This window comes from Microtus pennsylvanicus, chromosome 16 (genome assembly GCF_037038515.1).
Source record: "Microtus pennsylvanicus isolate mMicPen1 chromosome 16, mMicPen1.hap1, whole genome shotgun sequence".
Lineage (NCBI taxonomy): Eukaryota > Metazoa > Chordata > Mammalia > Rodentia > Cricetidae > Microtus > Microtus pennsylvanicus.
Genome location: NC_134594.1, coordinates 23,891,616 through 23,955,709, shown reverse-complemented (window position 1 = coordinate 23,955,709; position 64,094 = coordinate 23,891,616). Strand labels below are relative to the sequence as shown.

The window sequence follows — 64,094 nt, the reverse complement described above, 5'->3', positions numbered from 1 at the left end:
ATACGTGAAGCACTTTCAGCTAGTGGTAGGCTGCTTGCCTGGCATGTGCAGGCCCCTGGATTTGTCCTGGCACCTTCCTTGCACACCAAGTCACCTTCAGTTATACCATGTTTCCACCAGTCCTCCTTATGGGTAGAAAGTAATGGTCCAGCCTTTGCAGATGAAGGCTGAAGCCCAGAAATCACACAAATTACTTAATGTAACACGTAATTAGGTCCTTCTCTACATATTAGTTGTCTTTTTAGAAATTTAGATGAACTGTTAACTGTTTCAATATTTTTTGGCCTTTGTATATTTAACACGATGCTACTTATATCAGCAAAGATTTTTTATAAAAGTTCCCTTTCTAGCTTTTTTTTTTTAAACTAAACCGATTTAAAGAATTGATGTGTATGGGTGTTTTTCTGCATGTATGACTGTATACATTTAACGCTGTCCTGATGCCCCAGGAGACCAGAAGAGGGTGTCGAATCCAGTGCAACTGGCGTTAGAGACGGTTTTGAGCTGCCCTTTAACCTCTCTGGAAGAGCAGCACCACTGTTGAGCCATCTCTCCTGGCCACATCCCTTTTCTAACCTACAAGCTTACCTAATGGGACTTTTAAAAATACGAGTCTAAGTTGGTTCTTTTTTTTTACCCCCATTGAGAGTTAACCTCAAAACCTACCTACCTCTTAGAACATCTCCTAAATATTCCATCTTTCTAAATCAAGACTGCAGTTAACTTTTGTTCAAATCTTCTATAAAACTCATTTTTCAAAAGGCTGTACATGACTGGACCCAAGTCCTGAGCTGCACATAGCATCCACAGATTTTGATTACCTTTGCTAAGAGTCTTAACAGCTCAGTTGTAATAGATAATTTCTAACATGCTTTATTAGTTGGTTTGAACTTCATTCTAAAAGCAACAGAAAGTTTCAGATATGCATCTAAAACCTAAACTCGCAAATGTAACTCCAGCTTCTGAACCCCGTCTTTCTGAGCGCTAATTCAATATGAGTTACACTCTTGTATTCAGTGCTTCGGGAGAAAAGCCACAGAAACCATGGCTTGGTGCCGTTGCATCTTCCAGTCTTTGCAGTGCGATGGGCAGCCTGTGTTTATCCTTAGATCCAAACTTCAGTCACCACCGTTCTCTGCACATGACCAAAAGTATCTACAGAGACCCCTTGGCTGGACCCTTGGCTACAAGAGAATCTCACTTCTGCAAACATTGTTGTCAGATTCAGGAAGGAGGTATCTCTGTTGTGCATAAGCATCGCTTTCCCTTCACACACCCTTGGTCCAGTAGTTAACAGCTGGTCATTCAGTATTTCTCCATCAGACCATTTATTTTTGAATGGGGAGCCTGCAGTGCTCACTCAAGTTCACCAATAGCCCAGTTTCCAAATCAAGCATAATTAATTTGAAAGATCACAGGACCTTTAGAAATCAGTTACTCTTTCCGTCACGTGGGTTCTCAAGTCATGAGGTTTTGTCATAAGCACCTTTACCTGTTTATTCAGCCATCTCAACAGCTCTGATACATCCTTTTTGATGTATTTTTATGTGTCTGCTCCCATGTATGTATGCCACCAAATGCATGCAGTGCCTGTGCAGACCCGAAGAGGAGTTGGAACCCCTGGCTGGCGTTACAGCTGAGCTGCCATGTAGCTTCTGGGAATCAAACCTGGGTCCTCCGCAATAGCAGCAAATGCTCTCAACCCAGGAGCCTTCTGTCCAGCCCTTTACTTCAACCCACTTGTCCCCATCTCCTCTTGTGCCTTAGTTGTTTTTTTTTTTTTGTTGTTGTTGTTGTTGTACTAAGGTTGTCTCTGTAGGGCTTATCAGAGTTGTGGGAATGGAAGGAGAGCATAAGTCTGATGGACAAGCTGACACTATTGAATGTTTACTAAGATTCATTGTAACAGCCGTTCTTCAGATAGCTGACATGTTTTTTTGGTCTAGACTAGAACTTGACTCTTAGATCACACTCATTGCCACACCAGTTCTTCCTGAGTGCTGAATTCAACTGTTCCCTGTAGTACTACTAATAGGCCCTAGCGTCTACAAGGGTCTGTAGGCTGTCTCCTACATTCCATTCACATCCTACACTCTCCAGGTCCTAATGGTCCCATCTTCTGTATGGATGCCTTACCTCCCATAAGGTTCAGGCTGACACATCATCCTCTTGTCTCAGTCTCTGGAATGCTGAGACTTGGGGAAGCTAGAGTAGAGGTCAACCTGGGCTAAAATGGACCAAAAGCCAAAAATGTGGATTGGATTTCATTACACCATTGTGGTTACTGTAAATTCAATGGCATCTTGCTTGAATTGCCCACTCACCCACGTTCTTTGCTAGTGTTCCGGGTACACCTTTCCTAAGCCGTTCTACCATGGCCTCTTCTCTTGCACCTAGTTTTTAAAGTTCTATTCTGCCTGAGGCTGAGGGCTGGAAATACTGAGGCTCCTTGAGAAGGCAGAAGGAACAGAAGTGTTCAGGAGAGATGAAATGACTTCACAGGGACAGCGAGACTGGAGCACTGGTGCAAACTTGAGGTCGCCTTGGGCTACACAGGTAGTGCCAAACCAGCCTGGGCTTCAAAGCAAGTGTCTCAAAAAAGGCGGAGCTAAGGGAAAGAGTAGACGGCAAATAGGCCAGACAGAAAGGGTAGGACACAAGATGTCACTAGGGTCTGAGCCTCACAATGCAGATCTCTGCTGAACAACAAGCAAGGATGAGGCGTGACACACCGGAGCTCTTCTCACTGCAGTTTATTCCAGGACTTTATTCACTTTCTCTCTCTCCCCGGGGCAAAGCCCTCCCAGCCCTTAAAAAGGCATGGGCTACCAACCCCGGATTGCCAGGTGGGCACTGGCCATAGGCCCATGCATATGCAAGCAGCTGATGATCATTGCGTGATAATAGCGTAAGTCAGGTCTTAGCCATAATTAGGAGCTGATCATCAGATGTGGCTCCACGCAGCTCGCCACACAACTACTTAGTTTGGCTTTGAAAACAGGGTTTCAGATATCCTAGGCTGGCCTTGAACTTGCTTTGTAGTTTAGAAGAATCAGGAGCTCCTGATCCTACCCCTACTTTCCCAGGGCGCTACCTTGTCCTGGTTGGTTCTTTCCTGGTGCTGGGGATCAGGCTGGAGCCTAGAATGTGCTCCAGAGCTACTCCCAGCTTCTAAACTGCCTTGAACTATTTATTATTCAGTTACTACTCCAAGTCTTCTGTGGTTGTGACTTTGACTGTGTTCCCAATAACCAACATTACATTCCATAGGAACTTCAGAGACAGCAGAGTCAGGCCTTGGTGAGTATCAGTGTGTCCCCAAATATCTGAAGCACTCTAGCACACTGGGGAGACTAACCCGACTGCTGTATCACTATTTGTGAACCTGGAGGTTGAAGGCAGCGGTAAGCCATTTTGGAGGACTCTATCCTTGCACTAAGATTACAAAAGCTTGAATGTGTAGCTACTTCTGTTAAGTGTCAAAATGAAAATTTAGTGTGGAAGTGGATAATGTTTGAACCACATACTATTATGATACAGACTCCCAGATTCCGTTTGGACAAAAACCAAACCAAAACACACACACAAAACCCAGATTAAAAGCACTGTTATAAATTCATTTATTAATCTTAAATAATATTTAGAACTCATACATTAAAACATTTAACATTTTATCACCAGTTACTTTTAGAAGAGGCTTCAACAATCGGAAGAGAACTACAGGTTAACGTTTCTGCTCTTAAATTCTTAGAGAAATTTCGAGCCCCATCATTTTGGCTGTCTTGGGATTTTTTGAAAAAGGGTCTTTACTCCCAGCACTTGGGAGGCAGAGGCAGGTGGATCTTTGTGAGTTCGAGGCCAGCCTGGTCTCCAAGAGCTAGTTCTAGGACAGGCTCCAAAGCTACAGAGGAAACCCTGTCTTGAAAAACCAAAGAGAAAAAATAAAAAAAATAAAAAAAAAGAAAAGAAAAGAAAAAGGGTCTTGAAATTGGAGCCCAGGCTGGTCTCTAATACAGAGATTTTGATCACACCAATGGGCTTTCTGGAGTTCCCGTCTCAGAAGGAATTCTCACTGTTATTCTTAGCCACCGTTCCAGGACTGCTCCTAAAGCTACTTGTCAAAAGAAGTCACGGAATAGTCTTCGCGTGTGTGCCAATGCCATACAACAGAAAGTACAAATACTTTATTTAACTATGACTAGATGGTAAGAACTAATTGAAAATGAACTGGCATTTCTTCAAGAAACACAATGGTAAATTGGAGGCATAGCAAACAGCAAGGATTATCTGAAGATTGTCACAAATCCTTCAGGGCTAAATATAGTTCCTTAGTGTTAGATCACCAAATAAAAACAATTGGAAGTTTTAAGGAAATTATGTCTATTCCTGCATCTACAATGCTATATAATCCACTTAATTTTACACGAAGATATAAAAAATAAATATTGCCATGCATTTCTTGCTGACATTTTAAATTCCCACAAATAAATAATGAAATACTCTCTAGAAAACTTCCTACATTTTACATCGTACTTACTGAGGGGCTTACAAATTGAGGTTCTTATAGCACCCTCAAGTTAAAAAGACAAAAACCAAAAAACTTACAAGAAGTCTAATTTTAATGCCCTTAAGTAGTAGAGAATGTTATAGAAAATTAATACACAAGCCCAAACTGGAGTGCAAACACCTTTTCACTGCAGGTTTTAATCGGAAAGGTTTGTGAACAAATTCTTTTCCAAGGGCATGCTGGAAACGACGGAAAATGAAGTGGCTGAGACTGGGTGTCCTTTTTCAGGCAACTTATCATATTTCAGTTTCCCAACACATCCCTGGTTAAGACTCTCATGATTAGAGTGATACAGTGTTTATAAGAGTTCCTCAGGCTCCTCATTAAAGCTGAAGTCACACACCAGTGACAGGTGGTCTGAGGGGTAGTGAAAGGACGGGAGCCGGCTGGGCCCAATCTGTTCTTCCGTGAGTAGTTCCAGAGCAGAGGTGACGCTCAGAGCGTGTCTGGAGTACCAGATGTAGTCCAGGGTGTGGCGACACTCCCCTGAGGTCCGGATCTTCCAGGTTGTGTAGGGAGGCTCCGACTGTCCGTCAGGACTCAGCAGCTTGTAGGCGCTGCTGAGATTGAGGCTGGAGGAAGTGAAGTGTTTGTAGACCTCCTCAGTGGGCTCTGCATTGAAGTCCCCACAGACAATCAGGGGAATCTTGGCTCCCTGTGTGATGCCCTGCAGGTTCTGGAGAAGGTCACAGCCCTGAGCTGACCGGAACCGCTCCCAGCCAGTGCGTGCTTTTAAGTGGGTGACAGCAACACAGAACTGTCTGCCAGACTCCTTGCACTCGAGGGTCTGTGCAATGGCAACCTGATTGGTTTTTAGGGTCATGGCTGTCAGCCTAATATTGGTGCTGTTGATGAGCTTGAAACGGTTTTGGAGGAAAAATAAAGCACAGCCATCTGGTCCATTGTTGTGTTCAACGTCAAGACATGGTGACCAGGGCTTGGGGAAAAATGTGCCTTGGTAGCCCAGTCTACTGAGGAGTGGTTGGAAGGTGTCAAAATAGTGGTCCACTTCTTGGAGGCACAATATATCTGGTTGGTAAGCCAAGAATTCCTCCAGAATAAGGCATTTCCTTTCTTCCCACTTGAGTGCTTCAACGGGGCACTGTACAAAGTTGTCTTTGCCTTCTCCAAGAGCTGAAAAGAAAAGCCAAGCATTTGTCAGCTACCACAGAACCACACCCTCAAAGAAAATGGCAGCCTAGTATAGTAAGAGTACTGGGAAGGCAGATTTCCCTGAGTTCGAGGCCACTGGGGGCTATGTTAATGAGCGCCAGCCCAGCTAAGGCTACATTCTGAGATAGTCTCGCAAAGGAACAAACCTACGAACGCAATAAAGCTCAGGAGCAGAGGCCTGCGGGGCTGGGCAGTTCTAAGCTGTGTCAACCCACCTAGACAAAATAACCTCATACCATCTGCTGAAATAGGCAGCAGGGTTTATATATATATATACACTAAAACTATTTCATATACCTGTATTCTAGGATTAAGACCTTTGCCTTGGGGTTTAGAGAAACTTTGTTGTCCTGGGAATATAAAAGTGTGTCAATTTAAATAAACACTAGTTTTAACACTGCCTATAAGAAAGTCAGGGTGGGGGCTGGAGAGATGGCTCAGAGGTTAAGAGCATTGCCTGCTCTTCCAAAAGTCCTGAGTTCAATTCCCAGCAACCACATGGTGGCTCACAACCATCTGTAATGAGGTCTGGTGCCCTCTTCTGGCCTGCCGGCATACACACAGACAGAACATTGTATACATAATAAATAAATAAATATTTAAAAAAAAAAAAGAAAGTCAAGGTAACTGATATAAATAGATACTATTCAGAATGAATGGGACAAATGAATAGCTTTTTCTCCTTATGAATGATGGGCACATGACTGTACAGGCGCCCGGGTTGGTGGGGTGGAAGTGGGCAGATATGAACAAGTATATGGTATGTGTATGAAACTGTCAAGAATAAATAAAAATACTTTTAAAAGATTGGTAAGTCAGATACATAAACACATGAAACTGTCTTTTAGTTAGTGCTAAAATGGTATCGCTGGTTTTACTGTTTTGAGACAAGGCGTCACTCCACAGCCTAGGTGGCAGTCATCATGGCTCAGCCTTGGACTGCTGGGATCACAAACCCTCGTGGACTGCCAAGGCTGGTCTCCCTCCTGCTTTACACAGCCTATACTACCCATTCAGTTTGTCCCCTGTAAATGCTGTCATGGTGCTATGGACCCAAGTTTCAGCAACAGAAGGTCTGAGGTGTTGAAAATATACCCCCCCCCATTTTGTCCCTTCATATAGCGCACTGGGAATGCACACAGGAGCAGAAAGGAGGCCTCAGCAGTCAGGCACAGCAGCCCCAGGCGTACCTTGCGCAAGGATGTTCCACTGCATGACTCTAATGGGAGGGTAGCTACTCAGGCCATCTGTCCTTATGCCCACAAAACACCTCTGGTACCGGGGTGGCCGAGTGTGCAAAACAGCCCTGCATTCCTCAAGAAGTTCCTTAGGATCGATGGGTTCCAGATGTTCTGGGTCAGCCGACACCAAATACTCGGGGTGCTGGGCGGCTGCACTGCTGTTGAGTGTCTTGGAGAGAGCACTATAGAGTCTACTCGTGCCGTTTCCCATGGAACTCGCTGCGGGAAGGAAGCAGACGTACAGAAAAGCTGTCAGCATGCACTGTGGATACTGGGGTTCCTAGGCTCCAGCTTCCCATCAGGACAGGTAATTCAAGCACTGCATTAACCAATCTCTTAATAAAACTAATAAACCTGTTTACCTAACCTCAGTGACCTCTTCTAGTTGTCTTTAGACCCACCCATTCCTAACAAAGTTTTTTATTTGCTTTTTTCTTTTTCTTTCATTCATTCATTCTTTTTTTTTTTTTTAAACCTGTGTTTCTTTGTGTAGCCCCAGCTGTCCTGGAACTTGCTTTGTAGACCAGGCTGGCCTCGAACTCAGGGATCCATCTGCTTCTGCCTCTCAAGTGCTAGGATTAAAAGTGTAACCACTACACCTGGACCCAAGTTTGGTTTTTGAAGGCTGCAATGTAGAAAGCTGTAGCCCTGGTGCAGTGTCTGTAGAGATCGCCCTGGTTTCATGTTACGTGTCCACCAGGGCCAGTCTCTTGGAGACTCCTGTGGTTAGCACTGAACATGTACTCTTCAAAATATCCAGGGTGCAGTCTGAGAAACGAAGGAGGAGACGCCCGAGTTCTGCTCAGCTGGTTTCCATGTAAGCTTTCTTTTCCTGACTGCCTGCGTTTCCTAGCCCCTAGAGACAGAACACAGGCCCAGGGAGCAGCAGTGTCTGGAAAGACATGAGTGCTCACCAATGCTTAGGTTTTCAATTTGGGGTAGGGTGTGGTATGTTTGGGGTGTGCGTGCGTGCGTGTTATCTGCTGATCCGAATGCAGATTTGTCCCTCAGAGGCACGTGTATTTGAACACTTGGTTCCAGGCTGCTGGTGCTGTTTGGGAAGGTGGTTTTATAGCCATTCTGTTTCCTGTGTGTGGATGAAATGATCAGCCAGCTTCCAGCTCTTTCCTTGCTCTCCCTGTCATGTTGGGCTCTGTCCTTCTGGAACTGGAAGAAGATAAACCTCTTCTTCAGTTGCTTCCACCTGGGGATTCTATCACACAAATGGGGGGTGTGTGGTGGTGACAACACTCCTTTTGGTGGCAGTGTGAGGGGAGGAGGGAGAGCATAAGACAAGAGAAGTTATTTTGAAAATTTTTTCCTAAAAAGGAGAGAAATATCCAAGTAGCATTTTGTTTGTGAGATCGAATGTTTGAGTGGTGTGAGAGAATAAATACTAAAGAAGTGTATTATTGCTGGCTTCTGGACCACAGCTGAGGCAGCTTATAAAACCCCACTCTTTTCCAGGACACTGAAGACTCTGACAAAGTATGAAAACCAGTTACCTAGCCGGGCAATGATGGCACATGCCTTTAATTCTAGCACTCGGGAGGCAAAGGCAGGTGGATCTCTGTGAGCTCAAGGCCAGCCTGGTCTACAAGAGCTAGTTCCAGGACAGGCTCCAGAGCAATAGCGAAACCCTGTCTTGAAATCCCCCACACCCCAGAAAAGAAAACCAGTTATTCTGATGTTCATTATGAATTATATTATTTCTATGTGTGGCTAACTATTCTGAAAAGCACCTTGATGGGGCTTACATATATGTAAATTAAATATAGGCTTACTATTCAGCCAGGAGTTCACACCTCTAGGTGTTTACTTAATTAAAACTAACATCCATTTGAAAATACTTACTGTTAGCAACCATGATGCCCTTCAGTATGTGAACAGTTAAACAAGGGTAGAATGCATAACATTGGGCATTGGGTAGAAAGAACATGAGCTGACCCTAGGAGGAAGGACTCTCACAGGCATCTCTCAGTGGAAGAGGCCAGGCTCTACCCGCTAGACGGTGCATTTCCCCTGGGGAGCACAGGAAAGGAAGTCTGCAGGAGTGGGGGCTGCTGGGGGCAGCACGGGGAACTCTGGAGAATGGTGTGTGCACATGGTTTGTGCTCTGGATGAGAACGGAACAAAGCTGTTTGAATACTGGCTTCCCAGTTGGTAGAAATGAAGTATAGCCTTGTGTGGAAGAGGTGCCATTGGGGGCGGGGCTTTGATGTTTGGGGGAAAAAAAAATCCCAGTGTGCCCTGTCTGCCTTTGCTTGAGGTTTTGAATTCTCAGCTGTTCTGCCACCATGTCTTCACTCCATGACCATGAATTCTAGCCCTTTGAAACTGTAAACCCAGTTAAACACTTTGTTTTTCATAAGTTGCTTAGGTCATGGTGTTCTATCATGGTCATAAAAAAAGGAACCAAGAAAGACTACAGAGAGAAACACTGTCTGGAAAAGAAAAAAAAAAGGAACCCAAGAAAGTTAAACATATACAGGAGCAGCCATAAAGAACGAATCTGATACCTGTAAACCTAAATATTAACTGGAGGTTGGAGATGCCAGGAGTGTCTCAACAGAGGAATCTGACTGTGGATGTTGTGATCTACACATCTTTGGAAAGCAATGATTCAACAGCAAAGTACAGGGATTAAACTAACCACACTACGCTCTACTTGGTAAAGTCCGTTCTCAAAGGGCAGGGCCTAACAATACAGAAACCACGGGCTTATGAATAAGCACACGGGTAGGTGGGTGGAAGCGGGTGTGTGTGTGTGTGTGTGTGTGTGTGTGTGTCCCTGGGAGAGGACACTCCAGAGAGACGAAGGGATGCTGTAATGTCGAGACAGCGACAGCAGCGGGCAGCCAGGCTTCCCATCTTATGATGCACATGTCCAGACGTGGATGTGTGTGTGTGTGTGTACAAACACGCACTCCTGAGTGCTCGACACAATGGCACCCCCATCTTGGTGTCTAATGTCATTCTCAAATCCAACCAACCTGAGTGGGTGGTGTGTGGTGTTGGAGACATGGCTCTCCGGTTGCTCTTGGAAAGGACCCGAGTTCAGTTCCCAGCACCCATATGCAGGGGATCTGACTGACACCCTCTGCTCACCTCCATGGGCACCAGGTATGCATGTGGTACACATCCCACATACAGGCAAAAAACCATCTACATTTTTTTTTGCAACAGGGTTTCTCTGTAGCTTTGGAGAGTGTCCTAAAACTCGCTCTGTAGACCAGGCTGGCCTCGAATTCACAGAGATCTTCCTGCCTCTGCCGCCTAAGTGCTGAGATTAAAGGCGCATGCCATTACAGGCCGGCAAAATAAATCAATCTTAAAATAACATAAAAGCAGTCAAGTAACCGAGGCTGGAAAGAAGGTTCGGTACTGGTCGCCCCGCCAGGCTGCTCTCTACTGCTTCTAACTGTAACTTCTGAAGTGACCTGACACTGACTTCTGGCCTCGTGGGCGTGGCATCCAGGTGGCATACACTCATACAGACATACACACAAATAAAAAATTAAACTAAAGCCAACAAAGGCCTGCGTCAGGCCTGCTGGCACAGAACTGTAACCCCAGTGACTCTGGAGGCTGAGGCAGGGGGACAGTGAGCTCTGCATCTGCATGGCTTATAAAGTAAGTTCAAGGCCAGCCTAGGCAATTTAGTGAGATCCTATTTCAATAAAATCAATCGAAGTTTGGTATATAGCTCAGTGGTAGAGTATCGATCTAGCATGCATGTGCAAAGCCCTGGGTTCTTTCTATCTATCCCCCGGTATAATAGAAGTATCACACTGGAGCCCACACCTGTCTAGAACTGGTCTCCCAGTGCTGCTGTACAGTATAAGCCACCTGTTCTGCTAAGTATTGTACTTCTAAGAAAAGTGCAGGAGAAAAATCCTGTAAGTTAGACAGAGTTCTTACACCACACAGCACTCAAAAGCACGAACCATAAAAGGCTAATTGGGGCCAGGCACCTATGGACAGTTTATTATTTGGTGCAAATTTAAAATGGTATAGCTGTTCTGAAAATAGTTGGTTATTATTTTAAATAAGTGGAAAGCGGGTTGGCACAATAGTTTTACTTTCAAGCATGTATTCAAGAGAAAACTCAAGTACATTCCAAGATTAAAGCGGTATTCAGATCCACCGTCTGAACACAGGGTGAGTTGTCACAGGCCGTTACGGTTATTGCTTGGGACAGAAACTGCTAGGCCAGTGCTCTACTACTGAGCTACACCCCCACAGAATGCAAAGAGCCAGCACGGAGGTTGATGGTATGGCTTTTATTTTTATTGAAAAGTACTCTGTCAATTTCTCCTTGGGCCATCTCTCGGTAAAATTATGGTGGTCAAAAATGAACAACAGGACCAAAAAGCTACGGAGAAACCCTGTCAAAAAAAAAAAAAAAGAAGGGCTGGGTGGTGGTGGTGGTGCACACCTTTAATCCCAGCACTCGGGAGGCAGAGGCAGGCAAATCCCTGTGAGTTTGAGGCCAGCGTGGTCTACAAGAGCTAGTTTCTGGACAGCTAGGACTGCTACACAGGGAAACCCTGTCTCGAAAAACCAAAAAAAGTGAACAGGCCAGGCAAGTCTGACAGTTCACCTCAGATCCTACGTTGGCTTACCGTGAATGGAAAATGCCATAAACTAGATCCAGCCTAACTTTAAGCCTGTTGCCATGGGTAACCCAACAGCACCATTCCTTGCGACAAATAAGCATCTGACCACATCACACCTCACGCAGCATGTCTCCAGCCCTACACATTAACACAACAAATCACCTAGAATCAGACTGATGACCCCCAGCCTGGCTCACCATCGCTGGGAGCTTCAGAAATACACCCTGCTGTTAGCCCTTGCACTTCTGATACAACCTGAGAGTGTGGACTAGTCTAAAGCTCTTCACAGTACTACAAGCAAGGCTGAGATCTACCAGCACACAAGAACTTGAAGAAATCCTGCCCTTTCTCCTACTGAAGGCTGGATTTCTCAACTAGCTGGCGGCAACCAATTTTACACAGCTGTTTTCCTAACTGCTGTCTGTCAACAGGCAATTCAGTTTACACCGCCATCTAGTTATTTTCCATGCTTCATCCTTCTAAGTTCAGGATGATTATGAAGATAAAATATGACACAGATCTAAACCATTTTTGCCTAAACTTTTCTTTACATTTTATTGGGGTGGCAGTGCAGGGCGGATGGAATTCAAGACTGTCTTTTTGCACCATCTAGTTATTCCTCAGACGATGTGGTACTCCTAGCAGCGAACCTCATTTTGTATTCCTGGATATGAGTTCAAAGACAACTTCGGCTGTCTCAAAACAATCAAAGATACAGAGAATAAAGGGAATTTTGTTGTTTGAAATAGAGTCTTGGGGTCTCTAGTAGCCCAGGTTGGTTTCAAACTGGTTTTTGAAGAGAATTTGGCCTGAATTCCTAATACTCCTGCCTCCACCTCCAAGGGCTGGGACTATCCTGCTAAGGGGATGTAATTAAGTTTGTCACTGGGCAGACTTTGGAGGCAGGCGTTGGTGGCACACGCCTTTAATCCCAGGCAGAGGTAGGTGGATCTCTGTGTTCAAAGCCAGCCTGGTCTATAGAGCTAGTTCCAGGACAGGCTCCAAAGCTACAGAAAAACCGTCTCGAAAAACCAATAAATAAGTAAATAAGTACAGACTTTGGTCCTAGCACTTGAGGCAGAGGTTAAGATTGCTTGAGTCCAAAGCCAACCTGGTTTGTTGTCCCAAGGCAGCCAGGGTTACAGACCTAGAGCCAGTCAAACACACCACCACCGCATTAAACAAGACATATATATTTTGGTTTTCAAGACAGAGCTTTGGTGAGTTTGGTGGAACTCTGTAGACCACACCAGCCTTGAACTCAGAGATCCGCCTGCCTCTGCCTCCCAAGTGATGGGTTAAAGGCGTGTGCCACCACTGCCGGGAGAGAGGACTAAATATCTGTCTTTATCTGGAGCTTCCTCTTCAGAGACAGAGATTGTACCCCGGACTTTGTGTCTGTTAGGCAAGTGTGTGACTGAGCTTAACAGCTCCCAGCTGTGCGGGACAGGACGGCGATTTAAACAGACAGCTTTTCCTTTCTAACTAGGTGTCCGGGGGCAGCCTCATTAGTCGAGACCTAAACTGACGACTGGTCCTACCCAAGTCCTAAGAGCAAATCACCAGAAGACACCTAGCCAGGCTCTAGTTATCCAGCAACTACTGTTTGTGCCCAGCTGTCCAGTCAGCAGATACTGTCCTCAGTTTGAGGTTAGTATCTCCAGCACGACCCAACTAAAAAGACTAAAAGGTAAAGAGTGAGCAAAATCCAGGATTGTCTCAGGCACACACCTAGGGGGATTTGGAAGCTGATCAACCTTGGGCCCAAGAAAACCTGGAACAATGAAATAGACAACACGATAAAGGACAAGTACCAGCGGCCCAATGCTGCCATCTGCTGGCCATGTACTGAACTACTTCAAAAAGTTGAAAAGGCTAAATTGGCAGCTAATTTTCTCATTAGGCGTATTAGAGTAGGTTCCAAAATAGATGTGGAAGACTTCAGGGAAGTAGGTGAAAGCTCACGAAAAATATCCTCCTGTGGTGCTGACTATACTGCATGTTTTTAAGAAATCCAATAATCAAGCACCCATTTCTAGGTCTATGCCCAGACATTACTGGCTTTGCTGTTTGTTATATTTAAGACAGGGTTTCTCTGTGTAACCCTGGCTGTCCTGGAACTCAGGAGACCAGGCTGGCCTTGAACTGAGATCTGACTGTCTCCCAAATGCTGGGATTAAAGGCATGTACCACCAATGACTGGATCCTACCAGATTTTTTAAACTTTAGTTGTCCTTGGACATTTGAACCGTTTTTCCTTTGACAACCCAAGTGTTAAAGTGTACCACTGTGGAACAGCTAGCACAGGGCAGGGGCAGAACACAGCACAGTGCTTTAGGGAATGTTAATAGCGCTGGAGATAGTGGTAGAGCATGCATACAGTATGGCAAAATAAAAAATTAAGTTAATTAAAAAAGAATGATGTTGGGAAGTGATAAATTGCTTACACAGGATGAGCAAGACCCAGAGTTCAGTCTCTAGCACTATACTTAAATAAATCAGCTCTGGCTCTGTAAGACTGAATAGATGTATCTTGCACATCTGAGTGATTTCTTTAACGTTAGCAATTCTCAAGTTTAATGAAATACACTCTTGGGGCTTAAAGAGCAGGCTGTTAGAAGTGCAGATTGCTTCTGTGTTCCCACCACGCTTCCCAGCAATCTGGTCGCTCACCGCTCACCATTCCAGAAGTGCCTACTGATGTCAGTGCAGTCTGGGCCCTGGAGCAAGTTACCTGCTGCACCTTGGACTGTGAGTGTCAGCATTTCCAACCATACTGGCTCCTGCAGGGAGGGACAGGCACACAAAGCAGCCCGTGTTTGGTGCCAGGAGTCACCAGAGGTCAAGTTTCGCCTCCTCTCTCGGTCGACGTCACTGCACACACGCTGGTACAGCACACAGTGTACAAAGCCGTGTCGTGACCTGAGTGGCATTTCCAGAGATATCCAGTGAAGGTCATAACTCTCAATCTAACGTGTCTAAAAATACACGCACCTAGACACAGTGTCACAATCCGAGGAACAGCAGGCAGAAAGGCAGAGCAGATGAGGAAGCCAAAGCATGTTCCAGAAAAGGGCTGAGCCGTCTCTTCAGTCATAAGAAATCCTTTAACACTGGGGCATGCTCTCTGGTGACATCCCATCCCTAACATTAATAGGGGAGCTGCTCCAAAGAAATGCCCTGCCTTCACGGCTGGGAAAGCGGACAGCTGAGTTCTCTACAACAGGGTCCACAACTGCGGTCCAGATTTGTGGCTGCCCTGGCGCTGTGCTGCTGCTAATAATCTATGAAATCCCTTCTACAGCGATAAGCAGTTGAGAAAAAAAAGCTGGCAGTGATATACCACGACATGGAAAATGACATAAATTCAAATTTCAATGTCCATAAACGTTACATATTATGTACTATCTGTGGAATCGCACACACTGCAACTCAAGGTTTAGACACGGATGAGGTTTAGAGAGTTACTAGGTTTGGGGGGTCTTCACAGGAAGTTTGCCAACTCATGTCTTAACTTTTAAGATGAAACTGTAGCTGGGAATGGCTGCTCATATTTAACCTTAGCACTAGGGAAGCAGATGCAGGTGAAGCTCTGGGAGTTCAAGGTTGGGCTGGTCTACTGAGTAAGCCTCAGGCCCGACAGTCCTACATAGTAAGACTTTGTTTGTCTTACTTGTCTGTTTTATTCGTCTCCTGCTTCACTCCCCCAGCCCCAGAGTTCACATCTATACAATAAAATCAGCCAAGTTTTCTGTCACTTAAGAAACATTTTCACTACAGGAATGCCCAGGGCCTTCTGGGGGTGGCAGCACGTGGCTGGAAGCATTTGGGACGTTAAGCTAGATGACAAGAGGTTTGAACCCAATCTTTAGTACATATCAAGTGGGAAGGCAGTCTAAGCCACACAAGTGAATTTCACTAGGCTATTCAATGAGACATGTCACAAACAGTAAGACACAACTAAAGCAAAACTGTAAATTATTTTTTAAAATGGAAATTCGTTATCTGGCACACCACAAATAACTCACTAGGCCTGTTGGTTCTAGATCAAGGTAGCAATATAAACACACACACATGTACAAAAAAATCCTTTTGTAAACAAAATTTATTATGTATACTGTGTTCTTTCTACATGTATGCTTGCAGGACAGAAGAGGGCACCAGATCTCATTATAGATGGTTGTGAACCAGCATGTGGTTGCTGGGAGTTGAACTCAGTACCTCTGGAAGAGCAGTTAGTGCACTTAAATACTGAGCCATCTCTCCAGCTCCCCCCACCCCCACTATCTATCTACCCTTCCTAAAATCTTTTTAAGAATAAAGCACCTACTGGGTGGTGGTGGTGCATGCCTTTAATCCCAGCACTCGGGAGGCAGAGGCAGGTGGATCTCTGTGAGTTCGAGGCCAACCTGGTCTACAGGGTGAGTTCCAGGACTGGTTCCATAGCTACTGAGAAACCCTGTCTCAAAAAAACCAAATAAAGTACATTCCAAAAACTTTAGGGCTGGAGAGATGCCTCTGTGATGAAGAGTGCTAACTGCTCTCACAGATGAGCTGGGTCTGGATCCTAGCACACAGGGACTCACAAGCATCTGTAACTGTAGCTCCTGCAGATGAGACCATCTTCTGACTTCCTAAGGTACCAGGCACACATATGTCACACATACATACATTCAGGCAAACCATTCATACACATAAATAGATCTAAGAAAATTAAAAGGATCAATCAATATCAGAAGCCAAATTCTTGGGACCCATATAGTGCTGCTCACAGCCTCCTGTAACTCCAGCTCAATGGGACCCAATATCCTCCTTATGACTGCCTCAGGAATCTACACGCGTGTACAGACACATACACACAAGCAAACAAACCCTATATCTAAGAGAGAAATTTTAAACAGCTGCACTAGTCTCAGCCTGCCCTTCTTTCTCATAGATACAAGGTTTTTGCTTATAAGACAGAATCAGCTTAAGCTCTAAAGAAAAGCGGGTGCTATTATCTTAGGTCTTGCAAGCGCCTGTCCTGTCCTCAAAGTGAAGCAGACTTGATCAGAAGCAATCCAGGAACAACATCCAGGGCATAATTTGTTTAGATTTCCCCCTGATTTGTGTTGCTGCTGTTTGGAGACAGGACCTTATTATGCAGACTTAGGCAGGCCTCAAACAGGACATCTGGCCTCAGCCTCTTGAGGTCTGGTCCACAAGCTCACTTTTCAAGGGTATTTCTGAGCAGGAAAATGAAGCGTTATGACGGAGAACACAGAAGGAAGGAAGGCAGCTTCCCTTACCTTTGGCATACAGAGTGGTCTCCACTGGCTTTCTCATTCTACAGAGAGGCCTACTAACTGCCACTTTCCAGATCCCCTTCCCACTTAGAGCCGGGCAAACTGGGAAGGTAGTTCAGTGGCCGTGTTCACCTCGCGTGCAAGAGGCACAGGATTCCATGTCCAGCACCGGATTAAAAAGAGTTGTAGGAAGGGCAGATAAAAAGGGAGACGCAGGAAGGCTGAGAAACAACGCTCTAGGACTAAGGGACTTTCCAGAATCGTCATCCTAACCCTTCTCCTGTCCTAAGGACTGAAGGAAGAGCGGTACCAATGAGTAACAGGCTCTGGCTTTAGAGACAGGATCTTACACTTCCCAGGCTGGCCTTAGACTGGCTATATAGTGAGAACACTGATCCTTCTTCCACGGATGGCTCATACTACTCAAATTCTCAAGAGGCAGTAAAAGTGACTTGAAGCCAGACGGTGGTGGCGCACGCCTTTAATCCCAGCACTCGGGAGGCAGAGGCAGGCGGATCTCTGTGAGTTCGAGGCCAGCCTGGTCTACAAGAGCTAGTTCCAGGACAGGCTCCAGAGCTACAGAGAAACCCTGTCTCAAAAAAAGGGTTGGGGAGAGAGACTTTTTCCCGTTTTCCATACACCCTACCATCTCATACCAATCTCTAATAAAGGTGTCAGAAATGCATCAATATGTTAATTTTTTAGGGTCTGATAGAATATTCATGTGGTATTCAATTACAGTGGTATTCATTAGGGTCTGATAGAATATTCATGTGGTATTCAATTACAGTGGTATTCATATGCTATGTCTCTAAACTTTATTTTCAAAAGCTTAAGGTCCAAATACAACCTTCTCTGGAAAAAAAAAAACCTGCATCAATAAAAAAATGTAGGCAGGCTTTCTAAAGTCCTTTGTGAAGTGAGTCTCCTTAAACTCCTTAAACCTTAAACCTAAACATAGTCATGCCAGAACATCACCAAATGTCCAGGCTCAACTTACAGCTATCAAAGTTCAGAAAACCTGAGTGGGCCCCTGACATTTTCGGACACGGGGGAAAAAGAAAATGTTCATTGAACTTTGTACTCTTCATCTTTCTCCGAACACTCTGGTCTAATCTCTGATGTGCTGAGTTCACCTCGAGAGTGTTTCAAGTGTTACTCCTTCTACAGGAAGACCCTAGTATAGAACCTAACAAATCTAAAGGCCTCAGAATTGTCTGCCATGTGTAAGGGAGGCTCCCAAGTCAACCCTTAGCACAGCAAAACCCAACAAAGACAACAGGGATAAAACACCTTAGCTTACCAAATGGTTTTACCTGGGCTAAACACCCAGGTGGATCATTCCTCAAGTTTCAAGTATTTCCTGAAGTACAATGACCACGATTTAAGAGGCTACGGAAGCCCTGTAAGTTCTGAGAGTCAGAGGTAACCTTTAACATGCGGCTGTCAATCTCCCTTCTTCCTCCTCTTTCTAAGACACTAGGACAGTTCTCTTTCAGGCAAAGCCCGTTCTTTCAAGAATCTTCTCCATGTGCCTTACACTTCTAAGTAGCAGCTGGGGTTGAAGGTAAGGTTCTTGCTGCTCTTCCCCAGGGCCTATATAGTGGCTTACAACCACCCAGTAACTCCAATTCCAGGGAATTCAGGATCTTCTGACCTCCTCAGACGCCCGTGTACATAAATGCAAGCAAAATAGCCATAAACAAAATAAGATTAGAGAGAAAAAAAGGAGTCCCTTGGAAAAGCATGGTAAAGCTCAGAAAGTGGCCCCAACCCTGCGGAAGCACGGGAGACACTTGCTGAACAGAATTCATCAGGTGTCTTTTTGCATTTCCGAAAGTGTTCTCCCTGTCCTACCACTACCCCATCTCCAGTGGGCACTCTCTTCTTCCACGGCTTCAAAGTTCTCCCCCAATAAATCCGTCAGCAATGACTGTTCAAGTCCTGCTGGAACAGCATGTGGACCAGTAGGTATTCAGTTCCACAGTTTGTAGATACAGTGCTATCAGCTGATGTGCTAATCTCTTCTAGAAGACACAGCCAGCAAGGTCAAAGGATTTGCAAAGGTCCATGCATGGATTTTGATTCTAGAGCCATGGTTATTAACAGACCCCGCCCCCCAGCCCTGGCCTATATTTAAACTTACCATTGAACACTACAGGGAAACGCTACCTCAGTTCTCCACAAGAAAAGCATTTACTCTGTAGATGTCTGATAAATTACAAGCTTTCCCGTTCCTTCTTTCTCATAAACAGCTTCCTCACATAGCTTAGGGGCCTACTAAATAAAGCTGCTTCTCAACTGAGCTGGTATTTACTTCTCAAACTGAACTGAACTAAAAAAAAAGCAGTGTTCCAGCGGTGAACACCGATCTAGCCAACTCTTCATGAACCAACAAGGAGGGAGAGACAGGAGAACAGCATTTCCAAGCCCACAGGTGACTCTACGGCACAGCCGGCAACTGCTGCCTCATTGAGGGATGCTGTCTTTGCTTTAGAGGAAAGTAACAAGGCTGCTAAGATCACCCCCCAAGGTTCCCTTTTAAGCCCATGCAATATACTATGTGGGAACTCAAAGGGGCTGTGCTCATTCCCTAAGTACATCCAATGGCTGAATGCAAGTGAGACATGAATGTGTTGGGGGACTTGCTGCTGTTCCTCAAAGAGCTCCGTCAAGGCCTTCTGAACAAGTCTGGGACAACTTGCTTGCTTGGCCTAGTGGCCCATGTCTGTAATTTTGTAGGTAAAGGAATAATCAGAAGATTAAGGTTATCTGTAGCCACAAAGAAAGTTTAAGGTCAGCCTGGACAACACAAGACCCTTTCTCAAAAAGAAAAAAAAAATCTACTTAGCACGAGCAAGGGTCTAGATCTAACCCTAAGAGAGAAAAGCGAAGGTGGAGGGGCTGGAGACAGCTCAGCAGTCAGAGTCCTGCAGCTCTTCCAGGATTCTCTGAGATCAGGTGGTCGCAGAACCATCCCTAGCTCCAGCCCCTGGATACGATGCCCTCTTCTGGTCTCCTCAAGTACTCCCACACGTGTGGCATACAAAACACATGAAGATTTAAAAATGATTTAAAAAGTGAGCAAGAAGAAATAAAGGAATTTGGGGTTCTGCTATTTCTCTTTAATAACATGGAACCTGGGTACAACCATTCAATTTTTTTGTTTGCTTGTTTTTTGAGACAGGGTTTCTCTGGTTGTTCTGAAACTAGCTCCGCAAACCAGGCTGGCCTCAATCTCAGATCCGCCTGCCTCTGCCTCCCAGCACTTGGTTTACAAGAGCTAGTTCCAGGAGAGGCTTCAAAGTCACAGAGAAACCCTGTCTCAAAAAAACAAAACAAAACCTTATTGAAAACCCCCTCCTTTAAGGAGAAGTGAGAAGTACACACAGTTCTGGAACTCATTACTGACAGCCCAGGCTAGCCTTGAATTAAAAAACTACTAGCCAAGCAGCACAAGACTTGAATGCAGAGATCCAGGACAGTAAAGGCTATATACATTAATTCCTTGTGTCAAAGAAGAAAAAAAACCCAAAAAAACAAAACCCAAAAAACCCTCACCAAATCTGCTTAAATCTCACCAGTCTGAAAATTATTCTTTGTTGTATATGTGTGCAAGCACATGTAGATGCCAAGGGACACCTTGGAGGAGGAGTTAGTCCTTCCACCACGGGGGTCCCTGGAATTCAACTTAGGTCTTCAGACTTGGTAGCAAGCATCTTTACCATCCGAACCATCTCTTTGGCCCCAAATCTTACCTCTTAATGGATATAAAGCTCTTCTGAATAGCCTAAAGCCTAGAATCTTCAATATTATATATTACAGAATCTCTATTAAAGCACCCGTGGCGGGGATAGTGTGCAAAGATCTTGCCTGAAGGAGCAATAACCCTAACAGCTGAAGGGAGAACTACAAGAAACAGGAAAGCTGCCCACCTCCTGTACTGTCTAAAATAGTGTAAGTACAGGGCAATCCCACAAGTTCCTTCTTTGTTGCCAGAGACTGAATTTAGGGCTTGGTGCGTGCTAAAGCCTACCACTTCCCCACCCTATGGATAAAAATTCACAAAACCAAGGGGTTTCTCCTCCCCTTCCCCAACTGTGCCAGCCCCAGGGTTTCTCAGTGTGGCCCTGGCTGTCCTGAAACTCTGTTGACCAGGCTGTCTTCAATTCAAGAGAGCCAGCCACTTGCCTCTGCCTCTGGACATGCATAAGCCATCCTACGAAGCCTGACTCTGCAAATACTCTGCCCCCATTATCCAGTTCTTCTGCATCTGTATCACAAGCTACCTGTATTCACATACGTGTTTAATGACGTTTCTGAAGGGAGGGGCGGAATTTAAAATTTGAGCTGGTACCAGACAACTTTCCCACCCTCAAACCTAACAATGTTCCTCTTGAAAACAACCAAATCCAGTTATTGGTGATACACATCCCAACAGTTAGTTCATAATATGCCAAATTTCTACAGACCAGGAGGTGGGGGCATGGATCTGGATTCTCAGAAGTTCACCACCTCTAAAGCAGTTCAACATCCTAATTTTTACTTTGGTATCGGGGTGGGAGAGCACTCCAAATCTTGATCCTCCTGTTTTTGCCTCCTGAGTGCTGGGATTACAGGTGTGCGCCACCACACCCATTTAACACCTTAAAATTTAAAAAAAAAAAGGCACTCAAAATGTCTGCCAAAAATGTGATTATGGTTTAAGGTTTTGGCTTCAACTAGCTGGGTGGTGGTGGCGGCCCTCTTCTGATCCCATTGCTTGGGAGGTAGAGGTTCGAGCCCAGCCTGTGGTGTACATAATTCAGTTCAAGGAAGGAGAGTCAGAGGCGCATGTCGAGAACCTGTCTTGTAAAAACAAGAAAGCTTCAATGAACCTATACTTCCTAGTGTGCACTCTGTCCTTTAACCAATCCAAAACTCCACCAAAATGTACCCTAGTAAAATAAGGATGGCCATACAGATGTGTTAGACGGCAATAACCTAATTTGGGGTAAGAAGCAAATTACACTTTCTAGAAAAATATTATGGAGCAACTGCTAGTTTTGAAGGAGAGACAACATGAAATAATTGCTTTTATTTGAGGGAGAAACTATTAATTTAAAAGCCATACTTAATTTGTGTGTAGTTTATAGCCGCAGCAACCTGCCCTTAGGCAGAAAGAGGACTCTCAGAACACAAGGGTGATATATAGGACTGGCGTTTGGTGAAAGGCTGATTTACAATTTCTTCACCCAGGGATTTAAGAGTGGAAGCCCCCAACCCACCCCCTCCAAAAAAAGAAAACCGTAAAAAGTCAACACGTGCTGGTACTAACGCGGATTAAAGAAGATTCGGAGCCCGTAGGCCCTCAAACCCACGATCAAGCATCATTTTCAGCCCCCCCCCCCCCCAAAGATGCTCATAAGCATCTGGGCAAGCGAAGCCTAACTACCCTGCATCCGGGGGTAAAATAAAGCAAAAGATGCGAGCATCTGGCGGTGACTGTGGCCTCCGGGGCTTCAGGTAGATGAGATACAAATGCCGAAGCCGGTACCCTGAGCGGCGCCCCGATTCCTCCCCGCCGCGACCAGACGCGGGGGACCGGCACCCGCAGCCGCCCATTCATTCGGCGCTCTCACTCACCTGTCCCGGGACGCGACCGAGCGGCGCCCGAGGCCGCCGCCTGCAGTCGCGGGGACGCGGGCCGGGGTCCGAGCACCGGCGGGGCGAGCGTGCGACGCGGGCCGGGCGCGAGCGAGCGGCGCAGGCCGGGGGCGTCCCTGAGCAGCAGGGCCGAGCAGAGCCGCCGCGGGCTCTGATACATGCCGGGCGCCGCCGCCTCCTCCGCCGCGCTGACGAGCCGGGCCGAGCGGGTGCGGAGGGCGCGGGCGGGAGCGGGGTCGCTGCGGGGCTCCTTCCTCCTCGTGCCTCGGCGCGGACCCGGCGAGCGGAGATCCGGGAGGCAGACGCGGCGACGGTGACGGCGGCAGATCACTGGGGCGCGCGGGCGGAGAGCCGAGGAGCAGCCGGCGAGAGGCGGCGGGGCGGGCGCTACCACGCGGTGGCCGGGGGGGGATCCGCACGCACAGCCCGGGCGCAGTCGGCTCCTGCCGGGGATGGACCCAGGACCAGAGAGAGCCACGGAGAGGGAGACACCGGCTCGGCTACTGAGTGGAGAATGCGGAACGGCGGAGGTCGCGGGAATTTATTAGAGAGGCGTTCCGGGAGCCGGCGCCTCCTCCTGCCGGCTGCGATGGGAGGATCCACAGGCAGGGAATCCCGGGTTGGCTCCTGGGTGTGTGCGAGCGCGTGGTCTGTGAGGACGTCTGGCCGAGGCGGTCGACTCCGAAGCAGGGATGCAAATGTGTCACCGCAGAGCGCAGCCTGCTTCGGTGGCGGCGGCGAGAGGGGCGGAAGCACGCGGCGGGCGTTAAGGAGCGTCGATCCGCGACACTGCCAGAAGGTCTGTGAGAATGGCCGCTAGAGACGAGCCGTGCTTGGGGGTCTGGAATTCACACACCCGAGGGAAACGGCTCTTCAGTTACGGGAATCAGAAGACACTTCTGGGGCGGGTGCGTTGCGAGGACAGATTAGATCCGATGGGTGTTAACCGAATTTAGAGAGGTCACAACCAATGCCCCAAGCCAGGGCGAGCCGCCCGTCCAAGAAATCCCTGTGTGTGCTGGTGGTTCGCGCCTTAAATTCCAGGTCAGCTAGAGCTCAGTTCCTCAGTGAAGTCTTGTCTCAAAAAAAAAAAAAAAAAAAAAAAAAAAAAAAAAAAAAAAAAAGAAAGAAAGAAAAAGAAAGAGAAAAAAAAACAACACACACACCACAAAATCTGAGCAATAAGTGGCGAAAAGCAGGAAAAGGAGACTTACTTAAAATGCGGCCGCTTTGGGAAGATTGTTAACTCTAGTGAGCCTTTTTCTGTCCTGCGAAGCCAGTTCCCAAATAACCTCACGGAGAAAAGCTTGGCCTTAGGCTTGTCCCACTAGCTCCCCCCCCCCCCCCCCCGGCAGGGTTTCTCTGTGGTTTTGGAGCCTGTCCTGGAACTAGCTCTGTAGACCAGGCTGGTCTCGAACTCACAGAGATCCGCCTGCCTCTGCCTCCCGAGTGCTGGGATTAAAGGCATGCGCCACCATCGCCCGGCCCCACTAGCTCTTATAACTTAAACGAACCCATATTTTTATTAACCTATGTTCTACCACGTGGCTTTTATCTCCCATTTTGCACCTATTTCCTCTCCGTGTCTGGCTGACTGCTCTGCCTTTCTTTTTCCCAGAGTCCTCTCGGTTCCCAGGATTTTCGCTAACCTCTCTCCTAGGGATTGACCATTCAGCTCTTTTATTAAACCAGTCACAGTGACACATCTTCACACAGTGTACAAATACCCCACAACAGTTAACCTCCCCACAAATGGCTCTTTGGGGTCGGGGTCCTGAAGTGACCTGGCTTAAATGTAGGGCCAGATCAAGGTGTGGTGCCCAACACTGGGCTTCAATCTCATCCTTTAAGGTGGTCTGACTAGGTAGAACTGTGTGAATTCTCCTTCTGGAAGACAAATTCCTCTTCAGGCTGAGGTCTTTCCCTTTTCCCATCAGGAATTTTCTGTGGGAAATTCCCATTATTTGAGGGGGGGGGTTTATTGTTTTATTAGTCTAAGATTCTCTCTCCTCTCTTTTACACACACGCACACACACACACACACACACGCACGCACGCACACACACACACACACGTTCTCTTTAGAATACCCTTATTTCTGCCAGATCTGTTGAATGGATGCTACGATGCAGGCAGAACTGTGTTTGAACTGGATATCATGTGATCCAGGAAAAGGCAGGGAAGGGCTGGTAGCACACTTACTCAGCACGTGAAGGACCCTGGCTGCGCCCTCCAGTCGCTAAGAAAGAGTGGGAAGAGAGCGGGGAGTCGGGAGAGAGAATAAAGAGGGCTTCTAACTTCGAGAAAGACTTACTTGAAGAAACATCTCAGGTAGATTGTGTAAGGGCTGACTAGCCAGCCAGCAATGGAAGGGGAACCTTGGACGAGTATCACCACCACCCAGGATTCAAACTGTTTGTCAGACCCGGGTTATAAATCTAACGCCCACAGATGGCGGATGAATCAGCTGGCAAGCTGATGCCAACATCTCGGGGAGGAACTTAGCTGGTCGTTGGGATCCCCGAGGCTGTTCTTAGGTGCACAGCGATCACACCCGAGTCATTCGGTGAGGCAAAGGATGCTTTGCAGCTACGACAAGATGTCGCCAACGGGTCGGTTTACAATTTAGGCAATGGATATGTCAGTGTTGACCCCCCCCCCCCCGCAACCCTCTCTTCCGCTTTCCCTTCCTCCCACAAGCAAAGTTTATTCTTTAATAGGCAAGAAAATGAGCCGGGCGATGGTGGCCTTTAATCCCAGCACTCGGGAGGCAGAGGCAGGCGGATCTCTGTGAGTTCGAGACCAGCCTGGTCTACAGAGCGAGTTCCGGGACAGGCTCCAAAGCTACAGAGAAACCCTGTCTCGAAAAACCAAAAAAAAAAAAAAAGAAAAAGAAAAAAAGAAAGAAAGAAAAAGAAAATGAATACGTAGTAATGAATGAAAGAACCGAAGAAAGTTGAGGAGCTAATTAACAAAAATTTAAAAGTGGTTTGAGTGGAAGTATCCTGTGTGGGTAGAGAAAGCTGCCCCGCCCCCAAAGCCATAGGTTGTTAGAGCTCCCAGTGCCAGCTGTGAGCTCCTGTACAGATGGTTGTCCGGGAAAGCTCCCGAAACCACTAAAGCAGTACAGGCAATCGCCACGGCTATTGCTTGTCTACCCGAAATGACTGGTAAGACCCTGAAGTTATAATATATGTTGGCCACAGAACACAGAGAAATCCAACTGGAACTGGACTGCAATCTTCCTCCCAGCTAGCACTCACGAGGCACTAACTATGCAGGCTGCTTGGGGAGGATCATCCTCAACAGCCTTACTCAGTATGGAGCCAGTGGGCCCCAATACCAGGCAACCTGTTGGTGCAACCCTGCCGAGTCTATTAAGGTGGTAATGGCCCACTTTTTTCATTAGATTTGAGGCCTGCTCTGGAGGAGGAAATTCACTTCTGGCATTGCAAAGGCAGACAAAAAAGCCTGAGCTAGGAGAGGCCGTAGACCTTAGTAGGAAAGCTGCGTCTTTTTATTGTTTTATTAAATGGACGTGACGTGCCTTTCAAATGGCCTTCTAAATAACCGTGTTCCCGCCCGTTACGGCTGCTGTCAGCTTCGGTTAGAGAAGGCTCTTTTTGCAGTGGTCAGCGGTGACCGCAGAGACTCATAACTAGTCATAGTACAGAGAATTACTGCCCAGCCATAAAACTAGGACATCTGTGCCACCCTTCTCCTCCAAGGGTCAGGGAACACTGGAGAAGATGGAGAGAAAGCAAGAGGAGCTGGATGAGGTGGCCAATGCCTTTAATCCCCACACAGAGGCCAGCTTGGTCTATAAATCGAATTCCAGAACAGCCATGGCTTCACACAGAGAAACTCTGTCTCAACAACAACAAAAACAACAACAACAAAACAAACAAACAAAAAGAAAACAACAGGAGGGGAGGGGCTGTGTGTAACTCTTCTTGAATACTTGTTTTTTTTTTTTGTTTATTTGTTTTGATGTTTTGAGAGGTGGTTTCTGTGTAGTTTTGGAGACTGCCTCCGAACTCACTCCTGTAGACCAGGCTGGCCTTTTTTTTTTTTTTTTTTTTTTTTTTTTGGTTTTTCGAGACAGGGTTTCTCTGTGGCTTTGGGAGCCTGTCCTGGAACTAGCTCTTGTAGACCAGGCTGGTCTCGAACTCACAGAGATCCGCCTGCCTCTGCCTCCTGAGTGCTGGGATTAAAGGCGTGCGCCACAGCCGCCCACCTTTGAATACCTGTTCTACTTGGGAACTAATAGATTATTTGCAGAAGGCAGGGGGAGAAACCAGTCAGCACTGCCATGGAAGGAGCAGTGACTTTTGGGGCCTCACTCCTGCTTGCGGCAGTTAGTTGTTGGGGGTGCATTTTCTTCAGAGGAACTTCAGCGGCACACAAAAACTCACGCAAGCGTGAAAGGAGAAGGACTATTAAGAATTGTGCAACCGAAGCGTGTGTGGGCATGATGGAATACATTATGCACACATTTTAAAATATCATAGCTGGGCAGCGGTGGTGCACGCCTTTAATCCCAGCATTCAGGAGGCAGAGGCAGGCTGATCTCTTTTGAGTTCAAGGCCAGCCAGCCTGGTCTACAGAGTGAGTTCCTTTTCCAAACAAATATATATATATATATATATATATATATATATATATATATATATATATATAAAATAAAGATGCTATTATATCAGTAATATGTGGTAACAAGAAACGATTTTTATAAAGGAAGGAAAACCTGTAGAAAGTGCAGCCTCCAGATTGAAGAGAGACTAAGCTGAGTGGTGACTGCCTAGAAGTATTTTTCTTTCCCATATGTTTGTAATTTTTTATAACTAAATATTGGTGGGGAAATGCTAGGAAAAATTAGCATTGTTGAAGCATAAACAAGACCCTGGGTGTCACACACAAAAAATGCTCCTTGAGAGCAGAGGTTCCTGGAGAGAACCTTAATTTAGTGTAAACCTCTGCAAGCCTGATTAGCATCTGTGATGTGGAGAGGGTGGAAGGAGGCAAGTCCAGAGGCAAATTACCTTGGGTCGTTTTCAGCCTTCTTGGCAGTCATATAGTACCCTCTCCTGTGACCCAGCATCGTGGTGACCGACCATCAATGCAAGTCCTTTGGCGTGTACACACATTCCTATCCTGCACCAGCCACAAGGTGAAAAATGCCGTTCAGATAGCATCTGAGGCCCACGGCTGAGATGTCCCTGTCTTTCTGTGACCCACCTACCTGATGTTCCCACCACTGTACTGAAAAATGTCTTGATTTATAATTCCTCGTGTTTGTTCATTTGTTACTATAAAACTTCGTGGGACTGTTACCACGTTAGAAAATGGAAAATGTGGGGTAACCTAAATCTGTGTCCCTGGGCCATGCTCACTTATATTTGGTTCCAGAGCAAACTGTCTCTTATTCCCTTTGAGATGAGAGTTGTGCTTTCAGGTTGACAAGAGTCACTATTTAATGAGGGTTTAGACCTGTCAAGGTGGTGCATGCCTTTAATTCCAGCACTTGGAGAGGCAGAGGCAAGGAGAGTCCGGAAGTTCAAGGGAGTCTGGCCTACTTAGCAAGATCCAGGCCATTTAAAGCTACCTAGAGAGACCCTGTCTCCGTAAACAAACAAATATATAAATATACAACATATATTTAGCCTACAGAAGGCACTAGGTTTGATGCCCCAGCACCCTCTCCCACAAAGGGATTCAAAGAGGATAGTATCCTGAAAGTGTATTAAACTCAATGCTTCAAGCAACCAGAAAGCTGGAAATGAAAACTTATATACTTCAAAAATTTATTCAGGCACTGGGAAGTAAATGAATGATGGACTCCTTGCTTCTCTAACATGTTGTAAGACTAAGTTTGACCCATAAAAATACATGTACACACTCACACACAAATCAACAATCATTTGCTCAGAGCCTTATATGTATGACATACTGTGTTACTGCATCTGAAAAATAAATTGAACAAAATCTGTTATAATCTGTAGAAAAGAAAAACAGTGTATAAACACAGTACTTACTTTTATCGTGTTTTAACATAAATAGTTTTGTTTATCTGACAAACATAGAAGCATGTTGTGGAGAAAATATCTCAAATGAGAAAGTAGCCAATTGACTGGAGAAGCCAGCAGAGGCTTTATGGAGTGGAAGGGGACAAGGAGGGTCTTCATGGAAAGAGAGAAGGCAGTAAGAAAAGGAGGGGTGGGGTTTCAGGACGGCAGTACCTAGCATTGGTAAGACTTTGAGGTAGGGTGTCCATAGGGATTGTCATAAGGTAATCTCTGGGCCGGGCGATGGTGGCGCACGCCTTTAATCCCAGCACTCGGGAGGCAGAGGCAGGTGGATCTCTGTGAGTTCGAGACCAGCCTGGTCTACAGAGCTAGTTCCAGGACAGGCTCCAAAGCCACAAAGAAACCCTGTCTCGAAAAACCAAAAAAAAAAAAAAAAAAGGTAATCTCTGTGAGTTCGAGACCAGCCTGGTCTACAAGAGCTAGTTCCAGGACAGGCTCCAAAACCACAGAGAAACCCTGTCTCGAAAAACCAAAAAAAAAAAAACAAAAAACCAAAAAACAAAAACCAAAAAAAAAAAAAAAAAAAAACTGTGGGTAAGAAGTAAGTGTGGGGTTTGGAGCCTTAGCTGGAGGGTGGAACAAACTTAGTGTGGGCAAAACCTCGGATTCTTCAGCAGGAGTGCGAGAGAGTCTGAGAAGGGGAACTGACTGACGTGTGAAGACTATCAGTAGTTCGGTGAGGTTGTACTTTCAAAGCTTACGGTTGCTTTGTGACTGGCCTGGAACTTTCTATGTAGATGAGGCTAGCCTCCAAGATACAGCACTCTGCCAGCCTCTGTTTCCTGAGTGCCACCAAGACCTGCTCAGAGTTGCTTTTTTAAAAACATCATCTAGGAAGACCTAAGCTTTGAAACTAGTACAAGACACTTTGAGGCTGTGGCCTACATTGAGTTCCTGGGTAGCAAGAGTGACATAGGGCGGGGGTACAGAAATGTCTAGAACAAATTACTCAGATGGCTATTTTGGAGGAGAGTTGGGAGGTAAAATTATGAGGACTTTTCTCTCTCTCCTTTCTCCCAATCTATCTTTTATTTTGCCTTTTTCTTTTCTTTTTTGGTTTTTCAAGATAGGGTTTCTCTGTGTAACAGCTCTGGCTGTCCTGAACTTGCTTTGTAGACCAGCCTGGCCTGGAACTCACAGAGACCTGCCTGCCTCTTCTGGGGTTAAAGGTGTGTACCACCACCAACTGGATATTTTGTCTTTCTTTTAGTCCTTTGTCTAATCTTTTTTGTTTGCTGGTTTTGTTTGCGATAAGGTCTCACTCTTTAACTTTGGTTGGCCTGGAATGCATTCAGTGGACCAAGTTGACCTTAAAGGCACAGAGATCCCCTGTTTCTGCTTCTGGACTGCTTCAAAGGCAGATGCTACCTCACCCATTTCCTAATCCATTAGTGATTTTTTTTTAAAGATTTATGTATACAGATCTCATTACAGATGGTTGTGAGTCACCATATGGTTGCTGGGAATTGAACTCAGGACCTCTGGAAGAGTAGCCGGTGCTCTTAACCACTGAGCCATCTCTCCAGCCCCCTCCATTAGTGATTTTTACTGGTAATCTCTGTACAGCCCCTCCTCTCCTCCTGTTGATCTAGAGATCAGCCCCAGATTCTGGTGGTTTCCCAGAAGAGGAGATGGCCTCTGGGTAAAAAGGCCTTCCTGGCCCAGCGAGGTCCCTCACTCAGGAAGCCAAGGAGGAGTAAGAGCTTGAACAGAAGTTCAAGGTCAAAGACCAAGTCCATAAACTTAAGCCTGGGTGGTGGCGCCTGCAAAGTGGTCTGAGTTTGAGGCCAGCCTAAGGTAAATAATGAGTTCCAGGTCGATTTGTGCTACAGAGTAAGACTCTAACTTAAAATTGAACAAAGGAGAGAGCTCAGATATAGCTCAATTGGCATTAGATCACAGATGTTGCCCCTGCTGGGGGCCACAACTGATAACAACTGATATCCAAGGCAGTAACTTCCCTAAACTAAAGTGCTTAGCAGCCCCAGAGTAGGGTGGGACAATAAGATTAGTTCCTAAATTTTGACTTTATACCCCTTCTAGTTTTAGTACCTTCACTAATCAGCTACACTCAGACTTAAACTTGCCTTCCCTCAAAGTCTCTAAACCTAAGGAATCTTCTTTGTTCTGTGGGTAGTTGTTGGGTCTCTTAGCCCAGTTTCCTCCACTTTAAGTAGCCAGCATTGCTAAAGGACATACCTCTCCTTAAACCCATCTGTAATGATCTGTCTCTTTAAGAGACAAGCCACTCCCACCCTCTCCCCATCCACTGAGGCAGGCCGATCTTCAGCTTCCAGCCTGAGTTTTCTTTTTTCCAGCTCCTTCTCAGAGAGGCAGCTTCCATCTCTTCCTCTTCTCTTTCTCTCTTTCTTTCTGCTCTTCTCCCCCTTTCCCTTCCCCTCCATAACCCACCTAATCAATGTCCCACCTCACTCTGCATGGTGTGCCTGTCTGACTCTCACCTGCCCACCATTGCCACTTGGCTCGCTGCGCTGCCCGGGGAACACCCGCTGGGGACCAGCCACCTTTGGAGACCCGTGGCATGGTCTCATATGCAGTCCCTGCCTAGGACTGGCTGCTCTCAGGACCCCCTGCCCACTGCCTGCCCGCTGGGATCTGCAGCAAACTACTCGGGGATCTGCAGCAATTTTTATTTTTCCATTACACCATCTCCTGCATCTCTCTATCAAATCTGGAAAGAATCTGTTATTTAAAACGTTTGGCATGTTTGCATAATATACATGACATGTTGGGCTCCATCTTTGGCACCTCTTAAGCCAGGTGTGGTGATGCGTGACTGTAATTCCTGCACTTAGGAGGGCCCAAAATTCAAGGCCATTCTTGACTGTGTAGGAAGTTTAAGGCCAGCCTAGGCTGTATAAAACCTGGTCTCCAAAAACTACACAATCCAGGCTGTGCACTTCCTCTTCCAGTTTACAGCCTTTTCTGCAGCCAGGACTCAGTGTTGGAGAATCTGGCTTTGCCCGGGGCAGAATGATGGAGGTTGTCTGTACTAATGGTATGGGGAAGAACATTCTCAGAGAAAGCAACATGGATGACATTGAGGCCCTGAAGGAACTGGGACCCATTGGAACGAGCTTGTTCTTAAGAAGTGGTCAGTCTACTCTTTGGAAGGCCCAGGGGGCCTATGGCTCTGGCAGGTGAATCTCTGTGAGTTTGAGGCCTACAGAGCAAGTTCCAGGGCTAGTTCCATAGCTACCCAGAGAAACACTGCCTCAAAAAAAAAAAAAAAAAAAGCCCAAACAACACCTTCCTCCCCCCAATCTATTTATTTCTCTCTCATGTTTCTACAAGTTCCAGTTAACCAGATTAGAAGTAAGGCATGGAGAATTCAGTTCCTGGTGAGGGCTCTTTTCTAGACGCAAGGGATGTTGAAGCCCGGGAGACTTAAGAGGGGACAGATTCCTTTTTGTTTGTTTCAATCATACTGGGTGTTGGGTCTAGGGGGGTTGCGCAAAGATGGGAACAGACCACTAAAGTCTAATAAACCAGAAGCAAACTCTTCCAGAAACCAGATTCCAGAAAAAAAAATTACGTAAAATAAAACATCTCTACGGGGAACAAAAAGCTTATCAGCTAGCTGAGACCATAGCCATAGATGGATTTTGTAAGGCAGTGGTAAAGGCCGGTTTCTGAGCCCACTTTTTTTTTTTATAATAGGGGCACTAAGCATTGGGTCTGAACAAAGGAATTTTTACAATCTCAGGTAAAATTTAGATACAGATTGCCTTACTTCATAATCTTCATTAACAGAGTTTTTCAGCTAAACTACTGTTCGTATTTAATCGATTGCCTTCCTAGGTACTTCCTGGTAGTGTTTACTGAAGCCCTGTGCTCTCCCTTTTGATGCTGCCAATTTCACGTAGCAGGGATAATGCATATCGCAGAGGTCATATATCTGTCTCCTAAAAGTTGACAGTCTTTAATCAAGGATGGCCCGGGGTGTTAGGCTCTCAATTTGCAGAGATGCTTCGGCCTTATTAATAGAGCTACGGGTTGTAAAGCAGAGTAACCCACTGTTAACAGTTAATACTGACAGTCTGCTCTCATCATCCTAGGCTTACAACTTTATATTTCTTTATTTCTACATTCTTATTTTTGGAATCTACATTTTTATATTCTTATTCTTGGACCCTTCGGACCCTTCACTGCGGATCTTTTCTAAAAGTCTGAGCATGCTAAGCACACATTCTACTTCTGAGCTATACTCCTGGTCCCATTCTCCTCTGGAAGGGCTATAGTGTGTCACTAGGGGTGGGTTTTGGGGTCTCAAAAGAGGCTAGTCTCTTCCTGCTGCCTGCAGATCCAGATATATGTAGAACTCTGCTCCTTCTGCAGTTCCATATCTGCCTGTGTGCCACCATGCTTCCTACTACGATGACAATGGACTACAACCCTTTACTGTAAGCCAGCCACAATCAATTGGTTTCCTTTGTAAGAGCTGCCATGGTCATGGTGTCTCTCCACAGCAGCAGAAACCCTAAGACACGCCCTCCCCAGCACTGGGGTTATGGGCCTGCCCTGCCGGCTTTTCACAGAGATGATGAGGAGTCCCCTTGGATCCTCAAGCTTGTGTAAGAAGCACAAGCCCTTTACACATTGGGCCATCACCCCGGTCCCCTGTGATACCATTTTGCAAGAAATTACAGCTGGGGGAAATTGAGCAAAAGGTACTTGGGATCACTTTGTACTTCTTTTTTTTTTTTTGTGATAGTCTTACACTTCCCTGTAAATCTACAGTTAGCTCAAAACAAAACATTAAAAAAACATTCAATTAAAACCACAGAGAAACCCTGTCTCAAAAAAACCAAAAAAAAAAAAAAATCAATTAAAAAAAAACAACCAATAGATCAAGCCTGTCTGCCTTATTCTCATAGCTTTTGGACAATACTTTGGATTGTCTAGCAGCCTTTTTTATTTTTGTTTTTTTTGCTTCTCTCTCTCTCTGAAGTCCAGGAAGGGTGTCAGTTCACCACAGGTGTTTCTGAGGAGACTTCTAAATGTGCCAAAAGGACCTGCTATTTTGCCAGTGTGTGAGGGAAGCCATGCTAACATTTCCTTGGCAAATTTCTACGTAAGGGATTATTATTATTATTTAATTTTACTGGGTTTTCTTTTGAGATAAGGTCTCATTGTGTGGATCTGGCTGTCTTGGAATTCACTATGTAGACCAGGCTGGCTTTGAATTCACAGAGATCCACCCGACTCTGCTGAGATCAAAGGTGTATGCCACCCTGCCTGGCCAGTGTAAGTAGTTAAATCAGGCACTGGACCCAAGTCAATTACAGCATGATTTCCCATGGGAGAATCAGGAGAGCTAGAATTAGTTGTTTTTTTTTTTTTTCTGTGAACGGCCGGAGAGGTGACTCAGTGGCTAAGAGCTATGACTACTCTTCCAGAGGACCCAAGTTCAGTTCCCAGCACCACATGGTAGCTCACAGTTCCAGGGGACCTAACACCCTCACCCAGACATACATTCAGACAAAACACAGATGCATAAAACATTAAAAGAAAGGTTTTCTTTTGTGTTCCCCAAGACCTGAGAGGAGGACAGAGCTCGCCACAAGAGGAATTCTAGGCTTTAGATAGTATTTAATTAGGACCGCTGGAAAGATGTCCTGAAGAGAAGCTGAGTTTTTATGGAGGCGCTAGAGGGCCGGAGCTTTGGCGGACTGCCATAATGGGTCTGAATTTTCATTCCTTCATCTGGAAAGCCTGTCAAAGAGAATCGACCATGCCATGAGAATTACATCGAAGAGTACAGTGCTTAGCGCACCGTCCTGGCATTCAGCAAACACCAGTTTTTTCCCACTTGTATTTCTCAAGCAGCAAAGCAGCTTCTAGGTCGAAAGGCTGTCTTCCTGTTGCCTGTTTGTTGGCTGCCAGGGCTCAGCACGAGCTGGCGGGAATTCAATCGAAATGAAAGGGAGCTTTAGAATCGTGTGACTTAGAATGAGACAAACACGGAAGCAAGTTGAAATCAACCGTGCCTTAGAACACACTGATAACCGTCTCACATTCCATGTTTATCCTCTTCCCCTGCCCCGTGTACCCCGACTGTCCTGGAACTCGCGCTGTAGACCAGGCTGGCCTCAAACTCACAGAGTTCCTCCCTCTGCTGGGTTAAAGGCGCGCACCACCACCACCCGGCTTTATTTCTTTAATCAGGGCCAGTTTCAGTCTCTTAGAAAATAGCAGGAGGCTGTGGAGGAAGGGTCAGGTGCTGGTTGGGAAGCCTGTTAGGTTTCGCGTGGCTCCATGGAGAGATGGCCCAGTTGGAGAGTGCTAGCTAGTTCAGTTCCCAGCATCCATGTCGGGCTGCTCACTTTGTGACGACTTCTCCAGTTCCAGGGATCAGACACACCTCCAGCTTCCATGGATTTGTACACACACACACACACACACACACACACACACACACACACACACACACACACTATAAAACCAAAAAGCCCATTCCTCATTCCCTTTGCCCAAAACAAAACAAAATATCTAGGAACATTGATATTTTAGCTGGCATTTAGCAAAATATATATTTTAAACACTTTTTATGGAAAAGCCTGTTTTCCTATTTTTTTTAAAAAAGAAATACATGGCTATACAGGGCCATTTTCATGCAAGTATATAATATTCTTTGAGTATATTGTCCCTACCCACCATCCCCTCTTTATTCCTTTTTTAAAATTTTAAGTTGATAGACAGTTTCATACATGCACAGGATACATTTTGATTACTCTCTTCCCGCCCTCTCTTATCTCTCTCCTGTCATTTTATCTTCAGCACAGTGACTGCACCTCACTCTACAGCTGTCTCAGCCAGCAATTGCAACTCGGTAGATACCAGGCTGCTTGTCTAGCAACGGCCTGGCCTCTTAGCTGCAGCCTGGGGAGAATTCTGCTCCCTCAGGCACCGTTCCTGTAGCTGCTGCTTTAACTAATTCTCAATCGTTCTAATTATGAATAAGTCTAGAGATGCAAAGACTGGGGTGGAAACCTTCAAGCTCAGAGAGGCTGTGTAGCAACTAGCTAACTCTCTGTCCTTGCTTTCATCCACAGAAGGCCTGAGCTTCCGCATTGCCAAACCAGAAAAAGCTGCGCCACTCCAAACCCCACCCCACTACTTCCCCCCTCCCTCTCTCTCTCTCTCTTTCTCTCTCTCTCTCTCCCAGATGCCCTCTGATGCCCCATGATTGCTTTCTGTCCATTAGCTGCTAATACAGTCTCCTAACCCAAGGTTAATTTTATTTGATTAACACAAACTCAAACTCAGGGTTCATGGTATGGTGGACTATCCCCCAACACTCTCCTACCCCTTTCACCTGGGTCTTTCCTAGATTCGTGATTTCTGTTGTGTGACCTATTTATTTTAATCACGGCCGTCACTGTGACCGCTGGGTGTGGACTATCCTTTGGAACCTGGTGGGCTCACCAGTGGGAACAAACTTGAAGGCAATGGCTCCGCCTTTCCCTGACTATCTGTAGGAAATAGTCCAGCGGTGAGGGATGGGGCTCCCTAAGCTTCTCCCTCATCCTTGCTCGACTATTGATGAGACTATTCTGGTGCCTGCCCCGTGTAGTTATCTGTATTTGTTGAGAGCTCAGATCACATTGGCTGTATATTGTCAAGATGTCATTTTGCTGACCTTGTCCCTGTCTTTCAGATCTTACAGTCATCCCATCCCCTTCTTCCACAGGGTTCCCTGAACCTTGGAAGGGATGGTATAAATGTTTTAAGGCTGAGTGGTCATCCATGCGCAGCAGCTGTGTGTGTGTCTGCCTTCACTGTAGTTTACTGGAGAGATGACCGAGAGTATCATCTGTGGCTAGAAACACATGTATTTAGAAGGTGGGTTCGACACTGTGTCAGCTTAGCTACACAGCAGAATCCCATCCCAGGTGTTATCATTTATAAAGAGGAGGTGGGGGACCCATACCACGAGGGATGGTGGTCTTCTGGCAGGTGGCCTGAGGCCTCGGCAGGGTGGGAGACAGACAGACAGATCCGTCATCGCAGAGAGAGTTTGGGTATAGAGTTTATTTAGTGGGTTATGGAGGGGAAAAAGAAGGGGAGAAGGGGAAAAGGTGGAGGGGGGGCGAGGAGAGGCAGAAGCTGCCTCTCCAGAAGAAGGGTAGACGGGGGGGGGGGGATGGGGGAGGGAGAGAGGAAGGGAGGAGACTGGAGAGAAGGTGAAATGAAAAGGCATTCACTTTGTGTGTGTGTGTGTTTGTGCACGCGCGTGTGAGCATGTACTCACCTTCATATGCCAGGGGCCTATGTGGTAGTCAGAGAGCAGCTGGTTGCAGTAGATGGTTAGTTGGTTTTCTCCTTTCACCAAGTGGATCCTGGGGATTGAGCACAGGGTTTCAGGCTTAGCAGCATATACTCTTTTCTGTTGAGCCATTTAGCTGGCCCTAAGGACAGTTTTTTTTTTGTTTGTTTGTTTTTTTTTTAGTTTTTTGAGACAGGGTTTCTCTGTAGCTTTGGTGCCTGTCCTGCCTGGAACTAGCTCTTGTAGACCAGGCTGGCCTCGAACTCACAGAGATCCGCCTGTCTCTGCCTCCCGAGGTGCTGGGATTAAAGGCGTGGGCCACCACCAGACCTAAGGGCAGTTTTTACGTAGCTTCTTATTACTTCACTCTGAGAAGACAGACATTGGGCTGTGGATGTAGCTCTGTTAGCAGAACGCTGGCACAGCGTGCTTGATCACTTGGGTTCCATCCCCAGCATTGCGTGAAAACTAACGGTGCCACATGCTAGCACTTGGGAGATGGAGGCAGCAGGATCAGAGCGCAAAGTCATCCTTTGCCATAGGCAAAGTTTGAGGCTACCCTCAGTTACAGGAGACCTTGTCTCAAGTGCGAGGGAGAGGCGGGGTATGGTGGTGCATGCCTTTAATCCCAGCACTCTGGAGGCAGAGGCAGGGGATCTCTATGAGTTCGAGGTCAGCCCAGTCTACAAAGTGAGTAGCTAGGGCTACACAGAGAAACCCTGTTGTTTTGGGAAAAAAAGAAAAAAGAAAAAGAAAAAAGGGAGGCGGGGAAGGGAGGGTGAGGGAGGGAAGGGCTATTTTAACTTCACAGCTGCTCACAAATGTCCCATATTTCCTGTTGTTGCTCAGCACAGGCCTGAGGGTAGCGCTCATTTTGTCCGTCCCGCGAGGCTGAATTACTGTATTGAACACACGCTGCCATTCATTTCGTCAGCAGCGGGATGGACGGTCAAAGGCACGCACTGTCTGCCACTGTCTCCATCCTCCGGTTCTGTGCCTAACCAAGAAGGCAAAACACGTAGGGATAGCTGTGCTATAAAATGACAAGTATCGGGACAGGATAGAAGGCCAGCTAATCCACACTTGAGTTCTGTTTTCTCAAAGGTGCCTAAGATAGGGATGGTGGTACAACACACTTGGGAGGTAGAGGCAGAAGGATCAGGAGTTCAAGGTCATTCCCAGCTATGGGGGTGAGTTTGAGGTCAGCGTGAGCTACGTGGCACCCAGTCTTAAGACATGCATGGTTTGAGTAAAACGCTGTCGCTGCTTAATAAGTGGATATGGCTGAATGGATTGCATCGCCTGTATTCTAACTTCAAGCTGATCGCTGACGGATTCCAAACTGGCTATTTAGTTCTTTCATGTCATAAAAGCCAAAATTAATAATGGATGAAATCATTCCAGTTCTTCTTCTTCTTTCCAGTTCTTTTTTTTTTTTGTTTTGTTTTTTCGAGACAGGGTTTCTCTGTGGTTTTGGAGCCTGTCCTGGAACTAGCTCTTGTAGACCAGCTGGTCTCGAACTCACAGAGATCCGTCTGCCTCTGCCTCCCAAGTGCTGGGATTAAAGGCGTGCGCCACCACCGCCCGGCTTCTTTCCAGTTCTAAGGAGCAAGTGGTCCCAACGCATGTTCATTCGGGCGATGTTCACCCGCACTGCGCTCCCCTGTGACTTTTCACACACAACTGTTTGTTTCTACCGTTAATCTTGCCTTCTGGAACCGAGAGAGAGACCGCCTTTGGCTATTTTCATTTTACTGTATTAGATCTTAGAAAGGCATATAGTGTAAGAGACAGGAAGGAGGCTAACACTGGAGGAGAGAAATTCAATAAAAGTTTGTTTCCCCAAGGACGGATGTGCCAGAAATAATGATTTGAATCTGTGAAATGATCCAGCCATTACTGAACTGTGGAGAAAGCCAGGCTGAAGGGCGGGAGTTCCCCCTCTCTTTCCTTTGCACTGTACGTTTGCTCCAGTGAAAAATGGGATTAGAAGCCCTACGTGCAAGTCATCCACTTGGGCGGAAAAAGAATGTTACTTTTATGCCGTCCATTAAGACATTTACCTGTCCCATATGCTCCGGCACTTACCAGGGAAAGAGGAATTTGCCCAATAAAAATTGAAAGCACATTTCTGAAAAAAAAAAAAAAAAACCTTTTCCATAAATCTTGCAAATTACTGTCCTCAAATATTCCAGGCTCTAGTGGAGCTGCACCTCCGGGGAGTGATGATGGGGAGATATCCAAGAGCAGCACTCAGGGCTTTGACCTTTCTGCACAGGAAGCCCTCGCGTTGGCTGCCTGAGTTGCTGGGAGCACTGTGGGGAACATGGCCCCAGAGACCTGCCTTCCCTAAAGCTGGGGACACACAGCCCAAACCTCCCCAGGGTGTCCGGCTCCAACTTCTGTTTGCTAAGTGCAGCTGGAGGAGTGTGCACAAGGCTCTGCTGCCTGAAATCTCAACAGCCCATCTCGTTTACTTCCCCAGTAACCAGGATCCAGGCAATCTCCAGTTTCAGCCCTTTGGGGATGATGTCTGATCTCCCTAGTAATGCCAGGAGTGTCTAATAATGGTTTAGAGAGCGCAGATGGGCTCACTCCTTTTTCCTGGTAGGTGTGACATGGAGTACTCTGCCCTCTCCGTTGTACCAGGAGGTAGAAACCCACCTGCACGTCGCCGTTTGAGGCTGTGTAGGTGTTGTGCTGTCCACACACAGGCCAGTCCAGGCACACATGGGATCTGCAGTATGGCCCATTGTCTGTACCTGACATGTTTGTTCTTTGTGGCCAGCATGGCTTAAACACTTGATCTTGCCACCCCAGCCTCCTGGGTGCTAGGATCACAGGGGTAGATGCTTCCTGCCGCTCTGCTCAGTGATCAACGAGATTCTTTTACTAAACTTTTTTATTTGATTTTTTTTTTTTTTTGGTGAGAAAGGTGTTTGCTTTTTAGTCCAGACTGACTTCAGACTTGTGATTCCCCTGCCTCAGCTTCCTGTGTGTGCTGATTACAGGTCTGTGTCACTGTGCAAAATTCCACATTGATATCTTTGGTTGTTGGGTTTTGCTTTGAGACAAGGTCTCACGTAACCCAGGCTGAACCCAGACTTGGTGTGTATCCTTGGCTGGACTTTAGCTCTTGATTCTGCTGTCCCTACCTCTAGAGTGACGGGATTCTAAGTGTAGGCTGCTACGCCAGGTTTTCCATATTGGCTTTTAAACCAGCATCTGATTGGGCTTTTGGATCCCGGAAACGAGTTTTATGATTTGCCAGCTAGTCATCGCTGACCTGGAGGAATATGGAAGTTGAAACAAATCTTTTGAAAACAAAAACTAGGCCTGGTATAGATGTGCGACTGGTAATCCCAGTTACCCAGGAGGTTGAGGCAGGAGGGTTATAATAAATTCAAGGCCTTCATGGGCTACAGTAAGGTGAGATCAGGGATAGCCTGGGCAACTAAGTAAGACTCCTTCAAAGTATAAAATTCAAGAACTGGAGAGGAAGCTCAGGGGTAGAGCACTTTGCTAGCCTGTGCGAGGCCCTGGTTCCGCCTCATTGTCATTCCCCAGACCAACCAACTAACCAGCCTGCGAAAACCCCGGACTAGGGATGTAGCTCAGCTGGCAGAGCTTCCCCATTGTGCAGTGGGCACCGGATTCCATGCCAACGCTGCATAATCCAGGGTATGGTAGCACACTTCTGTAATCCCAGCACCCGGGAGGCGGAGGTAGGAGAATCAGAAGTGCCTAAGGAACTTGAGACAATTGTGGGCTACATGAAGTCCTGTTTAAAAAGAAAGGAAACAAAAACAAGAAAAAAAAAAAACCCCTAACACTAAAGCAACTGAAGCTAAGTTACATGTTGGATAGTGTGTGTGATTAGCGTTTGCCGAAGGAAGAGTTATTCTTCACCATTCAGTATGGGCATCTATCAATAGTAGATATGATGCTCTATCCACACATAGTCCAGCATTTAGGTTAATCTTAAATTGTGAAGTTGTACTGTGATAAGCAACCTACTGTTTGGTGGTCAGGAGTGGCTGCCGTGTCTCTAGCGAAACCGGGAAGGACTGGTTCCCCAGACAGAAGGTTGTGTGGTAACTGAAGCATGGCATCGGCATACACGCCCCCGCTGAGTCAGGCTTCTCAGGCTGATGCTGTATCCTTGGAAACTGTGGTGGTGTCTGCAGCAGGGCTAGAGCCTCTGACAGCTAAGGGAGTCGCTGCGTTTCCACATCTGCAAAATGCTTTCTACCTTACTTGCTAGATAGTAGGGCCTGGGGGCTAGAGAGGTGGGCCAGTGGTTAGAGCATTGACTGCTCTTGCAGAGGACCCAGGATGGATACCCATCACCCACATAATGGCTTACAGCCCATCTGTAACTCCAGTTCCAGGGGCGATGCCCTCTTCGGTGCACAGACGCATACAGGCAAACATCCATGCGTAAATAATTTTTTAAAATTAAAAATTCTAACAACAAACATGTAATGTCTATGTAATTTAAATTAAAAAATATTTTTAGACACCGGGGTGGTGGTGGCACACACCTTTATTCTCAGCACTTTTGAGCCAGAGGCATGTGTATCTCTGAGTTTGAGGCCAGCATAGTCTATGGAGTGAGTTCCGGAACAGTCAGGGTTACATAGAAAAAAATCCAGTGTTGAAAAAACAAAAACAAAAAACTCAACAACAATCAAAAGATTGAGACAAAGTTTTGTTGCAATAGCCCAAACTCCCCATCCTCCTGCTTAGTCCTCCTAAGTGCTGGTATTACCTATTCTTTTTTCTTTTTCTTTTTTTCAAGACAGGGTTTCTCTGTAGCTTTTAGAGCCTGTCCTGGAACTCACTCTATAGGCCAGGCTGGCCTCGAATTCACAGAAATCCGCCTGTCTTGTGTCTACGAATGCTAAGATTAAAGGAATGCGCCATCACCTCCTGGCGTGATTATATTTTCATACCACAACATTTTGCTAAAAAAAATCTATTCTCAGTTAGGCAGTGGTGGTGCATGTCTTTAATCTCAGCTCTTGGGAGGCAGAGACAGACTGATCTCTGTGAGCTCGAGGCCAGCCTGGCCCACAAAGTAAGTTCCAGGACAGCTAGGACTGTTACAAAGAGAAACCCTGTCGAGAGAGAGAGAGAGAGAGAGAGAGAGAGAGAGAGAGAGAGAGAAGATAAAAAGAAAGGAAGTGTTCTTATTGTTTGAGTATTATTTCTTTGTAATTATTTATTTTTTTTTTCCAAGGCAGGATTTCTCTGTGTTGCTTTGGAGCCTGTCCTGGAACTCGCTCTGTAGACCAGGCTGGCCTCAAACTCACAGAGATCAGTCTGCCTCTGCCTCCCAAGAGCTGGGATTAAAGGCGTGTGCCACCACCAGCACTGCCCCGTTCTTTTTAATCTTGTTACAACTCTTCAGTTATCTGAATTTTCTGTATCCTCTTCCTCCCCTCCCCTCCCCTCCCCTCCCCTCCCCTCCCCTCCCCTCCCCTCCCCTCCCCTCCCCTCCCCTCCCCTCCCCTCCCCTCCCCTCCCCTCCCCTCCCTTCCCCTCCTTTCTTTTTTTTGTTTTTCAAGACCGAGTTTGCGTGTGGGTGCACACAAGTGTAGGAAGGGAGATCCTGCCGCTGGAGTTACTGGCAGCTCTGAGCGCCAGATGTGGGCGCAGGAACTAACCCGAGGCCCACTGCAAGAGTAGTAAAAAGGAGTGCTTGCTTTAGCACCGAACAGAGCTCTCTCCGGCCTCGTGCCTTTGATAGGCTTTCGTTTTTGGCTGAACCATTATTTTGCAATGCAACAAATGGTCTTATTTTTTCTAGATCAAGATTTCCTTTTAAGAAGTTCCTAAAAGTATGCCGTAAAAATTTCAAAATGGTACAAGATATCCTGGATGTCATCACGCTGACTTCTCGGTTATTTTTTCCGCTGCTCTGTCTTAAACAGGGTCTCTCAGCACAATCTGTTTTCTCAAGAACACCCAGCCCAGCCTCACACGCCACGTGGCTGCTTCACGTCCGCCTTGGTTAAAGCGACTCTTTAAAAAGATGCAGAGCCTCCCATGTCACTTTCGCCATCATTCTGGTAAACACATACTGTTTAATAACATAAACATTTGACTCCGACTGGATGGCTCAGTGGGTAAGGTCTCTCCCCAGAGCCCACGGCACAGTGGGAGAGAGCCACTGAGAGAGCCCCCTACATACACAAAGTCGTCCTGTGACCTGCGCATGTGTGCCGTGGCATGTGCACCCACCCACACATACATCATACCTACAAACAATAATAGTAGAAATTTAAAAATGTAATTAAAATAACGAAAGTGTAAAATTGAACATGAAGCTATACGGCTTAAAGTTCACTGAGATATATAGATTTCGAATTTGGTTAATTTTGGGTATAATATTTTTAGTGCAAGTTTTTGATAATAAAGTTTATAAAATGTGTTTAAGGAATGTAATTTCTGCTGGGTGGTGGTGGTCTTTAATCACAGCACTCAGGAGGCAGAGGCAGGCAGAACTCTGTGAGTTCAAGGCCAGCCTGGTCTACAGAACAAGTTCTAGGACAGGCTCCATAGCTACTGAGAAACCCTGTCTCGAAAAACAAAAAACAAACAGTGAAACAAAAAAAGAATGTAATTTCTATAGCTGGTATGGCGGCACAGACTTGTAATCCCAGCATTCCAGAGGCTGATGTAGAAGGATAGGTAGTCCAGACAAGCCCACCACATGGGCAGATACTACTTAAGAAAAAAGGTAATTTTCTTTTTTTCATATTTTCCAATACCATTTAAAAATTATTTCTCGTTTATACTCCAGTTGGTTTGCAGAAAAGGTCTTTATTAAAGCTTTCTCATTTGAATTATGCTAGTTGAAAGGTGGCCTAAAGTAATTGTGCCTGAAAAAAAATTAGATGTGAAATAAAACTTATGTATGAACACAAATGATTAGGATGAGTTTTTAGTGAGTGCAGTATTTTTCATCACCCGTTTATGTGGAAGTGCTTTAGTTGATACTATTTGACACTTAGCAAAAAATTAATGTTGAACTGAAGTGTAAGAACAAGAACCAAGTTCAGTTTGAAAGGTCACTGGGGGTATTTCAGAACAACTCCGACGTCACCAGTGAGCAAGCAGAGTTGGCTTAGATGACCTTCTGGACTTCTATGGCAAGATACTCACTCGAGGCTGCCAGTTCTCACCATTATATAATGCTGCCTTCACCAGTGACTTTCCTTAAAAATCATGTATGTAGCAGGCCACAGCACATAATAATATGCATGGAAGATGCACAGAGAACTCCATATTTACACATATAAATCCTGGTTGCTATGAAAACATTTGGTGCCTGAGCTTGCATGAGCCTGGGTTCTCCCTGCTTATGAATAAAATGACAAGACCCTGGTGGCTCCCTCACAATAGGGAGATAAAGAAATACATCACTATGCTGTTTCATTCCCAAATAAATAAAAAAATTCTATGTCACACACGTACACAACACAATAAATTAAAAAAAAATCAAACAGCATTCAGAACACTGTATAGCCAGGCAGTGGTGGCACACCTCAGTCTCAGCAGGCCAGAGGAGGGGGTGTGGGGGACCAGAGGCAGGCAGATCTCTGAGTCCGAGGTCAGCATGGTCTACAAGTAAGTTCCAGGACAGCCAGGGTTACACAGAGAAACCCTGTCTCAAAAAAAAAACAAAAAGCGAACACAAAACCACTTCTGCAGATACACGTACCCAGAAAATTGTCTGGTAGCACCCGTGGTGAGTTATAAACTCTGCTCTCTTCTGATCCAGAATGCGGTGAGTACCACTTGGGTGTGTTCCAAGGAGGGATGGGGAGGGAGTTTGTATTCTAGATGCTCCTGTGTGTTAGATTTTACTCTTCCCCTCCCATGCTCTCCCTTCCCCTCCCTCCCTTTCCACCCTCCTAAGTTTGGATTGAAACCACAGGGCTGATTGTCCTGAGCCTCCAGCTTGGAGGCAGCTGTCTATGGGACATCTTACTCTCCACAGTTATGAGAGCTGATGCCTCCCAATAAATCTCCTTGGAGATTCGTCCATGTCTCCTTTTGGTTGGTTACTCTGGAGAGCCCCCAACATGTCTCCTCTCTTCAGAATATTTGGTCCTAGCCTGCAGAAAGGATGAAGGACAGAGAAATTCAAGTGATGTAACCGAGACCCAGAAGTACAAGGTCAGAGGTCAGTTACCCAGTGGAATTATGTACTCTTGGATTTCTAGTACCTGGAGAGGCACTGTAGTAACCTCAGCCAAGGTCCAGGTGGCTAGCCAAGGGGTAAGGGGACATGAGGACGGGAGAGAGGCACAGCACCTGGCTAAAGAAAGGGCCTGCTGAGGACATTTAGATGGTCACATTATAGGACTCAGGATGAGGAGGTGGTATGAAGCCTATTCCCGGGCATAATGGTGCCCAGTATTAGGGAACTATAGAACTGGGAGGTAATTTACTATCCCTGTAGCTTTGATAATGGGCTCACTGAAAGACTAATCACTTAGGGGAGCTGTGGAGGGGAGGATGCCAGAGGGTTGGTCTGAGGACCACAGCTGAGCTGAATGGGGACCAAACAGAAATTTGAAATTTCTATGGTGAAGGGAGATAGAGCTCTATCTAAATATATGATGTCCAGGGCTTCTGCTGAGCATATCAGAGACCAGATAATAAATGCTGACTCGCTTGGGCTTCAAGTGGAGCTCAGTGTTACCATGGATGCTTAGCTGGTACAAGGCTCTAGATTCGGTTTCCGACCAAAGAAAAACAAGATCAAAGCAAAGCAACTGCGAAGCTGAAATTCCCTTCAAGGGGAAGCCCAAAGCCGCTCACAGGCAGCCTGCTGTGGATGAGATTGTCACTCTTGAAGTGACCAGCAGATATCTGGGGTCACACAGTCATTGGCTCAGACCTTCTCCAAGGTAAAGACAGAACATTTCATTTGTTTCATACGTGGAAATGAAACCCCACATCTGTGTCCATTCCTCCTGCCTTGCCCCCCCCCCCTTTTGGGCTTTTTTGAGACAGGACCTTATATAGCCAATATTGGCCTCAGGCTTCTCCATAGCTGAGGGTGACCTTGGATTTCTGATCCCCTGCTTCTACCTCTTGAGAGCTGGGCTTACGGGGTACACGACCACACCTGCTTATTTAAGCCGGGAATGGAACCCAGGGCTTTGTGCATGCTAGCCAAGCCCTCTCCTGAACCACATCTCAACCCTAAAATAGTACTTTCGATGATTTCTGTGGAATATTGTTGGCCAGCTTATGATGTCAAGGTCCTTGTTGTTGCTTATGAATTTTTTTTATAGGTTACAAGCTTCCAGTAAGGGAGATGGGCCATTGTCTGTCGAACCTCAGAGTACTTTGTTCTACAACACTGGAACATTAATCTCTCTCTCGCTCAAGCTTCATAACACTTCTCTCTAGGTATGTCTGCTCCCCCGACGCCCTATTTCCCCTACATCTAAGGATCCCGGGAGTGGGCTATTTCTCCTAGCTGGATCTATTTCTAATCACACAGGGCTGGCAGAGTTGGTGAAATATTGCTAGAACAGTATTGAGATATAAATCTCACTCTCTGTTGGCAAGTGTACGGGTCAATCATTCGCTATTGCTTGACTACACATTGACGGTTTACTATCGACCAGAGGTCAGTTGTTTCTTTCTGTCCAGCCTAGAGCTCTTAGCACCGTATGTGACTTTGGCCTGCCTACATTGGCTGCTAGAGGAGGAGGTGTTCTGGGATCTGCCCATACAAGGGTCAGGTTGTTCATAACTCATTCTTACCTCAGTACTGGCTGCGTTAAGAATTCTTGTTTGCTTTCTTCCCAACAGTGCCACCTTGACCTCTGGCCGGAAGGTGTTGAGGCCTTTCTTTCTGACTGCCATTGCTCAGTGTTTTCTCATAAACTGTGAATGAGAGCCGTTCTGTACATAGATCTAACTTTACACATACTTACTAAGCTCTGAATTGCCAGTTCTGAGATTCTGAGTTCCCTTCTTAAAAAATCCTTTCTGGGAGCTAAGGATGTTACTCAGTTGTTAAGAGTCCTTGCCTAGCATGCACATTCAACCCAGGGTTGGATCCCAGCACTTGGCAAAGCAAGCAAGGGAATCAGAAGTTCAAAGTCACCCCTAGCTGTGTTCGGAGTCCTGCAGCAGCATGGACTACTTGAGACCTTGTCTAAGAAAAACATGACTTTGTCTCCTTCACAGGGGGAGAGAGTTTGGGTCAAATTCTCTTCCTTAGAGACAGGAGGGAGGGTGACCTGACATTTGCTTCCTTTTGTGTGGAATTGTGGGAGGCATGAGGTCACCCTCACTGTGGAATGCAGTTGCTTTCTCTGTGACCAAACCTGTTTTCCCTGTGACCAAACCTGGGCAGGTGGCGTGGGCACGTCGGCTGCTTTCCTTTGGGCATTCAGAACCCCACAAGAAGCTGAGTTAATTTAGGGTGGAAGCTCCACTGGTTGTACGGAATGCAGACCTCACTGGGTGAGGAATTAACCGGCTTCAGGAATGACCACACAAGCAGTCATTAGAAAGTGGACCAAGGGACCAGCCTGGTCTACAGAGCTAGTTCCAGGACAGGCTCCAAAGCCACAGAGAAACCCTGTCCCGAAAAACCAAAATAAATAAATAAATAAAAAATTAAAAAAAAAAAGAAAGTGAACCAAGGAATAGGGCAGAACAGTAGAGTCTCATTTAACCTACAGTGAGGGACTGAAGAGATGGCTCAATGGTTTAGAGCGTGTACTGCTCTCGTAGAGGACCCCGGTTTAGTCCCAGCACCCATGTCTAGCAGTTCACAACTGCCTACAGCTGCAGTTCCAGGGGATCTGATGGCCTCTTCTGAGCTCCTCTGACGCTGCATTCACCCCACATAATACTGTTAAAAATACAACTATAAAAACCTAATATACATGACCTAGTAATTCTACTCCTAGCCAAATACTCACGAGAAACAAAACATCCACCAAAAATGTATACAAGGACATAAACAGAAAAATTATTCATAATAGCTCAAGAATAGAAAAAATTCAAATGTCTGTCAGTGAATGGAAGATGTGCTTTGTCCTTACGATTAGAACACTCTTAAGCTGGCCACAAAGAACCACTAGGTGGTATGATATGAATGAGCCTTGAAAACATTATGCTACGTGGAAGAAGCTAGACACAAAAGTCAGATATTATATAATTTTATTGAAATGATTTGTCTCGAATCAGCGAACCCACAGAGACAGGAAACAGATTAGTAGCTGTTTAGGATGACAGAGCTAAAGAGGAAGGGGAGAAGGAGGGGAACCGCTAAGGCAGATACTTCTAAACCAGTGTTTTAGGGTGGGCGTGTGCGCACCCACAAGCACACGAGCAGAGGACAACAGTGGGAGTCAGTTCTCTCTTGACTCCCTGGGTCCTGGGGACGGGACCCAGGTTGCTAAGCTTGTGCATGAACATTTACTGTTACAGTGTTTTATCCTGCACCAGAAAGGGAACCAGTCCACCCACGGTTGTGGCTTCTGTGCTGGAGGCTTGGGCAGCCTCTTTTGCCTCTTCCTTTCCCTGCTCCCCACCCCCTCCTTTTCTCCTGTGATGCTGGGTTTGGCACCTGTAGGGAAGCACCCTACCGCTGAGCTCTGTTTCTTCCTAGCCACTGGGTTTTGAAGGATTCCTATCTTTTGCTGCTCTCCTGAACCGTGCAAGCAAATGAAAAAAAAAAATACAGGAAAAGAGCTAGTGATAAGAAGCTGCAGGATGCTTTCTTTTTCAAGATACTGTGTCCAGTTACTGAAAGAAAAACATTTCAGTATAGAATATTTAGGAAGCAGAGAAGGGCAAACCGGGTAGTTATGCTCCTCCTGCAGTACCAGCTTGGTGAGGTGGAGGCAGAAGGATGGAGAACTTGAGGACTAATAGTAACTAAATAGTAATTGTTCACACCGAAACCAAAGCAGTCTCTGTCTCTCTCTCTCTCTCTCTCTCTCTCTCTCTCTCTCTCACACACACACACACACACACACACACACACACACACACACATGCGCGACTCTACTAGCTTGAACGTGCCAAAGTGAAGAAGTCTAGATGTTTTTCTTAATTGAATTCAACCAGGTCCTCTGACCTCCTTTCTGTGGATAGAAGGAAACCATTCCTTAGGACAAAGACTCACCGAAGGGTAGGGATCTTCCTGTTCTACCCTTTCTTTTTCTTCTGTTTCTTCTCATTCTTACCCACCGTGCACACTGCTGGCTTAGAGAAGGGATGACGTGGTGCTGGACACATTGGCACACCCCTTTAATCCCAGCACTCAGGTGGATCTCTGGGAGTTTGAGGCTAGCCTGGTCTACATAGAGAGTTCCAGCACAGCCAGGACTACATAGAGAGACCCTGCCTCCTCCCACTCCCAAAGTGCAGATGGTACCCCCAGACTGATGGCCTTTAGGGGTTCTCAATTTCTCACAGGGGAAAAAAAAATATATATTTTTTTTGAGACAGGGTTGCATATAACCCCGAGCAGGCTGGTTCTCACATTCAATATAGCTGACAATGACGTTAAACTATTTAATATTTCTTTTTTGTTTTGTTTTTGTTTTTTGAGATAGGGTTTCTCTGTTTAGCTTTGGCTGTTCTGGAACTCTCTCTGTAGACCAGGCTGGCCTGGAGCTCAGAGATCCACCTGCCTCTGTCTCTGGAGTGCTAGGATTTTTCAATGCGTGGATTAAATGTGATCAGCTCTGGGCTGGGGGTTTCCCTTGGCTTCCTTTAATGGGCTCAGCTAGGACTTCCCTCATTCCTCTGTCACACAGAGGCCCTGCAGTGTCACTGAATCCGTGGCTCTGTTTGCTTCGGAATGGGAAGTCATCCAAGCTTGCTCGTTCATGGTTCCCTCTTCTTCCTGAGCTGGAGAACTCTGCTGGATGACAGAAGATGCTAAGAGCAATTGAAAAGAGAAAGGGAATGATGTCTCTCACCACACACATATGGACCGCTTAAAGAATTCCAGAACAGAGAAAGACACAAGGAAGAGTGTGGGCTGTGTTGTCTGTTCTGGGGTGCTCTTCACAGGTTCACAGTTAGATGACTGTCCCTTTAGAATGCCACACCGAGCTTACCCTCTCATAGACTCTCCTGGCGAGAGACCCCCTACAGAACATCCCACAAAATATGTCGACCAGGCTGGCCTTGAACCCACAGAAATTCGCCGGCCTCTGTCTCTCCAGTGTTAGGATTAAGGGTGTGTGCCAACAATCCCAGTGAGGTGCATTTACTTTAGATCTAAAGGAAATACGTACAGGGCTGGAGAGAGAGCTCAGCTGTGAAGGCACCGGTTGACAAGTCTGGAGACCTCAGTTTCACACGAAGAGCCACGTGGAGCAGAGAGGACTGACTACCAAAAGTTCTCTCTCCTACAGGCGTTCACACACACACCAGATAGCACAAGGAAACTACCAGAGGGCAAATGGACAAGCAGAGGTGACAAATACAGACTGAGGGTTTAACTAAAGACGAAAGCAATTCCGACAACATGGATGAACCGTGGGGATTAACCATTCAGAAAGGACAGATTCTACATGGTCCCACTCAATAGAGAGGTACATAGGGAGGTCAGAGGCAGAGGGAGAAGGTGGGACAGAATGGTGGTTTCCAGAGCTTAGGGAAGGGAAATGATTAATCACAGTTAGTGATTAATGTATATGGGGTATGTTATCAGTTAGGCAAGGCAAGAAGTTGGAAGTGGATGGTAAAAGTGTGCAGCAATGTGGCTATACCTAACATTATTTAACTGTACCCTTGAAAATGGTGGAGCCGGAAAGACAGCTTGGTGGTTAGGAGCTCTTCTTGCTCTTTCAGAAGACGAAGCATCCACATTGGGTGGCTTACCAACACCTGTTGCCCCAACTCCAGGGAATTTGCCGCCTTCTTCTGGCCTCCTCAAGCACCTGCGCACATGTGGCATATACCCACAGACACATACATGTTAAAATTAAACTTAAAAAAAGAAAAGAAGGGGCTGGAGAGATGGCTGAGGTTTAGAGCACTTGCTGCTCTCGCAGAAGACCCAGATTCAGTTCCCAGCACCTACGTGGTGACTCACAACCGCCTGTAACTCTACTTCTGGGGGATCGGATACCCTCTTTTGATCCCTGTGGGTACCAGGCATGGACATGGTACACACACATATCGCAGGCTGGGTTTGGATTAGAGTCTTAGTACAGACCTGATTATTAGCGATGTGTTTATTCTTTTCTGAGAAAAGTAACTGAGCCTTACGTCTCATCTAAGCATATTAGATTTCAGGAAACAAAACCAGGCCAGGCTTTGTGTGTGGAGATACTATTATTTCATTTTAAATATTTATTTGCTGATTTTAAATATGAGCACAAGGGGCTAGAGAGATGGCTCAGAGGTTAAGAGCATTGCCTGCTCTTCCAAAGGTCCTGAGTTCAATTCCCAGCAACCACATGGTGGCTCACAACCATCTGTAATGGGGTCTGGTGCCCTCTTCTGGCCCGCAGACATACACACAGACAGAATATTGTATACATAATAAATAAATATTAAAAATAAATAAATATGAGCACAAGAGTGCATGGAAGCCAGAGATGTTGGATTCTGTGGATCTGGAGTTATAGGCTGTTGTGGGGTACCTATTGTGGGCGCTGGCAACCAAACTCGGGTCCTCTAGAGGAACAACAGTATGCGCTTTAACCACTGAGCTATCTCTACACCCCTATTATTACTCCCTCCCTCCCCCAAGACAGGGTTTTTCTGTTTAGCAGTCCTGATTGCTCTGGAACTCACTCCGTAGAACAGGCTGACCTCGAACTCACAGAGATCCGCCTGCCTCTGCCTTCCGAGTGACAACATTAAAGGCATGCACCACCACCGCCCGGCTATAGTTTTATACATGTGTCTTGGAGTATTTTCTCAGCAAGACTGTTATGTTTAAATTGATTGTCAGCCTTTTGGTTGTAGATTAGGAACAGCAAAAAGGAAAAGAAAAAAAATCAAGAATAATTGTTTTTCAGTAAACATCCTTTTTGTAGACAAAGCAGTGTAGTGTACTGGGGTGACTAGCACATTCCCTTTGGAAATGGGAGCCAGGGCCTCGTGACGCTTGTCGTGACGCTTGTTGATCTGAAAGCCCCGGTGAACCAGTTGAGGACTGGGTGGTGCTGGTGACTGCGGATATCAGCACCTAGGATGCCAGCTGTTCCCAGTCTTCCAGGCTCATTTCCAGCTGCAGAGAATTCTCCAGAAGATGACCAGGTCAAAAATGCAGGGAGGGGGAATTCCTTCGCAGGATTTCGGGGAAGAGAAGCATTCCGTTCTCTTAACAAGTCTCAGTTGTTGAATTTCCTCCTTCCTCTGACTCAGAACTGCAGCAGCAGATCGGAACTCCATGGCTATTCTTAAAGCTGTTTGTGGGTTACGTTTATTTTTGGATTCCGGGCAAACTACAAAGCATAGTTTGGAAATGTTAAAAAAAGGTCATGATGTAATTTTTATACTGTTATTTAACCCAAAGACCGTGGCCTGAAGGAAGCGGAGCAGAGCCAGGGTGAGACGTTATTTCAGAAGCTGACCGTGATGGTACCGCTGTCATCCCCAGCTTTCCAGGAGCTGAGGATGGAGAACGGCCCTGGGTTTCAGGACAACATAGACTACATGATATCAGGCCAGTATAGACCACAGCCTCCCAAACAATAACAATTATCACCACAACAAAAACTGACCCCTCCTCTGGATAACAAACACATAAACAATTTCTTTGCTGAGGGTTCTCACGGATGTCTGCGATCCCCAGTGTAAGGCAGAGAAATATGGCTGTGAGGTAAGGCCAAACTAGACCGCAGAATGAAGCGGTGTTTCACTAAGTAACGACAGATGATAGACAGACAGACAGCAATTAGATCTCCTAATTACCTCTCCCCTCAGTTCCTGTGGGTTGTGGCTGAGTTCAACTCCTGCAGTCATTGTTTTTTCAGAAGCACTGTGTACACACTGAAGGAATCTATCTCACCCACAGAAAAGAACGGAAAAACGCCAAGAAGATTGTTCTGCCCTCCACGAGCCAGAAATCATCTTTCTGGAGTTATGGTGGATGTTTAAGTGCATTTACCTTTAGTGCTTGACGGAAACAGTAATTTCTGCGTGAAACGTGTAATTTGGACACTTAGACAGCGCGCTAAATGCTAAGTAGACGCCGCGTTCAAGAGCGCACCATTTAGAGCAGGAGACTATTTTAGCAGTCTGTAAGTTGCCTGACGCCTGGGAGCTCAGTGGCGCTGACAAGCTTGGGGGTGGGAGTGAGTCATCAGGTGGGTGATTCACGCGGTTGCCTAGGAGGCGTCCAGGGCAGGCGTTTGCTTTGCCATTCCCATGTGTGATGATGGTCTCTGGCGGAGATCGTCTAGTGCCGCCCACATTTCGTTCTCTTCCTGCTCATTGGCTAGACATGTTGTCACCCAACTGAGAGGAGACATTCTTATTATCGTTTGGGGGCAAATAGATGACTAATTTTGGCCATCGAGACGTAAATAGGGTGTAGGCAGCCCTCTGGAAGTATTCTTTTTCCCTAGTTCTTCTGAGATAGATACAGTGATAATGGTCAGACTCCTTGTTCACCTTGGGCGGTGAGGATGAGCAACCACTGACTAGCACGACTGAGCGGAAGGAGTCCTGGCCCCTGACAACGGGTGGAAACCCTATCCTAACCTGGTGTGCTTATTCCTGAATTTATTTATTTATTTTTAAACTGTGTGTGCATGTGTGCATGAGTGCGGGTGCATGAGGAGTCTAGACGGCGTCAGATGCCCTGAGCTAGATGTTAAGCAGACTGTAACATTAGAGTCGTAGGGATCTGTGGGCCACCTGGCATGGGTGCTGGGAACAGAACCTGGGGTCTCTGCAAGAACAGTGCTCATGAACAATTTCTCCAGCCCCTGAATTTTTTTTATATGAAAACGATTTTTTTAGTTAAAGAAAAAATTTATTTTACGTGCATAATTTTTTGTCTACATGTATGATTGCATACCATGTGTGTGCCTAGTGCCTGAGGAGACCAGAAGAGGGTTTCAGATCCCCTCAAGCTGGAGTTATTAGACAGTGGTTACCTGCTATGTGGTTGCTGGGAACCAAACTTGGGTCCCCTGCAAGAGCAGCAAGTGCTCTTAACCACTGAGCCATCTCTACATCTCTGCATGTTTATTCTGTCTCTCTCTTTCTCTACTTCTCTCCTCCCCCATCACTTCTTGTTTCTTGTTGATACAGGGTATTCCTATGTAGCCCAGGCTAGTCCCAAGCTCAGCAATCCTTTTCCCTCAGCAACCCAGGTACTGCAATTATAGGTGTGAACCACCATGTCTGGCTTTCATTTTCAGTCTTGGTGAGAGGTGGGTTCTGATGTTTCTTCTTACCTGTGTGGGGGAGTTGTTGACTCACCTCTGGGAAAGCAGAAGGGCATGAGCTCATTCTGGAGAACAGAGCCAGGAACCTCCTGGCCTTGAATTTGCATCTTCATGTCTCTTCTTGCCGTGGGCTCTCTTCTGGGACCAGTGTTTTTGGATTTAACTTTGAGCAAGGCTCTGAAGAGTTACTCCTTTTTCTGTGTCTCCAAGTGTGGAATGAGGCAAATTGTCCCTCCAGTCTTGAGCGGAGGCCAGCACTGGCCAGAGACAGCATGAAGAATACCGGATGATGAAGGCCTCCACTCAGGGGTTCCCTCCACGCTGGCTCCACTGTGTATGTACAGGACTAGGCACGTTAAGTTTGTGTGCCAGAGTTCAATACTGGCTTTGTAACACTGATGCTTCATTTATCTTTTCTAAAATGTTCGAGAAGGGCTGTTTTATTATTAAACAAATAAATTTATTTATTTATTTTTTAAATATTTATTTATTTATTATGTATACAATATTCTGTCTGTGTATATGCCTGCAGGCCAGAAGAGGGCACCAGACCTCATTACAGATGGTCATTAGCCACCATGTGGTTGCTGGGAATTGAACTCAGGACCTTTGGAAGAGCAGGCAATGCTCTTAACCTCTGAGCCATCTCTCCAGCCCCCATAAATTTATTTTTTATTATTCATTTATTAAACCTAGTACACAAAAGAATGGACTTCATTATGACATTTTCAAAGAGGAAGTTCTCTCTTTCTCTGTTTTCTGAGACAGGGTCTCACTACATATCTCTGGCTGCCCTGGAACTCACTCTGTAGACCATTATGCCCGACTTTCCCACATCTTCTGGAGGCACTAACAGGATGTGAGTGGGGTCCTCTGATGTGCTTTTGGGGAGGCAGAAGTTTTGGAGACTCTTCTTAGGGATAGTGGCAGGATTAGCTTTTGTCAGCCTGATATAAACTGGAGCTGCCTGGGAAGAAGGAACCTCAGTTGAGGACTACCTCCATTAGATTGTCCCGTGGGCAAGTTTGTGGGGCCTTTTCTCTTTCTTTCTTTCTTTCTTTCTTTCTTTCTTTCTTTCTTTCTTTCTTTCTTTCTTTCTTTTTTGGAGATAGGAGCTCACTATGAAGCTGGGGCTGGCCTTGAGCTCACTCTGTAGCTGAGGCTAGACTGATTTGCCTTCACCCACTTCTTATAATCAGGCTTCTACCTCCCCCTCCCCGCCTCTCCAAAGAGTATCCACTTCACACAGAGGCATTTGTGTTTGTGGCAAAAATTATCATAGGATCTGAAAACCTTGTTGAAAAAGTATTTATCTAAGGACTTTCCTGTTCATTAAGAACCTGGAGCCTGGCGGTGTTGGCGCATGCCTTTAGTCCCAGCACTCGGGAGGCAGAGGCAGGAGGATCTCTGTGAGTTCGAGGCCAGCCTGGTCTACAAGAGCTAGTTCCAGGATAGCTTCAAAAGCTACAGAGAAACCCTGTCTCAAAAAAGGGGGTGGGGAGAAAAAAACCCCTGGGATACGTTGAGAACTCTGATTGGTTTTGAGATGCATTACAGACATTTGGAAACTTCTCTTTTGTCTAAAAGTTCCCACTGGGGGAGCCACTGTTTTCTCCAGGGCCATTGGGAAAAGACTGTGACTCACCCTCTACCATGGAGGCAAGTCCTGCACACTGACTTCATTGGGGCCCTTCTAGCCCACCTCTACTCTAAGGGAGGACAGTCCACTAGCAATATTTTCCATGTCCCCTCACAACCAGGGTTCTTAGGTTCCAACAAGAATAACCAAACATCCTGTTTCCCTGGCACAGTGAGCCTTTTTCTTCATAGCAAGACATCGTTAATAAATGTCCTTCTTACTCTCTGGCTTCTGGTAGAGACTTTGGATTCCTTTTGATGAAGGGCTATTTTGTCAAGGCGGTGGGTATTGGTTCTGCTGGGGCAGCCACAGGCTTTCTGATATGCTTCAGGGTTTGGTGGCTGTTGACGGTGGCAATGAAGCCTGACCAGTTCCATGGGATGGCTGGGTGTTCACCCAGGAGGTTTCGCACCTGGCTGTGGACCGTCTAAATCCATTCCCTGGTCTGATGACGCTATGTTTCCAAGGATGTTTATCATTCTGTAAGAAGATTTATTTTATGTGTATGAGTGTTTTGCCCGCATGTGTGACTGTACACCACGTGCATACCTGGAGCCTAGGGAGGTCAGAAGCTGCCCCGGAACTGAAGTTATAGATGACTGTGAACCATCATGTGGGTGTTGGAACAAAATTCAGGTCTACTGCAAGGGCAACAGTGCTCTTAATGGCTGAACCATCTCTCTAGATACACATTTGCACATTTAAAGATCTCTGATTAGCTCTGACTAGTGACTTTTTTTTCCATTTTTTTTTTTTTAGGCAGAATCTCATGTGACCTGCACTGGGCTTGAACTTACTACATAGCTGAGCACGACCCTGAACTTCTGTTCCTTCTGTGTGTATTTCCCTGAGTGCCGAGATTACAGGCCTGAGCCACCATGCTTAGTGTATGCCGCTCTGGGGCTGGAACTCAGCTCTGTGTATGCCAAGCAAGCACTGCACCAGATGAACAATGTTCCCAGTCCTCAGTGACGTAATATTTAATTTCAGTGCTCTGTGATTTATAAAATAATGAGCTGGGTGGTGAATGATGCCGTCTTAGCTTCAGTGACAAGCAGCATCTCCTTGAGTTCTGCCATAACAAAATGCCACAGACTGGGTGGCTTAAATAGCAAAAAATATTACGTATTATCGGAATCTAAAATATAAGATGAAGCTTCCGTATGATTCTGTCTCTGGTGAGGACCCTTTTCCTGGCTCACTGATGGCCTTTCCTTGCAACATCTGGAAGAGGTCTCCTTCTCTCCCTCTGTCTCCCTCTGTGTGTGGCAAGGTTTTCAGGGTTTCTCATGCTATGTGAATGCAGCCATGACTCAGGTAAGGTGTACAGCATGTGAATTTTGGGCACATGCAATCAGTCTCTTTGACTGTGCAGCTCTGTGTTTGAAATCATAGGATACAAACACAACAGAAATCAAAGGTGATTGAGATCACCATGGCTGAACACTAGGCCCCTTTATCCTCTTCAGAATTCTACCTGGTTTTCAAAAGGATACTGTGTAAATCAGGGCTCTCTGCCAGAGAAGGTGAGGTAATTTGTAATGCCTGACAGTCCTTTTTTTTTTTTAATTAATTTATTTTTATTTTATTGGTGTGTAGGCGGAGCTTTCGGGGGCCACTTCCAAATTACCACACAGAGGTTTTTTTTATTAATTGTAAATATTTGACTATAGATCAGGGTTGTTACTGGCTAACTATTACATTTAAATTAACCCATTTCTGTTAATCTATGTATTGCGCTGTGGCTCATGGTTTTACCTGTCTTCTAGTGTGTCTTACTTCCAGGGCAGCTGGCTGCTGTCTCTCCTGATTCTGCTCCCTTTCCCCCAGCATCCTCATTCTAACGCCTCACACACACTTTTTGTCTGGCTACCAGCCAATCAGGGTTTTATTAACAATGAGCATAATCCACAGCATTGGGGTTTTGTCTATGCGTATGTCTGTGTGAGGGTGTTGGATCCTGGAGTGACAGTTGTGAGCTGCCATGTGGGTGCTGGGAATTGAACCCTGGCCCTCTGGAAGAGCAGCCAGTGATCTTAACCATGAGTCATCTCTCCAACCCTTCTGACAATCTTAAATCATCCTTATCACCGTTCACTTCTAGAGTGGCCTTTGCTCTTCTGTCTTACCATTTCCCCTCTTGTATATTTCGATTCCTTCTCTCATTCTGCTAAAAAAAATGGTTTATTAAAAAAAATTACATTTGTTTATTTTTTTTTGTTCATGGCATTTGTTTGGAGGCCAGAAGGCATCTTGTAGGAATCAATTCTCACTTCTACAGTGTGGGTTCCAGGGGTCAGACTCAGGTAGTCAGGATTGGGGGTCAGCATCTTTACCCACTGAGCCATCTGGTCCACACTCATTCCACTTTAAAAAAAAGATTTACTTATTTATTTATTTGTTTATTTATTATGTATACAGTGTTCTTCCTGCATGTGCTCCTACTTGCCAGAAGAGGGCACCCAGTCTCATTATAGATGGTTGTGAGTCACCAAGTGCTTGCTGGGAATTGAACTCAAGACCTCTGGAAGATCAGTCAATGCTCTTAACCTCTGAGCCATCTCTCCAGCCCTCATTACACTTTTTATTTTTATTTTATTTTTTTGAAACAGGGTTTCTCTGTATAACAGCCCTAGCTGTCCTGGAACTAGTTTGAGGCAGGAGGATCAGGAGTTTAAGGTCATCCTCTGGTGTACATTGAGTTGGAGGCCAGTCCGCCCACCATACATGCTACCCTGTATAAAAAAAAAAAGCTGCTGCTGGTGGTGGTGCATGCCTTAAATCCCAGCACTCAGGGTTAGAGGGAGGCAGAGGCAGGAGGATCTCTGAGTCTGAGGCTAGCCTGTCTACAAAGTGAGTTCTAGCACAGCCAAGACTACACAGAGAACCCTGTCTCAAAAGGCAAAAACAAAAGCCAGTATTACTGGTTGAGGGAAGAGGGAAGTACACAGAGGAGGGAGCGCACGTGTGTGTTTTCTAAAGTCTGAGCCCAGAAGAGGTGTGTATACCCACTTACACCCACCCCACATTGGTGAGAAATGTTCTGGCTTCATCTAAGTGCTAAAGGGCTGGGAAACGCAGTCTGTAGGTTGGCTGCTGCCTGTCCAGTTACAACACTGTCATATGGCCAAGTAGAGACAATGGATTGGAGTGGGGGGGGCAGTCAATTGTCTTTGGTTCACGGAGTCTGTATGATTTTACTTGTTTGGACTCCGATGGCTTTGATGTGGCCCAGCCATCCTGGTCTTGCGTGGAGGGCTAAAGTGGTGTCAGGTCTTGTGTTCAGGGTTATGTTTAGGGTCTTGATCCACCCATGATGGTGTCGGCAAATTGCTGCCAAAACTGATGGGAAAACTCACGCTAATGCCTCTTGGGAATTCTTGGTCATGCTAACCTCCTTATGTAAGTTCCATGTCTGTGGATTCAACAAATAGCATGCATGGGAAACATTTGACAAAGTATTTGTGCTCACCGACACAGACTTTATTCCTTATTATTGCTGAAATAAGCAGAGCAGAATAACTCATGTAGCATTTACATTATGTTATGTATTAAAAGCAATCTAGAGATGATGTAAAGAACACAGGTTGGGGGCTGGAGAGATGGCTCAATGGTTAAGAGCCCTGGCTACCCTTCCAGTGGGCCCAGGACCACATCTGGGACATTATTCTGTCCTCCGGTGCACCAGGCACAGATGTGACCCACACACACATACTTGCAGGCAAAGCACCCACACACATAAAATAAAATAAAAAGCAAACCTTACAAAAATGAACACAGGTGGATGTGTGTAGGTTATATGCAAGCTTTTTCACTTTATTTATTTTAAAATATATTTTTACTCTTTGAGAATGGCATACAATGTAACGTAATCAGATCCGTTCCCCAACTCCTACCAAATCCACTTCCTGTCCTTCCCAACTTCATGTCTTCTTAAAAAAAAAATAACCCGTAGAGTCCAATTTTCTGCTACCCATATACCTATGGATCACCCACTGGATGGTGGTCAAACTACCAGAGACCACACCCTTAAAGAAAACTGTTTTTGCCTCCCCCGGAAGCCATGGGTAACAATAGTTCCTCAGCTAGAGTGGATTTATTTTACTTTTTATTGAGACAGAGTCCCAGGCTGGCCTCAGTCTCACTGTGTAGCTGGGGATGAAACTGAACTTCATCCTCTACCTCCCAAGTCCTGGGATAACGTGTGTGGGTCACCCACTTTATATGGCAGTGGGCATGGGAACCGGGGCTTCTCATTTGCTGTGTTAGCTCTCTCCTGGCTGAGCCATATGCTGGGCCACTACCTACTACCTGAGCATCCCAGGATTTTGGGAGGTCTCAGAACCAATCCTCAGATGTGTGGGGATGACTAGATGGGGGGAGGACGGACGCACAGTGCATCCAAGATGAGGTAATACTCACATGTAGGTAGTATCATTGATGCTCCTGGGTAGCTGAAATTCTCAAATTCCAGGTATTTGAGGATTTGATTGTGTGTGTGTGTGTTTTTACTTATTTATTTTTATTTATTTATTTTGTATTAAGAAAGCCTTACCACCCCTTCTTGCTGCAGCTTAAAGGCGTTCTTTTTCACAGCCCTCACCAGAGTCTTGTAGACAGACTGGAACCAGCTGAGCAAACCCGGTTCTTTCTCACCCGTGCGTGTCCTGGCCGCTGCTGGCTGTTCCTCAGGCACAACAGGCATGCCTCTGTGCCTTTGGACTTTCTGTTTCTTATGCCTGGCACCGGCTACCACTCCCGGATTAAGTTTACCCATCCCCCGAGAGTCACGGCAGGTAATGTCCAGGGCGACTGTTAACCCTGAAGTACTCGCTCTGTTTCTAACCGTGTTCCATGCATTTTCCCAGCTGATATCAGGTAGGTCCTGTTATTTTTCTGCATTTTACTGCAGATGCACTTAAGACCGAGGAAGTCACCGAGGAAGCAGCACAGGTGGGCTCCTGACTCAGGTTGCTGGAAGCTTCTCCACCCCTAGCCCCGCCCCTGCGTCAGGACTCTCCTTTTCTGGGCTTTGCTAGGCAAACTAGGTCAAAGGTAGTTAGTTTCCATCTTTACCACCGGCTTCTTCGTACACTAAACAATGCTAGCCATTGCTAACAATTTCCTGATGGCCAGCTTGCCTAGACTATAATCCTTATTTGTTCAGCCCAGCACTAATTTCAGCGTTGCTGTGAGGTAATTTTGTAAATTTGGAGGACTTATACGATCCATGGATTTTGGGAAAAGGGGATGATGGTCACCGATCTCCTAGAAGGGACTGACTTAATCTGCCTAAAAGCAGAACTGGGTTTCCGTGAGGACTGCAGTTTCCAGCCTGCCAGCTGCCCTATGGATTTTGGACCTGCTTAGCTGATCCACAGTTACGTAAGCCAAGTCCTTGCAATAAATCTCTTTCAGTCTGGTAAATCTGTCTGGTAAAATCCTGGCTGATGCAGTTTGTTCCGGCCAGTGATACGCCGGCTTCTCATTGGTCAGCCTTGTTTCCCCACCTTGCATATTAAGCCCACCCTTGACTTTCTCCAGCATTTAAGAACCTTTCAGAATTCCCAACGTTTTGGGTGTGGTCACACTTGGATGACGTGCCCTGCGAGAATGAAGGCGTTTCTTACATGACCTGCAAAACCTCAGCCTGGCTCTCATTGAAACAGAAGAGGATACTCTAGGAAAAGAAAGCCGCTTATGCTGCAGAACCATTCTCTCTGTCCTAACCTTTCTTCTTCTTCTACTTCCTTTTAAATTATTTTTTAAAAAATATTTATTATTTATTTATTATGTATACAATATTCTGTCTGTGTGTATGTTTACAGGCCAGAAGAGGGCACCAGACCTCATTACAGATGGTTGTGAGTCACCATGTGGTTGCTGGGAATTGAACTCAGGACCTTTAGGAAGAGCAGGCAATGCTCATAACCACTGAGCCATCTCTCCAGCTCCCTTTAAATTATTTTTTTTCCCTCTGAGACAGGGTTTCTCTGTGTAGCTCTGGCTGTCCTAGAACTTGATCTGTAGACTAGACTGGCCTCGAACTCAGATATCTGCTTGCCTCGGCTCCCAAGAGCTGGGATTAAAAGTGTGTGCCACTATTGCCTGGTCTTAAAAAAAAATTTTATACAATATATTTTGCTTATGTTTTCCTTCCCCTCATTTTGCTTGAGCCTCTCTACTTCCCTACACCCCAGTTTATGCCCTATCTATCTCTTTCAAAGCAAAAACAAGCAAAACTTAAAAACAAATAATCAAAAGACCAGTAAGACAAAAAAATACCACACAACATGAAACAAAACCCACAAAAATACAATTGAGTTTGTTATGGGGTGGCCAACTACTTCTAGGGTGTTGTTGATATACCCATTGACACTCCATCAGATTAAACATCATATTTTCAATATTGTATCTTAGTGAAATTTGCTCTACAATACAGTTCATTTTTTCCAAAGCCTTCCTAACCCAGTTGTATTACATCCCCATCAAGGATGAAGAGACCTATCATTCTGTTGGTCATCAATCCTTTAGGTTGCCTATTAGCAGGATGCATGAGTTCAGGGACAAGACGGGTTTTGCATACAAATGGCCACCCATAGGCTCTGACATGCAAACACCTTTGTGATGTATGGCATGGGGAACTGGGTCACATCAAGAGAACCCTCCCAGCTGGGCAATGGTGGCAGACATCTTTAATCCCAGCACTTGGGAGGCAGAGGCAGGTGGATCTCTGTGAGTTCCAGGACAGGCACCAAAACTACAGAGAAACCCTGTCTTGAAAAAGAAGGGAAAAAAAGGAAAAAGAAGAAGAAGAAGAAGAAGAAGAAGAAGAAGAAGAAGAAGAAGAAGAAGAAGAAGAAGAAGAAAAAGAGAATCCTCCTTACTAATCCCCGTAGTGCCTAGACTAGTTTACATTGCCCCCGGCGGTGTATAAGGTTCCCTTTGGTCTGCATTCATTCTTGCCACTTTTTCTTTTTGATTTCTTTTGTTTTAATGTGTGAGAACATTGGTTCTCTCCTTTCCCTTTTACAGGGGTTCCAGGGTTCCATTTCAGATCATCAGGGTTGCGCAGCAAGCACCTTTACCTGCACCTGCTGAACTATCCCAGTGGCCCATCAGTGAGAGTTCTAATCTACTGTCTCACCCACAAGTGACTGCACTATCCTGAAGTGTTTCAGAGCTAGGCATGAATTTCCTCCTGTAGAGCAGGCATCAGGTCTAGTCCAAAAGCAGTTGGCTCTTCCTGTAGTGTGCTTTCTACGGCTGCACCAGTGGGCACGCCCTGCCTGGGAGTCACTATTGGAACAGGAGGAGTCCACTGCCTGATAAGACCATTGATGTCTCTTCTTCCTCAGCAGAGAAACTTGGGTGTCAGGGAAGAAACACCCAGGTCACTTCCAGAATGACCTTTTTCCCTATTTTAAAGGCGCAGGTCTCCGTGGGCAGAGCTGACCTTGAATTCTCTAAGTCACCAAGCGTGACCCTGAACTGACTCTTCTGTTTCTATTCTTGCAGAATGTTTCAACTACAGGCCTGTATTATCATGTTTGTTTGTTTGTTTATTTATTTATAGTTTTTTGAGACAGGGTTTCTCTGTAGCTTTGGAGCCTGTCTTGGAACTAGCTCTTGTAGACCAGGCTGGCCTCGAACTCACAGAGATCTGCCTGCCTCTGCCTCCTGAGTGCTGGGATTAAAGGCGTGTGCCACCACCAGTATTGGATGAAAGTATGCAGTATTCTAATGCAAGGCTTTGTGTATGCTAGGTAAATACTCTACCAGTTGCGCTAGATGTCCAGCCCTCTACTTAAGGATTTCTCTGTATACCTACAAAGCTTCGAAATTCCTCTAACATTCAGGGGCAGCTGATCACCCACAATCCTCATTTTCTCTTGAAAGCCAAAGTTTCTGGGCTCAGGGAAAAGCTGTATTTCATCTCTCAAGTGTTATGACTTCATCTTATCCCCAGACAAACAATTTTTTTAGATCATTTATTCCTTTAGATAAAATAAGACTCTTTTTGTTTGTGTTTTGAAGCAGGGTCTCTTATAGCCCACTCTGGCTTTGAATTCTCTTGTGTAGCTGAGGCTGGCCTTGAACTCCTGATCCTCCTGCCTTTATCTCCCAAGTG

General features: G+C 45.9%; 1 protein-coding gene and 1 long non-coding RNA gene across 2 annotated transcripts in view; one reads left to right on the top strand and one right to left on the bottom strand.

The window, feature by feature from the left end:
- Positions 1-3,596: 3,596 nt before the first annotated feature.
- On the bottom strand, positions 3,597-23,005 carry Noct (nocturnin). The gene is made up of 3 exons (XM_075950714.1): positions 22,511-23,005; positions 6,931-7,200; positions 3,597-5,701 (listed from the first exon to the last, which is right to left on the bottom strand). Exons 1-3 carry the CDS (start codon positions 22,689-22,691, stop codon positions 4,866-4,868), a joined length of 1,287 nt encoding a protein of 428 aa, XP_075806829.1. The 5' UTR covers positions 22,692-23,005; the 3' UTR covers positions 3,597-4,865.
- Positions 23,006-53,514: 30,509 nt separating this feature from the next.
- The window catches only part of LOC142836665 (uncharacterized), an 11,512-nt gene continuing 932 nt past the window's right edge, over positions 53,515-64,094 (top strand). Inside the window, exons 1-2 of the long non-coding RNA XR_012908137.1 lie at positions 53,515-53,613; positions 60,560-60,759. This is a non-coding gene — a long non-coding RNA (uncharacterized LOC142836665). The remainder of the gene's footprint in view (positions 53,614-60,559; positions 60,760-64,094) is intronic.

Excerpts from the sequence above, each read along its gene's own strand:
- Noct (XM_075950714.1), bottom strand. The coding sequence starts at position 22,691 with ATGTATCAGAGCCCGCGGCGGCTCTGCTCGGCCCTGCTGCTCAGGGAC. Across the intron at positions 7,201-22,510 it reads TCGGTCGCGTCCCGGGACAG|CGAGTTCCATGGGAAACGGC; the intron begins GTGAGTGAGAGC and ends TCCTTCCCGCAG. Across the intron at positions 5,702-6,930 it reads GTGGAACATCCTTGCGCAAG|CTCTTGGAGAAGGCAAAGAC; the intron begins GTACGCCTGGGG and ends TTTTCTTTTCAG.